Below are 56432 nucleotides of genomic sequence, written 5' to 3' on the forward strand. Positions count from 1 at the left end.
TAGAATTAGAAGATATTAATAAGATTGTTAAACATTGTCCCAAGCCTACAGTATCTCCTGGAGGTACTCTTGCTTATTTAAAAAAGGCATGTTTAGGAAGAAATTACACACAGGAAGATATGAGATTGATCATTGATGGTATTCTGGGAAATAATCCAGCTTGGGATTGGATAAATGTAAAAAGCATTAGTCACATAGAACCAAGTAATACACAGGCTACTGCCTATAAACTGAACACCACAGAAGGGAGAGAAACTATGTGGGAGGAGTTTGACACAGAATTAAAAAGGGTTTTCAAGAATAAGGCTTCCCTCCCTATTGCTACAGCATGTAAACAGAAGGCAGGAGAAACTGTTTCTCCTTACAACACACCTATCAATTCTGTTAAGAAGCCGGATGGCTCTTACAGGTTTGTACAAGATTTGAGGGCCATAAATAATTTGGTGGTTCCATTAGCCCCAATAGTGCCTGATGTGCCATCACTCCTCACCTCCATTCCGTCCGATGCAGAATATTTTACAGTGATTGATTTAACAAATGCATTTTTTTTGGTTCCTGTGGACCACCAGACGAGGGCGCTATTTGCATTTACGTTCCGTAACCGCCAGATGAGCTGGTGTAGAATGCCTAGGGCTATGTAGATTTGTTTGCAGTCTACTCACTTGCCCTCCAGACCACACTGAGGTCCTGGACCCCTCCCAATGGTTCGGTCCTCATTATATATGTGGATGACCTATTGATTTGTAGTTCAAGTCAGGAGGCCAGTCAGGAGGATAGTTGGTCTCTGTTAGAATGGTTGTCAGGGAATGGTCACAAAGCATCTAAAAAGAAATTGCAATGGTGCCAAAAACAGGTTGAATACCTTGGTTTTATTCTAAGTCATGGTGAGAGGAATGTCAGTCACAAAAGAGCTGCGGCTCTCGTGGGTCTGCCCCGCCCACAAACAAAAAAGGACATGCTAACTTTTCTTGGTATGATTGGTTACTGCCGCCAATGGATACCTGATTGTTCATTCTATGATCACACTCTGAGGTCTGCCACACTTTCAGAATCACCTGACATTCTCACATGGTCAAATGAAATGGTTGATGCCTTGTGTACCTAAAGAATGCTATGGTAACGGCCCCTGGTCTTGGACTACCTGATTATAAGAAAATGTTTCATCTGTATGCTAGGGAAAATTGTACAACCATGGCGGGGGTCCTGGCTCAGGAACATGGAGGCAAGCTCCGCCCTGTAGCTTTTTTTTCCAAAGTAGTGCCAACTCAGGTTCAGGGCATGCCTGCTTGTCTGAGAGCTGTTGCATCGTGCGCAATTCTGGTGGAGATGGCTATTTCTTTCACATTGGGATATGAAACTACCCTACACACCACACACCAAGTGTCTTTACTACTGAAAAACATACACACTCAACACATGTCAGCACAAAGGTTGAGCGGATATGAAGTGATTCTTCTATCTGATTCCAACTTGATTATTAAATATTCTTCAGCAAATTCAGGTCCTACTCCAATTTTGAATGCCCTACTGGGGCTAAAGGGGGAACAGGATGAAGTGGCACCAGAACACAATTGTATAACCCACATACAGCAAGACACTTCCCCTAGGTCCGACATGTCAGCTGTGGCTCTTGATGGGGCCCCAGATGTGTTTGTTGATGGTTCATGTTCTAGGCCAAATGATAGTACTTACCATGCAGGATACGGCATTGTGCAACTTCCTGACAAAATACTCGAGGCAAAGCCAATTCCATATCAGTCAGCCCAAGCAGCCGAACTGATTGCCCTTACAAGAGCATGTCAATTATTTGCAGGACAGGATGTCAACATTTACACAGACTCCAAGTACACCCATGGTGCTGTACATGATTTTGGGGTCATTTGGGAGAGAAGAGGATTCATTGCTGCTGATGGCAAAACCATATCTCACTCTTCTTTGATATCTGATCTACTCAAAGCCATACAGTTTCCAAAAACATTAGCCATTCTACATTGCAGGGCACATACAAATCGCAGAGATCATATTGCCAAAGGAAATGCATTAGCAGATAAGGTAGCAAAGGAAGCCGCATTACAAAAGGTGGCCAGTGAACAGATGTCTATGCCCACTTCAGGCATCACAACCACCCCACATGACCAGATGTATGCAGATTTACAAAAATTTGCTACAAAAATCGATCTAGCAGACTGGGATGGTTCTGGAGCACAACTAGATCCAACTTCTGGTCTAGTGTGCTTAGAGGGGAAACCATGCATTCCCATGTCAAGTGCCCCATTGTTCATTGCACAGTACCACGGTCTAGGACATAGAGGATGGAAAACAACATGTGAAACATTATTGCAGGATTTTTACATTACAGGTTTATCTAGGTTGGTGAAAGAATATGTCTCTAGGTGCATTACATGTATAAGGAACAATCCACAGAACCCAAAGAAATCACAACACCAGCATCTAGTGTACCCAACTATACCTTTCACCCATTTACAAATAGATTTTACCCACATGCCAAAAACAGGACAGAGGCAAGAGTTTTTGTTGGTAATGGTGGATATGTTCAGCAGATGGGTGGAAGCATTTGTCACTAATAAAGAAGACGCACAAACTGTAGTCAGAATTCTCACACAGGAGATAATACCTAGATGGGGATGTCCGCTGCAGATAAATTCTGATAACGGACCAGCTTTTGTGGCCAAGGTATGTCAAGATTTGGTAAAAGTACTTAAGATAGATTGGAAGTTTCATATTCCCTATCATCCTCAAAGTTCGGGTATAGTAAAAAGGATAAACAGGAGAATTAAGGATACGTTGAGGAAGGCCACTGGAGGAACCTATACCCACTGGAAGAAGATGTTACCTGCAATTCTAGCAGAGGTAAGAATGACACCTAATAAGACTACAGGGTTATCTCCTTTTGAAATATTAATGGGAAGACCGTTCCCCACTCCTTGGGCTAGACAGCCACTTATGTTAGAAAGAGGGGACCTTGACCTGGTACAACAAGAATATGTGAGAAAATTGATTCAGAGTTTAGATAAGGTTGAAAGAAATGTTGCTCGCACTTCTCCTTTATCTTTTCAGGAACCAACACACCTTTTCCAAGTGGGAGATGTCGTAGTGGTCCGTCAACTCGCTAAAGACAAGAAGCAAGGCTACCCCTTTGGACCACCTACTACGGTGATAGCGGTTACCAGAACGGCTGTTCTGGTGGAGAATTCCCAGTCCTGGATCCATGCTAGTCGAGTGAAGAAGGTGAACCAAACACCTGAGAAACATGAGATGGAAAAAGGAGGTGAAGTATGAGAGAAAAATCCTCGAAGAGTGGGTGAAGTAAGTGAAAAAGGCCCTGAAGATGACATTCCTTACTGCCCCTCATGGTGTTTTGAAACTCTGGGTCCTATTGGGCACACTGACTGCTCTTTTTCCTGCCAGTATGGATCCTAACTAACTGTATTTATCACCCTGAGGACTTGGGCCTAATAAAAGGTATCTGTGGTCAAGGACTAGTTTTAAATGAGACCCAGATAACCAAAAGTGAAAGAAAGTCAAAAAGAAAGTTTTGAAGAGAACAATCCTTTTTCAGGAAAAATGTTGATGATGCAGTTTAAATATGCTTATGCTCAAAAGTCAGGTTATGATAAATGTTGGATCTGTAGTAAGTTACATCCCAGCACATATGAAATTCCTCTTCTGGCCGCTCCAGTCAAAATATTTTTGTTAATAAAAGGGAATGTAAGTATTGGTTTGACCAATATTACTTCTAATGCCACCATATCTTTTCCAACTTTGGGAGTCACTCAACTCCCCGATTGGTGTTTTAGACTGGGGAATACTTCTCACAAGGGAAGGGGAATGTGCTCTCAGTCCATATTAAACATATCTGATCCTGGAAGGAGGGATGGAACTTCTTCTGTGAAACTCTGGCAAGTAAATGGTAAAACCCTGAATGAAAGTTTAGAAGGGATACAAGATAATGTGGGGAAAACTATGTTTGGAAAAGTTTTTATTTTACACTTGTTGTCACCCCTGAATTTCATTCTGCAATACAAAAATTGCCGATCTCCTTGGGAAACAATACCTATATCTGTTGTGGTAAGATCTGTTACCCTTGGATACCGAGTAATGTCCAGGGCTGGTGCTATGTAGCCCAATTAGTGCCAATTATGGCAGCTATAGACCCAAAGGAACACCAGGTAAAAGCCAGTACATACCCAAAACACCAACTAACTCTAAATAATTACACAAACATTATTGATGATATACTGGAGAGGAACTCTAAGGACATGGGGTTGCTAAATACTGAGACCAGAGCTATTAGAAAACAGCTGGAGATGCAAGAATTAGCTATTGAAAGTATGAGTGCTGCTCTGACAGGTTTGTGTGAGATGACAGAGGATTCTGAATGTTGTACTTGGATATATAATACCACAATGACTGTTCCGGATTATTATGAAATAATAAAGCAACACAGGGAACAGGTAGATGGTTTGATGGAAGAAGCTAGAGCAATAGGAAAAGATGGATGGACTCCTTTTGATTGGTTAGGATCAGGATTTGGTTCCATCTTTTCATGGAAGAAAGGTATCGCTGTAAGCATAGTCATGATATTGTTTTTTGTTTTATCTTTATATCTATGTTTTAAATGCTCATTATATTGCATTGCTAGAGCTACAAAGCTGCAGAATACAAATGAAGGTTATCTGGCTATGTAAAGAATTGAGATCATGTTCATGATCTTAGAGGGGATTGAAAGGATCTAGATAACTTCCATCTTGTATTATGTACGCCATTTTAAGTATTAGGTATTAAGTTAGCTTTTTGTAGAGATATTAAAAGTTTAATGAAACTGTTTCAGTTGTTCAAGGATGTATCAACAGAAGCGAACACGACCCTGACAATGTTTTTGTCTGTCTGTTTTCCCAGAAAGTTAGCCAAAACAATTTGTACCAAGAAATGTATATGTCATGTTTCATGTAGTTAGCTCATGATGGAAAGTTACAAGTTACAGTTTTGAAACTCGCTCCCCCCTCCCTTATTATTTTCTGTATCCTATATAATCTTATTAATGTCTAATAAACTTTGAACATCTCTGAACATAAGCTGTCGTGATTTCCGTGTTCAAGGGGTGTTCCCAGAATTCTGCTGATAAACCAGGAATCTCTCCACAGACCGGGGGTCTCTGAGGGGAAAAGAAAATCATTCCTTTCAGGTACCTGCACATATTGGACATTGTTAATATTAGTATGAAACTGTAGTTAGGACTTGGTCATAAATTTGGTGAACTCCTAGCACCCATGCCCTAAACCGGATGATTGGTCAGTTGTTCTCGGGCGACACCCCTTTGACTGACCAGATCTAGTAAGAGAGCTCTCGTTTAACATCAACCAAGGAACATCTTAACGGACTTGAGAGCAAAGGCAACATTTTTGCTTGGACAATTGGACTCTGCTAAAACCAAGGCCTTTGCAAGTATTCTGCCTTCTTAACTCCTTTCTTTTATCTCTCTGTTGCATTATTGTTCTCTTTATTTCTTTGTAACATCCCGTTCTGTGTTCTGTAAATATTTTAATTGCACCATTTTGACCTTTTTAGTAATAAACTCTATATTGAAAAGTGTTAAAATTATTTCTAAGGCTTTAAATGCAAACTAAAGAATCCCTTTCTTTTGAAGAGTGCTACTGTATATAATAATCCTCTGAATATCCCTGCCTATGGTGACAGTGTGGTTACAGAATATCCCTGCCTGTGGTTACAGACGTTTATTCACATTTGTTCTTGCTAACATTGTGAGGGGTTGATAGGCCCAAAGCTATCTGGTGGCAGTTTGAAATTTGAAGGGTTCATTTCGTAATTAACTTAACCCAGTGACAATCACTCTCAGGCTGCTGGCACATAGATTGTGGTCCCTTGAGCTGGAAAATCTTTGTGCACGGTGCACCTGAGAGTGGCATTGTTACGCAAGTGACAGCGCGGTGTGAGATTGGCAGGTCCTTTGTTACGAGTCGATGAGAAGGGCAGGGGTCAGGAACCGCGTTCGTCACACCTCTCTCCTAGATTGTAAGCTCAAACAAGCAGGGCCCTTTGATTCCTCCTGTATTGAATTGTATTGTAACAGTACTGTCTACCCTCATGTAAAGCGCTGAGCAAACTGTTGGTGCTATATAAATCCTGTATAATAATAATAATAATAATAATAACCTCATCTCATCATGGTTAAAGGGAACTTCACTAATACCGATGATCCCCACCTCTATTGTTCTCTGCGTCTTTTGCTTTAAACCCATAGATAGGAATGCTTATATTTCCCATATCAGTTGCCATCATAATGCTTGGCTAGACAATATTCCTAAAGGACAATTTTTACAGATAAAGATAAATTGTTCTACCAATAATGATTATATACAGCAAACAAATATGTTGGGACAGAGATTTGTTAACAAAGGTTATGATAAAAAGGTAACCATATGAATATTGTGGAATAATTGGATAGAAAAGGGTTACTAAAATAATAAAGAAGGTGCTGTACAAGGTATTGACTTTTCCACTGCTTTATTACTTGATTGTAATTGCCAATATAAAAGAGTAGAGGAGGTTATAAATAAATATTGGTCTGTTCAGAAAGCAGATAAGCAACTTGGTAGTATATTACCAGAGAGACCTACTTTAAGTTAATTTATGAAAGAGCTCCGTCAGTGAGAAATAAAGTTGTTAAATCAGTAATAGACAACCCTCCCCCCCCGTGCATAACAGACCATTCTTTTTTCAAAACGGTTTCTATGCTTGTTGGAGGTGTCAAGACTGTAACCACACTATTGAGAACCTTAAAAAGAGGAAAACCTTTATTTCTGAAATTACTAAAAGAGAATTTACTATGGCGGATTGTATTACATGCGATACAGAAGGGAAAATTTACTGTCTGAAGTGTCCTTGTGGGATGCAGTATATTGGCCGTACAAAAAAAAAACATTTTCTAAGAGAGTACAAGAACATGTTTAAAACATATGTAGAGGATATAAAAACATTTTCTGTCTAAACATTTGAGACAGGTGCACAATAGGGACCCAACATATTGCTCTACACTTTATTTGTGGCTAATATATAAAATTGGTAGATATAGTGTTATATGTTTACATGCGCAAACCTTGAATCGTTTATTATTTGTAAAATATTTTTCACCAATTTTTGGTTACGCTGCACTTTTGTATGGGAATTCTTTTTTAGACAGATGTTGCTGCTTCCTCCTAGTCTCTAATCTGATCCATCTCCCTCCTAGGTCCTGCCTAGTCGCCGAGCCTGCTCTCAGGGTGAGGAGACACCTTAAAGGGGAACCTACTCTACCACCTTCCTATAACCTTAGGCCTTTGGTAAGTTTCCTCAGACCGTTACACAGCACCACTGTGCTCAGATATTACTCAGTGCCTCTCTTACAGCGCTCTCTCGCACTCACAATGGGCTCACTGGTAGACATGCACACTCCTGTTTCCCGTGCAGTTTCACAGACTCCTGGGAAGAGTGGAGCCCTGCACTACTGTCAGTTCCTAGATTTTAAGGCCTATGAGCACCTGCACACACACCCAGCTGGTCCCCTGCAAGATCTGGACACAAGATTAGAAGTGTCTTCCTTTCTAAAGCTCTTTGAAACCTCTGGACTTCAGATCCCGATTCAAAAGACAAAACCCAGAGGAAAAAAAACCAAAACAGTTTTTTTGTCTCAGAACCAATATTCTTAACCCCTTCACTCTGCGTCCACGAGAACCTTGTGTGGTCTTCGGTTACACTAATACAGTGGCAGGGCCTAGCACTGTCACAATATATATTGTGAGGCACTGGTTGGTAGGATTGTATGCTCAATCCTGCATCCTTCTCAGCCACCATAAGATTGACCCAGTGTGCCAAGAACAATAAGTAGTATAGGTAGGGTAGTGGTGGCCTTCTAGGTAAGTAATGATGGCTGGTGCCTGTGGTGTTGCACAGGACATAAACTTGGGAAAGGGACAGATTCCATGACATGGAATGGGGGCAGCCACAAAGCTCGCTGTTTTGCTAACCTGGTATTAAGAGGATGTGCACGTGGGTGATTTGAGGAAATCTTTATCTTCTGCTCCAGCAGCTGCAGAAGAGACACCTACCTTTGGAAAGATGCTGGTGGAGATGGCAGGGTTGGATTAGGAGAATTCAAACAAGGTTAAAGTTTTTGTGTGACCCTCTTCAATGTGACCTTCATGACCCTCTTCATTGCTTGTAGTGGCATATCCTAAGCCTCTTGTGAGACTTCCCTCTTTATCGCTGCAGGCCACAAAGGTTACAACACAGTAATTTTCTAAAGGTGGAGAAATGAAAGCATGTATGATTCGCCTTGAAGCCATTGTAGAGGCAAAAACAGGAGTCCAAATCTTGTTGCTTCCTGGAAGAATCCTCCTGCATCAAACACTCTGAATGTTGCAGGTCTTGTTTGTCCGGCAAAATTTGCATGTATGAAATGTCTCTCAAAGGTAGATATAGCATAACCTCTATCCGATGTTACAAATCAACCTGTAAAAATATAACATTCCATTCTCTGCTCTACTAACTTCAAGTTATTCAAATTTGGTATCATCCATCAGGGCAGGGGATCACCTGAGTAAAGATGAGATTCATTGCTTCAAATTTACCCCTTATGAAATTCTAATCATCTAATCATCACTTTTTTTCATTCGGTGCGGTACATATAAAAATAAAATTCCAAGCACCAGAGTATTATATTTTGGCTGGTGTGTAAACTTCTGTGTCATTGCACAGAGATCCCAGTCTCCTTTATTTATAGCCATGCACTGTGGCTTCCAGGAATTTCATATGAAATGGTGGCTCCCCCTGGATTAGTATGATGCTGTATTTTATCTATATTTTTATAATCTGTAATACATCTTTAAACCAAGATAAGAAAATTCCTCTCTTTATTATGCTTTCGAGTTGTCTGAAATTATTGTACGCACACATAACTGAAAGGTCAAACATAGGAACTTGAAAATAATAAAGTCTAACCCTTTATTACAGGCCTCTATGGATCAGACTTGTTATTCCAGCACATCCCACAGATACTTAATTGAATTGAGATCTAGAGAATTGGAAGTCAAGTCAACACCTCAAACTTATTGTTGTGTTCCTCAAACATTCCTTGAATTCATCAGACAAGGCCATCTTCCATTGCTCTGTGGTCCAGTTCTGATGTTCATGTGCCCATTGTAGGCACTTTTGGCTGTGGACGCGGGTCAGCATGAGCACCCTAACCAGTCTACGCAGACCTATAAGCAACAAACTGTGATGCTCTGTGTGTTCTGACCAGGGTTGGACTGACAACTCATGGGGCAATAGGGGATCATGGGGCCCCTGTGTCCTTGCCCAAACTCAAAAAAGCCTATGAAAAAGGTACCAGGGGCATCTCATGGGGCCCCCTACTGACCCGGGCCCTCGGGCAGTGCCCAAGTTTCCAAATGGTCAGTCCGCCCCTGGTTCTGATACCTTTCTAACAGAACCAGCATTAACCTTTTTTAGCAGTTAGAACTATAGTAGCTCTTCTATTGGATTGGACTACACAGGTCAGCCTTTTCTCTCCATGTGCATCGGTGAACCTTGGCCAACCATGACCCTGTTGCCTGTTCAATAGTTTTCTTTCCTTATACCAGTTTTGGTCAGTCCTATTCTATTTCAGGTACTTATATAGCTCCATCAATTTACGCAGTGCTTTACATATATATTGTACACTCACATCAGTCCCTAACCCTCAAGGTGCGCACAGTCCACTGCAGACTTGGAACATCCCACTAGAGCTGCTCTGACCCAGTGGTCTAGCCATTATGATTTGTACCTTGTCAAAGTCGCTCAAATCCTTAGGCTTGCCCTTTTTTTTTGCTTTCAACATATCATCTTCTTAGACAATGTGTTCACTTGTTGCCTAATATATCCAACTGACTTTCAGATGCCATTGTAACGAGATAATCAATGTTATGCACATTACCTGTCAGTGGTCATAATGATATGGCTGATTGGTGTATATCTGAGCTGTAGCCTACATGTGTGCATGCAGAGTCCACAAGGATATGATTCTGAATGCAATTAATGTGCCATTGTTTAGGCATGTATGAAAACGCATAAAGCCACACGCGACGTGTGCCCATGGAGCTTGGCCAACTTTATTAATCTAGCAGTGATCAAAACTTGGTTGCTGCCAGACCAATAAAAATGTTCAAGCTCCATACGCAAAGCGGTGTGCAGCTACACATTTTTCGTATGTAGAATTAAAAGGGAAAGTGATGAGAGTGAAAAAAAAATTCAGTGTGGATCAGACTTACTGATTAAAACTCACTTTGTTACACTGCAAATTGCATCTTTGCTCTCTGCAGAAATTGCTCTGTCGAAATGTTTCCAAACTCTAGATCGGGTTTTTTTTTTTACCTTTGAAGAACCCCTGGCAAAAAGTCTGAGATCTCCAGGAACTCCTAAAATAATTTTCATAGGTTCAACTCAGGGAACATTGATGTGATCAGCGAGCTGCAGATATAACAATTATTCTTAGAGCACTAAACGATAAAGTAAATATTAAAACTTACCTCCTTAATGTGAAATTTGTGCTTGCCTTTTTTTTGCACAGATGCTCAATTCTGGGTCAAACTTGAGATAAGCCGTGTACAGGAGGTCAGCAAGGCAGAACACAGGGGATCCAGGAGGAAACAGTGCAGGGGGGCCAGGAGAGATCCCCTGATGAAGCCACCTCTCCCTGTGGCATAACGCATAGGAGAGAGGCTTGCTGACATCACAATGCTCGAAATCCCAGGCGATGGTGGTAATTATACACTGGAAACAGTTAATCGATCGATGTGAATATTATATATAACTGTGTGGAATAGTGTGGTGCGCTGAGGCACCGTGTAAATGTGAGCACAATATTGGAAGTTGGTTTTTATGGGGAATAAACAGTTTTATGAGGATAAAGCACTATGTTTGCTGATTTTTCTTTCTCTATGGGTGGCTGAGGAGGAGAGGAGTGTTAAATGGAGGAGAAATCATGGAGGAGTATATAACATCTTAAGAACAAGACTTGGAGTCATCTGATCCATTTGGGGAATTAATATATGAGTTCTATGAGAGAGGAAGCAAGCACTATATGATCTTACTTAATGGTTCGGTCATATTTTCCACATGAAAGCACATCTGGTGGAGGGTTTCACTGTGACATCATTTGTGACACTGATTGGGGATGATAAAGAGTGAAGAAGCAATTCCAGCTGTGCATCACTATTGAGAAGTATAAAGATGTATATATAGGCCTATTGCTGGACTGAATCATCGCGTTTATAATTATTATTTTTATATTATTCAAACATTTTTCTTTTCTTATTTACCATATCTTTCGCTCCATAAGACGCACCTGACCATAAGACATGCCCAGGTTTTAGAGGAGAAAAACAAGAAAAAAAATATTCTGAACCAATAGACACAGTACAGATGACCAGAGACTGCAGACATAGTACAGGAGATGACCAGAGACTGCAAACACAGTACAGGAGATGACCAGAGACTGCGGACACAGTACAGGAGATGACCGGAGACTGCAGACACAGTACAGGAGATGACCAGAGACTGCAGACACAGTACAGGAGATGACCAGAGACTGCAGACACAGTACAGGAGATGACCAGAGACTGCAGACACAGTACAGGAGATGACCAGAGACTGCGGACACAGTACAGGAGATGACCAGACACTTATGACTAAGTCGATGACGAAACGCGTCAAAGTGGAGTGACGTCAAGACGTTTTCCCAGAACCGGAAGTTGACATACGGCCATTTTGGATTAGGGAAAGATCGTGTAGGTGCACCTGGACGTTTCCCTGGATGACCGTGAGATTCCTTTACTCCCTAAATATGCGATTTTAAAGGCCTTTACAATGTGAGCAGTTCTGAATAAAGTCCATATTGTAAATTAGATTGGCGGTATTACACTATGTTCTATATGTTTTTTTGGAGACACTGTGAGCAGAGTGTCTGAGGAGTCCAGAGAGTGTCGTGGCAACAGGATACATCAGAGGAAAGATCCTTAAGAGGTCTAGTCTGTGGAGTTCCTGGAGTATTATGAGCATACTATATTGGGATGGTTGGTAAGGGTACCCTTACTGCAAATAGAAGTGCACACTATTTGAATTTGTTTTGGTTTTGATGTGGCACTAAAGAGTGTTATATACACTGATTTGTCTTTCACTGATTCACATTTGGTTCACGTTTTTCACTATTTTTCACTTATATTCACTGTAGGAAGTATATGAAAGTTTTTTATAATATATTTATTTTTATAAAAGGTAATGCAGTATATGAATTTTCTTTTTTTGAGGTGGACACTTTGTGAATATCGTTGGAAGAATTGATTGGATTTTTTAGTGGACTTGAAAAGGAATTTTAGTGGACTTTATATTTGTAGTGGATTTATATATTTTTATTTGCAAATTTTTGGGGATTAAGAAGATTGAAGGATTATATTTCACATTTATTGTTTTTTGGAGGATTTTGTAAATACACTGTCACTTATATAATTTTGTACACTTTCAGGGGAAAGTGTTGATTGTGTTGTAGGGTAATTATAGTACTAAGGAGGTGGTTATTTTACGATGACCAGAGACTGCAGACAGTACAGGGGATGACCAAGAGACTGCACACAGTACAGGGGATGACCGGAGACTGCACACAGTACAGGGGATGACCAGAGACTGCACACAGTACAGGGGATGACCAGAGACTGCACACAGTACAGGGGATGACCAGAGACTGCACACAGTACATGGGATGACCAGAGACTGCGGACCTTTGAGGAAGAAGGGGGAGCGGGTACCTGAATTTGACAAGTACCCGCTTCCACTTCCGTGGAGTTGTCCTCCCTTTAGTGTGGGCAACCGGCTGTGACAGCCGGGTGACCACTGCGCATGCGCGAGAAGTGCTGCGATTTGTGAATGGCCCGGCGTCTTCTGGGACACATGACAGGTCCCAGAAGACGCCGGGCCATTCACAGCCGGTTGCCCACACTAAAGATGCCTGTGTGGGAAGACTGTACAGCGCTGGATCGAGGAATAGGTAAGGTCCTGCTGCAGAGAAGAGCTGAGTGGCCGGCCCGGTATTCTGACACGGTGTCGGTGGCGGAAATACCGGACCGGGCGCTCCATAAGACACACTGACATTTCCCCCCCTTTTTTTGGGGGGAAAAAAATTTGTCTTATGGAGCGAAAAATACGCTATCTATTTTTGATACACATATTATGCAAAAATAGCTTAATTAAAGTGAAGTGCGGCACTTTTGAAGATTAATACTGCACAGGGAGGCCAGGAGAGAACTGTATGGATGATTTTATTCATTTTTTAAATAAACCTACTATACTATGAGACATTTCTCCTTCTGATTCTTGCTAACCTTGGTATGGAGTAAATTGGGACACCATTGAGAAGATATTCCAAACTCTTGGGGACACAAAGCGCATTAGACCTTCTTTTAATTAAGGGGTCATGGATGGTTGGTGAGTGCAATATATTGTCTTATGGTGGTGGAGCACAAAAGATCTGCATGGAGCAATTTATTTTCCACCAGAGGATTATGCACCATTGTTTTTGATCTACAACCTGATGTGGGACTTTTGTTCCTGTTTTTGTTCTTGACTTTGGACTCATTTTAGGTTTTTTATGTTTCTGTCACAGCTGCCCCCCCCCCCCCTCTCAGCCCTTGCTCTGTCCCTGCTCTATCTCTGCAGACTCTCATCCATGCCCCTCCCCCCTCCTGCAAAGATGAAAGGCATTCCTAAGGCCAGCTTGAGCCACGCTACCACGCTGACGGAAGGAGCCCGAGAGCTGCGGCCAGGACCTTCGTGGCCAGGCGAGGCAGAGACCCAAGTCTGCCTAGGAGCCCCCTTCTCCCAGAGCTGGGGAAGACTGATTGCTAGATTCCATAGATCCAGACTTACACCAAACTCCCTGTTGGATTACTGGCTGCAGAGACTCTCCCTTGGCTCTCGGTGTTGGACTTTAAGTGTGTTGTTCCTTCCGTGTCGCCCTGGACTGGCGTATTCATCCTCCCTGCGAACTCCTCTATTCGGTGACTGTCATCTGTTTGCCTCAATAAAGCTTTGTGCGTTTGCCATCTACTCTGTGTGTTCTCTCCTGCCTACGCTCCGTCACAGTTTCTATCACAGTTGGAATATTGTTCACCTACCTGTATTATGTATGTTTAGCGAACATACCTTATTTTATTACAGTTGTGTTCAAAATAATAGCAGTATGTTGAAAAAAGTGAGTAAAGCTCAAAATCCTTCTAATGGCTTTTATTTCCATCCACACAAATGCATTGGGAACACTACACATTCTATTCCAAATCAAAACATGAAGAAAAATAGATCAAATTTGTGTTGTTCCTCTAAAAAAAAATTGAAGAAAAGTGAACATTAGACTGTTCAAAAAAATAGCAGTGTTTGTATTCTTCTTTACAAACTCAAACATTCACTATATAAACTGAAAAATGTTTGAAGATTTTGCTTTCCTTTGAATCCCTTAATGAATATTTGGTTGTAGTCGCACTGTTTCTGAGAACTGCTGTACATCTGTGTTGCATGGAGTCACCCAACTTCTGGCACCTGTGATCAGGTATTCCAGCCCAGGATGATTGGACTACATTCCACAGTTCTTCTCTATTTCTTGGTTTTGACTCAGAAACTGCATTTTTGATGTCACCCCACAAGTTTTCTATTGGATTAAGATCCGGGGATTGGGCTGGCCACTCCATAACGTCAATCTTGTTGGTCTGGAACCAAGATGTTGCACGTTTACTGGTGTGTTTGGGGTCGTTGTCTTGTTGGAACACCCATTTCAAGGGCATTTCCTCTTCAGCATAAGGCAGCATGACCTCTTCAAGTATTCTGATGTATTCAAACTGATCCATGATCCCTGGTATGCGATAAATAGGCCCAACACCGTAGTATGAGAAACATCCCCATATCATGATGCTTGCACCACCATGCTTCACTGTCTTCACAGTGTACTGTGGCTTGAATTCGGTGTTTGGGGGTCGTCTGACAAACTGTCTCCGGCCACTAGACCCAAAAAGAACAATCTTACTTTCATCAGTCCACAAAATGTTGCGCTATTTCTCTTTAGGCCAGTCAATGTGCTCTTTGGCAAATTGTAACCTCTTCAGCACGTCTTTTTTCCAACAGTGGGACTTTGCGGGGGCTTCTTGCAGATAGCTTGGCTTCACATAGGCGTCTTCTAATTGTAACAGTACTCACAGGGAACTTTACACCTTCTTTCATCTTCCTGGAGCTGATTGTTGGCTGAGTCCTTGCCATTTTGGCTATTCTTCTATCCATTCGAATGCTACTTTTTCGCTCTTTTCCACGTCTTTCAGGTTTTGGTTGCCATTTTAAAGCATTTGCGATCATTTTAGCTGAGCAGCCTATCATTTTCTGCACTTCTTTATATGTTTTCCCCTCTCCAATCAACTTTTTAATCAAGGTACGCTGTTCTTCTGAACAATGTCTGGAACGACCCATATTCCTCAGAATTTCAGAGAGAAATGCACTGTAACCAGCATGTACAACATTTGCTGCCTTTCTTCCTTAAATAAGGGCAATAATTGCCACCTGTTTTTCAAAGAATGAATGACCTCACTAATAGAACTCCACACTGCTATTATTTTGAACATGCCCCTTTCAATTAGTGATTCAATTACACAGAATCAGCAGCATGCATGTCATGACTGTTGGGTCTGTTGGATTTCTATTACTCTGCTACACCTGCTAGTAAATTATTTGCCATGTAGAAATATCATTTCTACCAAAAACAGTGATTGATCCGGTTAGTGATGTCTGACTGCTATTATTTTGAACACAACTGTATATGGTCATAAGTGATTTTTCATTCCAAGGGGCAGCTAACATTTTTTGTATTATTTTTTGTATTACCTACATTGTTCTTTTGCAGCTTCCCAGTAAACAATCATTTCCTGCATATATATATATGGCATTACAATCTGCATATTTCATATTGAAATGATTCATCTGAAGCCAGGCATGAGGGTAATTACCAGGTAGTCAGGGGGTTCCTTGTTCCTATGTCCTCCTGATTTAGCACCATAGGTGCATAGTCTGAGACCACCATAATTTTAGTAGAAGCCTCCTGGGGTAGCAGATTTGCTGACACTAGAAAGGCATCCAGCCTAGATAAAGACTTGTGTGAGTGGGGAAACCAAGTGAAATGCCATTCTTAAGGGTGGAGATGTCTCCACCAGTAAGGTCAACAGTCTAGGACAATATATAGAGCTGGGTAGATTGAATAAATGTTGGACTTGGTAAGGCTTTGGGAGTTATAAATCTCTCTTCCTTAGAAGAAATAATTCTTCACTGATGATAATTCCATCCTGGGCTTGGTGGGTTATGGTGAATTTAAGCATTCGTTGAAAGGAGTTTTTGTTGGTGTGTTAGGTCCATACGCATCTACATATGCAAATTCCCACCTCATTTAAGTCCATCTATCTTCCATTTGATCAGGCCACTGGTTTATAATACAGCAAGATATTCGTTGGTAAAAATTACTTTACCAGCTCTACAACCTCGCACGGGGGAACCAAAAATAAAATCCAAAAAGAGTAAAAAGCAGTTCAGTAAAGGTGCATTAAACACCCCATACACATGTAACATACAGAAATGGAACACAGATATCTACAGGAAACCTCTAAGAAGAAGGACATCTCCAGCTACAACAAGAAATTCAAGTCAGGAGAATTCAGCCCAGCAAACTGAAGGTCCTTTGGTCCTTTATTTTTCCTTTTCAGTGTTCCTTTCCCTCTTCCCAATTGCTGACTCACCACACTGCAATAGTTTTAAAATGTTTTTAAGGATGATGACCCATAGAAGAAGTCTGAAGATTGGAGTGATCCAGGCAGAGTCTATCATTCTCCACACCAGAGACACTTCCACCATGGTCATAATACACTCAATGGCCACTTTATTAGGTATAAAAATATATATCTCCCACACCATTGTACCACCAGCCTGAATCATTGATAGAAGACAGGATGGATCCATGCTTTCATGTTGTTTATTCTTAATTCTGATCCTACTATCTGAATGTCCCAGTAACCAGTCTGCCCATTCTCCTCTGACATCAACCAGGCATTTTCATCCACACAACTGCCGCTCAATGGATATTTTCTCATTTTTGGACCATTCTCTGTAAACCCTAGAGATGGTTGTTTGTGTGTGAAAATCCAAGTAGATCAGCAGTTTTTGAAATACTCAAACCAGCCCATCTGGCACCAATAAGCATGCCACGTTCAAAGTCACTTAAATTCCCTTTCTTCCCCATTCTGATGCTTGGTTGGAACTTCAGCAAGTCATCTTCACCACGTCTACATGCATACATGCATTGAATTTCTGCCATGTGATTGGCTGATTAGCAATATGCGTTACCAAGCAATTGAACAAGTGTAGCTAATAAAGTGGCTGGTGACTATATATTACCTGCAAATGTCTGAAGATTCCTTAATGTCAGCAATACACCTGTTGCTACTTAATAAAGATAATTAGAAGGGTCACGTTTTTACATAGTGTTATTATTTGTTATATTTGCAGAAAACAACCTCCAAAAATTTAGAAAAGTTATCAAGGTTGTTTTCTCCTTTCTGAAACAGTTAATATGACCATGAGGCCTTTAGAATGGTCCCTGGCCATCTTCAGTTCTCTGCTGTAGTGTTTCTTCCTGGCTGTGGAATAGAGGTTTTCCAGAAAACTGACCCCTGTTGAGGGCTCATGTAGACAGGCCTGGTGTTCCTACTGCACATCAAACCCAGATCAGCAGATCCCCCATTTAATTAATTGGTGTAATGTGGTTCGGCAGGTCTGGAGCTGTGTTTCAACTGCTTTGTATTTCTCTGGATGTAGTACATCCTAAATAAATTCTTTTGCATTGCAAAGAAGGGCAAACACATCCCTATGTCATACCTTCTTTTCTGATATTGTTTTTATAGCATTTGTTTATAGCCCTGAGACTCGGTTCACATCACTGCGACTTGTCATACGACTTTGGACACATAAATGAAAATGTGGAATAGATTGCCTCAAGAGTTGTTTCTGGCCAGCTCAGTGGATTGCTTTAAAAAAAAAGTCCTGGATTGTTTCTTAGATACACAGAATATAACTGGTTACTAACATTTATAGGTAAAGTTGATCCAGGGAATCTAATCTTTTTCAACCCAGCCACAAATGTTTGCAGCTCCAACACAAACAGCCTTAGTAAGGCAATATAATAGGGCCTCTTTGTAGTAGGCATTTGTCTCCAAAAGGTGACAAGATACAGTGACAATCATTACTAGGTATTCCTTTACAACACATTGTCCTTTGGTCAATGATTTCTAAACATTGACACATTTGCACAGATGACCATATCTTGATGAAGTATGTGGGACGGACACCTGAAATGGTGTTTTGTCCGGCTACCTCTTTACTAGATAGGGTTACATTGAGCCATTAATTCCCTGATCGGGGGTGTTCTTTGGGACCCAGGGGCACTTTTCAGTGTGGGGAGTGCTCCTGGTGCCCTTGGGTCCCAGAAGGTACAAACTTCATCTTACCCAGTGAAAGTTTTATTTACAGGAGCCTTGCTAAATATGCGACTCAGGGTGTTGTTTATTTAATGACAAGCAAATGTAATGCCTTATGTCCACAAAATGTCCTGGCAGTTTTGTCAGCGTATAAATTATATAAATCATGTGTGATTCAGGTACCAGAAAGATTTTGACTCCTGTGAGCAAATATATTGACTTTGATTTTGACACCTCTCTGCATTTATTTTTCATGTGCATTAATGCCTTGGCATGTATGTGGTGTTGGAACAACCTCTTTACGGGTTGGTCTACTCTAAACCATTGGGGCTCTGGACTGTTGACCATTGTTGCGCCCCCATATCTGGCCTTCTGAGTGACCCCTTGTCTTGTGGAAACACAGAGGAGGCCTACCCCTTATACATGGAGGGTTCTGCTGCTACATGGAGCATATTGATATTATATGTAAGTCATATTATATGATTGTACGACCTCTCCCTTTTCTTGTATTTACATGTTGTAATTTGATATATTCAATATATGTATATCTTTTTTAGATTTTACTACTAAGCCCCTGAAGAAGTGATCATTGTTGCAAAACATGTTGGGCCATTCTCCTGTGGCTTAATGTCTCCCACCCCCCCATAGGATCCTTCTGGTGGTTCTTGTATCCCTCATCACTAGTGTGTTCCTAGTGACATGCTGGGTTGTGGGACATTGTCTGCTGGGACAGTATATAATGATCTCTTTTAAACTGCAAGATGTTTTTTCATGACTCATTGTCATAATAAAGTACAAATGATTTTACTAATATGTGATTGAAATTTCTCTACCTTTAACCGTTTCAATACCGTGCAATTTTACACCTTCCTGCCCAGGCCATTTTTCAGGTTTTAGCGCTCTCACACTTTGAATGACAATTGCGCGGTCATACAACACTGTACCCAAACTAAAATTTTATCATTTTCTTCACACAACTAGAGCTTTCTTTTGGTGGTATTTAATCACCGCTGGGGTTTTTATTTTTTGCTAAATTAACAAAAAAAGACCCAAAATTTTGAAAAAAAAACACATTTTTCTTTGTTTCTGTTATAAAAGTTTACAAATAAATAATTGTTCTTCATAAATTTAGGCCGAGATGTATTCTGCTACATGTCTTTGGTGAAAATAACCCAAATTAGGATGTATTTTTTAGTTTGTAGGAAGGTTATAGAGTTCACAAACTATGGTATAGATCTGAATATTGATCAATCCTGAAGTACTGACAGCCAATCTAATTTCTTGAGGTCCAAGAATGTCAGAACAGTACAGATATCCCACAAATGACCCCTTTTTGCAAAGTAGACAGTCCGACGTACTTCATAAGAGGCATGGCGAGTTTTTTGAAGTTGTATTTTTTTGTCATAATTTTTCGGAAAATTAAAAAAATTAAAAAAAGTATTTTCACTATTTTTTTTTTTTACATACTGTCACCAGTGCAGTACAGCATCATCATATAACTGGCATGGTGGTTAACAGGGACACTGACTGGTGACAGTATGAAAAAAAAAAAATATATATATATTTTTTTAATTTTTTTTAATTTTTTTATTATATTTAATTTTTTATTACATTTTTTTTAAGATTTTTTTTTCATATTTCACTATGACCAAAGTAGTATAATGTTACCATAGTAACATTGTACTACTTTGGGGAAGTGATTAGTATTTTTTATTTTTTTTTTACACAATTTGCTTATAGCAAAGAATTACTTTGCTATAAGCAAGCATTTACCTGAATGAAATCGATTCATTCAGTTTTTTTTTTTTTTTTGTGCTTAGCTGTGATTTGGTCACAGCTAATCACATGACATGTGCATGTGATTAGCTGTGACCATTCACAGCTAGGCACTAGTATACAATGGATGGCATCATGAATGAAGCCATCCATTGTATACAACTTTCATGTGACCTGCTGTGATTGGTCACAGCAGGTCACATGGTACCAGCAACGTGAGCCGGTACTCGGATCTGTCATCGGCCGTGTCCAAGGTGCACGGCCGGTGACAGATCGCACTGCTGCGCCGCTCTGCATTAGCGCAAACGGCGCATGTGCGGGAGCACGCCAAATGGCGTGCACCCGGAGTGAAGAGACACATCTGAAGCCGCCAAACGGCCATTGGCCGGGCGGCTAATGGTTAAAGTCCATTTGAAATTTCTCCCCCATTTCCTTCCCTTCATTTTTGACATGTATGTGGTGTTGGAAATTTTTATATGTAGTGCTATATGTAGTGCTGTTGTAGATTTATGCAGGTTCTTTCCCAAATAGTGCAAGGCAGCCAGGAAAACAGCAATAGTCCATTCAGTCCAACTCATTGAACAGTCTAGCAGTCTGGAGGGGGGGAGGGGGTGTCTTTATAGAGTTTATTTGCTTGTAGAATGTTGATTTAGGATGATGCTGGATACTCTAAAATGGAATGTATTGCTGTCAGAGGAAACTTCTTACTCAGTAACAGCAGCATTAGAATAGGTAGACTGGAACAGTCTATAGTTCCTAGTTGAGGGACCATGAAATAGTTTAAACAAAGGTGAAGGCAGACTGGAGCAGTCCCACAGTTCACAGCTGGGGACCATGAAGTAGTTTGAACAAAGTTAAAGGCAGATTGGAACAATCCACGGTTCACTGCTGGGGGTCATGAACTAGTTTGAACAAAGGTGAAGTAGTTAAAACAAAGGTAAAGGCGCTCCCTGAAAACCCACCTCTTCAGGGAAGCCTACCCCACCCTCACCTAACAGCCTTTCTCCTTCATTCCTCCTACCACTCCATCCCCCACAGCCACTTCCTCCTGTACCACTACCCCCTCCCTTCTAGATTGTAAGCTCGAAAGAGTAGAGCCCTCTAACCCCTCGTGTGCTGTTTGTAGTTGCTGTACTGTTTCATGTATTGCCCCCCCCCCCCTCTATTGTACAGCGCTGAGCAAACCCTTTGGCGCTATATAAACTCGATGTAATAATAATAATAATAATAATAATAATAATAATAATAATAAAGGCAGACTGGAACAGTCCACGGTTCACTGCTGGGGACCATGAACTAATTTGAACAAGGGTGAAGGTAGATTAGAACAGTTCATAGTTGGGGACCATGAAGTAGTTAAAACAGAGGTATATGCAGACTGGAACAGTCCATGGTTCATACCTGGGGACCATGAAGAAGTTTAAACAACAGTAAAGACAAAAGGGAACAGTCCACTGTTTTTGGTTGGGGACCATAAAGTAGCTTGAACACAGATAAAGGCAGACTGGAACAGCCCATGGATCCTGGTAATTAATCCATTGGTGCAGCCTCTTGCAATGTGATCCAGCATCCAGTCCAAAGGTCTCCATGGGCAAGCAGCCCCCCTTCTTGGCTCACAGAACCATCCTCACTGGGTGGGGGAAATCTCAGGGCTCCAGACTATTAAACAGCAGCCCAGCCACAATCTGGGCACACCTCCCTAGTGATTGGCAAGGCCTTGCTATTGAGGCTGGTCATTTGAATTCTCCCTCCCTAAGTTCCAGAAACTTCTTCTGGAAGCAGGGGGAAGCAATGAAACTCTCAGGCTATGAAGCTCAGAACAGACCAGACCCAACAATCAATGCTCCTCTGCTTACAGCAGAAGCCTAAAACTAAATTTACCTAGCATCCTAACTAGGAGGGTGATACATTTAGATCCTAAAATTGGTCAGTGGCCCCAAATTAATAATAATTACTGCAGTAGGGAATAGAAACAAAATGATACAGCCAAGGTCTTCCAAATAACTCTTCTGTTTATTCGGTACACTCGAGGTTTTTTTTTGATAACCATGCTTATGTAGGTATCACTTTCATACAAAAATTGTACTTTGTAAGGTAACAAGGGTAGCTTAACCTCCCTAGCGGTATGATTATTTCATATTTTTGGTGATGAAAGCGGTACCATTATTTTGCATGGAAATATGTAGTTTTTTTATTGTAGGCTGTAATATTTAGGAATAACTCACTGAAATCTGTCCGAACAAGAGTCTAGTAAACATCCCGGGTATGATAAAATTTGAAACACAAAATCATAAATTATAATTTAATAAATAATCATAAAAAATAATATAATAATAATACATTTAATTCAATAATGTAATCAAACCAAAAACACTGAAATTTGAAATAGAGCGCCAAGTTCGCACATCACTGAGCAAAGTCGCAAAATTGTTTTCAGTGTCTGATGACGAATTTCTCCACGAATCATTATCACTCAATTCTGCAAGTGGTTCTGATTTACTATCGCTGTTCTCTAGCTGGTCTAAAACCGCTTTTGACCTAAAGGGACGCTTTTTGGACGCCATGGACTTTTCTAAGTTTCCAGGCAGAAAGAACAGTCAAAATGCAGGCAGGGCACAAGACAAAGCATTCGTGACAAAATGTATGTGAAATGGTTTGAAACAGCAATGTTTTACTATGTAAAATTTGTTTTTAAAAAAATGACATATTTTTTAAATTTTCAAATTTCCCGGCAGTTCCAGCGCCCGTACGTCCCGACGTCACAGGGACCGGAACACAGAAGCCGGATGCCGGCATCAGCCGGAAGAGATGACCGGGGACGCTGCAGGGGACACATCACGGGAGCGAAGGACAAGGTAAGCTCTGCAGGGACTCCAAATGCAGCGCCGCATGGTAAGCCCGAGTGTAGCTCGGGGTTACCGCTTTTGGTACAGACATTTTACCCCGAGCTACACTCGGGAATACCGCTAGGGAGGTTAAGCAGCACATAAGCAGGCGTGTTTTTTCAGAGTCTAAGGAATGTGAGTAAGTGGTAAAAGAGCTAATAAAGTACCAAGAACAAAGAAACTAAATCAAATACATGTACAGTATACAGGTTAACATTAATATTTCTTTTCAAAGTTAAGGCAGCCCATTCTTTATGAGTGGCTGGCAATGCAGGATGAAAAAACATGCATTGCCCCTTCCAAAATGCAGTGTGCCACAATGCATGGTATGTGCTGTGTGGTGCACTGCTAGGCATTGTGTTTGTACAGAGCACAATAAATGGCCTCACAATGCACCACACATAGAGAAAGTGCATTGTAGCAATATGCGTTAACGTGTGCATTTGTAGTGCACGTTGCCGCAATGTACAAGTGTGAATAGGCCCATACAGTAAAAGGCTGATAATTACAATTATATTACGTCGCAATAATATGTCCTCTCAAAGTTGATAGAGCACATTCTACATGTACAATGGCAAGGAAGCCGCCTGTCCTCTGTTCAAAATGTTTGGGGACTGGAAATGAGACACATAGAACTTGATGAATGGTGTCCTTGCACCTCCTGTATTCACAATGCAGCCACTCGGCATGGGAACAAGAAGCTAGCGACAATCACTGTAGCAATGTCTACCATAGTGATTTCCTGATTCCCGTGGGATCCCATGGCTATGCCCAGGCATGGTGTGACAGACTTTCTCTGAACTCTTCGATTAACTGAGGCAGAAATTTAAAATATGTGTGGGTTGAGGAATTCCTAGGTAGAAAGGTTGTCTAGTGGCTATAGTGATGATGTCTTTACACAAAACACAGATAACAGGGAGCGGCTCCAGTGTGCTGTAAACCGGCAACCCAAGTAATCTGGGGAGGTGTCTCCAATTTGTATCAAACAGGAAAGAAAATGGATAGGACACCTGCTTGTGGCTGATACAAATTTTTTATTAACCACTTGACCTCCAGAGGATTTACCCCCCTTAATGACCAGGCCTCTTTTTGCTACTCGGCGCTGCACTAATTCAACTGATAATTGCGCGGTCATGCAATGCTGAACCCAAACGAAATTTACGTCCTTTTTTTCACACAAATAGAGCTTTCTTTCGGTGGTATTTGATCACCTGTAGCTTTTTATTTTTCACGCTATAAACAAAAAAAGGCCAAAAATTTTGAAGAAAAAAAAAATTTTTTACTTTCAGCTATAAAAAATATATAGTAAACTCAAAGTTGGTTATACATTTAGGCCAAAATGTATTCTGCTACATGTTTTTGGTAAAAAAAAAATCCCAATAAGTGTATATTGATTGCTTTGTGTGGAAGTTATAGCGTCTACAAACTATGGTATAGATCAGGGGTGGGCAAACTTTTTGACTTGAGGGCCGCAATGGGTTCATATATTGGACCCGGGGGCCGGACCAAGAGTAGATGAATGATGTGTATGTGTCATCCATAGTATGTATAGTAATATTCCCCCATAGTAAGCATAGTAATTCATCCCCCATATAGTAATTCATCCCCCATAGTAATTCATCCCCCATATAGTAATTCATCCCCCATATAGTAATTCATCCCCCCTATAGTAATTCATCCCCCATATTAATTCATCCCCCCTATAGTAATTCATCCCCCATATAGTAATTCATCCCCCATAGTAATTCATCCCCCATATAGTAATTCATCCCCCATATAGTAATTCATCCCCCATATAGTAATTCATCCCCCCTATAGTAATTCATCCCCCATAGTAATTCATCCCCCATATAGTAATTCATCCCCCATAGTAATTCATCCCCCATATAGTAATTCATCCCCCATATAGTAATTCATCCCCCCTATAGTAATTCATCCCCCATAGTAATTCATCCCCCATAGTAATTCATCCCCCATATAGTAATTCATCCCCCATAGTAATTCATCCCCCATATAGTAATTCATCCCCCATATAGTAATTCATCCCCCATAGTAATTCATCCCCCATATAGTAATTAATCCCCCATATAGTAATTCATCCCCCATATAGTAATTCATCCCCCATATAGTAATTCATCCCCCCTATAGTAATTAATCCCCCATAGTAATTCATCCCCCCATATAGTAATTCATCCCCCATATAGTAATTCATCCCCCATAGTAATTCATCCCCCATATAGTAATTCATCCCCCCTATAGTAATTCATCCTCCCTATAGTAATTCATCCCCCATATAGTAATTCATCCCCCATAGTAATTCATCCCCCATATAGTAATTCATCCCCCATATAGTAATTCATCCCCCATAGTAATTCATCCCATATAGTAATTCATCCCCCATATAGTAATTCATCCCCCCTATAGTAATTAATCCCCCATATAGTAATTCATCCCCCATATAGTAATTCATCCCCCATAGTAATTCATCCCCCATATAGTAATTCATCCCCCATAGTAATTCATCCCCCATAGTAATTCAACCCCCCTATAGTAATTCATCCCCCATAGTAATTCATCCCCCATATAGTAATTCATCTCCCATATAGTAATTCATCCCCCATAGTAATTCATCCCCCATAGTAATTCATCCCCCATAGTAATTCATCCCCCATATAATAATTCATCCCCCATATAGTAATTCATCCCCCATAGTAATTCATCCCCCATATAGTAATTCATCCCCCATAGTAATTCATCCCCCATAGTAATTCATCCCCCATATAGTAATTCATCCCCCCTATAGTAATTCATCCCCCATATTAATTCATCCCCCATATAGTAATTCATCCCCCCTATAGTAATTCATCCCCCATATTAAGTCCCCAAGTCCCCCCTGTGTCAATTCACTTACCTTTGCTCCGCGCGTTCCTCTCGCCGTGTTCCCGCGCCGTTCCCTGTGTAGCATGAAAATCTGTCTCCTATGAGGATCTGTCCCCCTCGACGTATCTGCACATGTGCCAGTTTCAGGCATTAGCAGCCGATCGGCGATCTCCGGCACATGCGCAGATACGTTGAGGCGGACAGATCCTCATAGGAGACAGATTTTCATGCTACACCGGTCTTCAGGGCGGGCTGTGAGAGGAGCCTAGCGGGAGCCTAGCTCCGCGGGCCAGATTAAAAGGTCCGCCAGGCCGTATACGGCCCGCGGGCCGTAGTTTGCCCATTGCTGGTATAGATACTGCAATTTATGCCATTTTTCTGCTATACAGAGCTGCGCTAGTTTAACGGACAATTGCGCGGTCATGCAATACGGTACATAAATGAAATTTACATCCTTTTTTTCCCACAAATTGAGCTTTCTTTCTGTGGTATTTGATCGCCTGTGCAGTTTTTATTTTTTGCGCTATAAAGAAAAAGGCTGACAATTTTGAGGAAAAAAAACAATATGTTGGACTTTTTGCTATAAAACATGTCCAGTAAAAAAAAAATTTAAAAATCAAATTTTGTCATAAATTTCTGCCAAAATGCATTCTGCGACATGTCTTTGCTAAAAAAAAACCCAATACGTGTAAATTAATTGGTTTACGTGAAAGTTATAGCGTTTACAAATGGCGGGAAAGATACTGGGATTTTTAGTTTTTTTTTTTTATACTAATAATGGCGGCAATCAGCGACTTATGGCAGAGATCAGTGACTTATGGTGGGACTGCGGCGGACATTCTGACATTGGGGGGTACTGACTTGGGGTCACTGACATCCCCAGTGACACCAATACAGTGATCAGTGCAAAAAAAAAAAACACTGACACTGTACTAATGGCACTGGGGAGGAAGGGTTATCTGTGTGAGGGGGAGTGTTGTACTAGGGGGCGGGAATGTGTGCTGGATGGGGACAGGCTGATCGGGAGAGAGAAACTCTTCTGTCCCGATCAGCTTGTCCTCGAGCTGTCAGGGAAGTGACAGAAAGCACAGCTACTGCAGCTGTGCTCTCTGTCACTGATTGCCGCCAATCGCTGGGAGATAGCCGGTAACGACCGGCTGTGACCCGGCGACTGACATCCGCGGCTGTGATCAGCGGGACAGGTAGGGCGGCGGCGCGCCTCGCGTGCGCCCCCTACCTGTTTACAAAACACACGTTTTAAAACGTGGTTTTGCCTGCCCGTGCCTCCCTGCCGCCGTATTTATACAGTGGTTGGGCGGCATGTGGTTAATGTAGTATGAAAATAGTATCAAAATCTATACAAACATATCCGGTGTTAAACCTGGGTTATTGTCCCCTACCCCCACTCCATCCCGTACGCTCCTCTGGGCACCACACTCTTACACAGTGGTGGCTGTGCATCTATACCCTCCCTACTTGCCCCTCCCAAAACTCTGTTAGCGATCCTTTCCCTCCTGATACCAACCATTGATAATAGAATACTGGACCTGGATACCCTGCAAGATGGATGGTAACAATGGGAAGTGCAAAGTATGCAGTATGATCAGGGGCGTACATACAGGGGTCGCAATCAAACTCAGCCCCATGATCCAGGGGGTCCGTGCTGCCCCCTGTACACCTGGATAGGAGGGGCGGTAGCATGTAGCGGAACCAATCTCTCCATGCAGCGGCTGAATGCCCGATTCTCCTCTCCCTCCTGCAGACATTCCGCAGCTGCAGGAGGGTAATGGAGGGCATCAGTTGCTCTACATGCTGCCCTCACCTTATCCCTATCCCTTTCCTGCTGCCCTGAGCCCCTGTGTACTCCACTGTCAGGATGGAGAGTGGGGACGCATTTACCGGCCCCTTCCTTGCCTTAATGTTTTACTAAACCCACAACAGTAAAATCAGTCTGTATATGCAGTAAAGCATGCTTGTTATAGTCGCAGTGGAACCTAAGGGGTTAATCCTCTGCATTGTGTAAAAAGGCTGTTTGATCCTGTCTTCTCTGATCTTCCCCTTCTTCCACAGTCCCCGATCCATCTGCTGATAGAACAGAGCCTTGGGAGCAAACTGCACATGCTCAGTTAGGTGTATATTGCTAGAGAGCTTTTTTTTTTCTTAGGAGAGTGAATGTGATCAGCACAGGGCCAATCAGCAATGTCCAGACAGAGGGTCAGAGATCCTGCAGCCTCATAGGACAATCCGAGGAGAATGAAGAATCCTCCTACAAGCTTTAACCAGTGCTCTGCTGGACACTGATAGAAGTCACAAGACTGCTGTACACTGCTGATGAGAGAAGGAAATTAGCAGTTTATATTTACTAAAATAATTGCACTTCCATGTTCTGTGTACTGTGGGAGACCAGATATAGTGAGTGAACGGTTCTGGGTCTAGTAACACTTTAATGAGTAGAATCAGTGATCATTTTTTTTAATTCATTCATAGCTGAGGCTAAACTGTGTTTACTATGCTTCAGTTTATGAATGAACGGGAATCTCTGGACAGTGCTATTCCTGTTCATTCATTCTGTGCACCTGAGGCTGCAGAGATGGAGATTGAGGTGTCCTCAATCTCCTTTCTCTGTCTCAAAGGTGTAACATCAAAGGTCTGTTTAGATCTCGGAGATTTCACTGAAGCCCTGTGAGGAGGGGTCCTAAAAAAATTAAAAAGTAATAAAAACTAAAATTGTAATAAAATAAAATGGCAAAAAATAACAATAATAAAAAATGACTGAAACCAGTGGCAGAACTACCGGGGTCACAAAGGTCACACTTGCGACCAGGCCCTGGCGTTCTGATACCTTGGGGGTCCACAAGACAGGAGGAAGGGGGTCCTGTCAAGGTCCTACCTTTTCCCAGAGGTTATGTTACTCCATGTGCTGGCATCCATCTTTTATTTCTGCTGAGCATGGTGGGAATCTTTTATGCCTTCAGGTCTCTGAGGTCCATCCCCCAGAGGGGTGTGGCTGAGTACATATAAGCCTGTGATCCGCACATGCTCTTTGCGCTTGTGTCTTGTTCTTGCTACAACTCTGTGTATACGCTTGTGACTCTTCTGGCATCTGACTCGGCTTGTGACTAGACCATTCTCTGTGTTATCCTTCGATCTGACCTTCCGTTGCTGAACCCGACCCGTGACCTGTGATTCTCTGTCTACTGTTCTGTACCGTTTTGTCCCGTTGTTGTTGACCCGGCCTGCCTGACTACGCTATTGTCATTCTCACCAGCTACACGCCATTGGCGGCGGCCATTACCACAGCCGGGGTGTCTCGGGGGCCGCGACCTGGTTCCTGGCTGCGTCAAGTCCATCCCCACCATCAGGGGCCCTGGTGAAGGGCAGCCTGGGACTTGGACTCCGCGCTCTGAGGGACTTCGGTCTGTTGGTGAGGTTGTCGTCAGCCAGTGCGTTACCCTGCCACTAGGCCTACCTGTCCGTTCCACAGCCCTGCCCTGACAGGTCCGCTGTGGAAGAGTAATAAAGTGTCCAACGATTTAAGTAAAGGGCCCTGAGATCAGTGGGAAGGCCCCCAGCCTGTCATGGTTTCTTGCACCAGGGCCCTGAGGGTTCTAGTTATGCTTTTGTGTATGGCAATCCAAAAAAACAGCACTGTAAAATCAATTCACTGTCCATACACTTTGGTGGAGCCTGCTGTATGTGTGGGTAAGTCCTGAGTGGCTGTAACTAACATCTACATAGCTATCAACAGGTGGCTGGGGAATGGCATTTGAAAGTACAAAGCTCATTTGCAGCTGATATGATCTCTGACTGTCTGTGACTCTGTGGGCTCAGTGCTTGCCTGTGTGGTCCAATGACAATGATGTCTAAGGATTGCAGCCACATTATCTCACCCCTTACTGTGAAGGACACTGCCGGACTGCATTTATATAAACAGCACTGGTAACTAATGCACAGCTTCTCATTCTGCCCTGTCTCAAGTCCTTTAGAGTCATCTCTCTGGTGAGTACTTGGCCAATGGCCCCGGGTATGTGAGGTGGGGTTAGCAGTGGTCACAGCAGACTTGGCATCTATTATGGGGTCCAAGGGCACTGGAGCAGTATGGTTTGTCTGTATCATGTTTTATCAAGGCAGAAATATCTGATGACAGGCCTTTTAGGATACAATAGGCTCAACACACTAATATACTAGTGACCTTTATTTTCTTCAAAAAGGTTGCATTTTGTTTTTAAAAAGCTCAAGGATACAGGAAAATCACAGAAACATGGCAGAAAATTAAGATCCATATGTTTGTGCTGAATTTGGCCATGAACTAGATGAATTTTGATTGAAAACTTACATTTTAGGAATGTTCATTTGATTTCTGACATTTGTTTTCCAACATAGTGATGGAAGAATTCAAAGAGGTAGAATGGAAAATGTTTCTCGGTCAAATTAATTTCTAACAGTGAATATTTATTTATTACAGGTACTTATATAATGCTGTCAATTTACATATATATTGCACATTCACATCAGTCCCTAACCCTCAAGGGGTGTACAATCTAAGGTCCCTAACTCACATTCATACATACACATACTAGGGACAATTTAGACAGGATCCAATTAACCTACCAGTCTTTGGAGTGTAGGAGGAAACCCATGCAAGCACAGGGAGAGCATGCAAACTCCAGGCAGGTGGTACTGTGGTTGGGATTTGAACCAGTGACCCTATTGCTGCCAAGTGAAAATGCTAACCATTTAGCCATTGTGCTGCCTAATATGATTTTTGGTCTGGAAATGACTTGCACTTCAAAACCAATTAGAAAAAAAAATTGTCTCTTGAACATTCATTAAGTCACTAAATGTACAGATGAGATTTTATATACGACGCTTGGAAAATCTACTAAATTAGGGGTCTCCAAACTATCTAAACAAAGGGCCACATTACTGTGCTTCAGACTTTGGGGGGGTGGACTGTGAGAGTAGAATATGCCCTAGTGTCAGTGGGAGTAAACCATGCGCAGGGGCGGACTGTTAACTCATGGGGCCCCCGGGCAATAGGGCATCATGGGGCCCATGTCCTTGCACATACTCAAAGCACACACGAATAAGCCTATAAAAAAGGTACCAGTGGCATTTCATGGGGCACCCTACTGACCTCGGGCCCTCGGGAGTGCCCGAGTGCTGGAATGGTCAGTCCGCTCCTGACCATGAGCGATCGTTATTGTCAGTCCTAGGAATAGTGCCCTATTGCTGCTTTTATTAGGAGGACAAATGCCCAATTGTTGGTGTCAGTGGGAGGAGTAGTGCCTCATTGTTGTCATTAGAAGGAATTGTGCTCATTTGTTGGTGCCATTGAGAAGATATACATTGTGCCCAATTGTTGGTGTCAAAGGGAGAACACATGTCCAACTGTTTTTGTGAATGGATGGAATAGTACCCCAAGGGCCAGATAAAGGCAAGCATAGGACCACACCTAGCCCCTGAGCCACAGTTTGCAGACTACTGTACTAGTGTATGGCCAGCTTTAAGCTTTGTGAATTGAGGGTAATATTCTAGTTTGAAGCGCTACTATAGACAGACCTTCTGTGATTATTGTTTTTGTAATGGCATGGGCCCCAATGGCTGTAAACATAGGGGCCCAGCCATGCTTTTTCCTATGGGCTGCCATCGTTATCTTATCAACACAGATTTCTCCATAAACACTAAATTTCCTGACATTCAACGCTAATACAGATTGTATCATGATGTCCAGCATATGTGTCCTTCACCATCCATCCAGGATTTATATCACTGAGCAGCAAATCCGCAGCCTACCCCAGTATATATGGTGGAGGGTAGATGTCTGGGATTTGTAGTCCACCAGCAGTGATAGTTATAAACGGTCTGCTTTTTTGTCTCTTATCTCTTGAAAACGCTGTAGACTGAACACCTGTGTGACCAGAGACTCCTGCACTTGTATGGTGAGTGATCATATTCTGCTCCATCCTCTGACTCTTGGGGGTTTATTTACTAAAGCTGGAGAATGCAAAATCAGGCTCACTTCTGCATAGAAACCAATCAGCTTCCAGGTTTTATTGCCAAAGCTTCATTGAATAAGCTGAAGTTATGCAGGCCATACATGGTTCGAATTCCGAAACAATTTTTCGTCTGCAAATTGTAAACGTCGTAATCCGATAGTGCCATCAATGATTTCGAAAATCGGCCGACCAAGTCATAAAGTTCACCCCATATAACAGGCGAAACTTCTGTTCCTTCCAGGTCACGGCTCATGCGCATATTTTTTTTGGAAAAACGATCGTACGATTTGACCATCATTGAGTCGAAAATCAGTCGTTTTTCATGAATTTTCCAACATGCCCGATCTTTGAAAAGGGGAGGAACCTCAAAAATCCTCCGGTGCCATTGACCCACTAACAGAGCAAAAACCATCCGATTATTCTTAGGTCCGATTTTGGATGAAAAATTGGTCGAATTTCGACCCAGGTATGGCCGGCCTTAGAAGCTGGCTGGTTTCTGTGCAGAAGTGAGCCTGATTTTGCACTCTCCAGCTTTAGTAAATAAACCCCTTGGTGTCAGATTAGAAGCACCTGTCTTCATAATCCTCACGCTACTCATTTACATCCATAAAAAAAAAAGTAATTAGCAACCTGAAGATGTGTTTATGGGCCATTCGGTACATTTTCAGCCTAATCCTAAAATTCAGCCTTGCCCTACATTCAACAATTTTTAATTTTTTTTGGTGGGGTGAAGGAAGTTGATTTACCAGATAATTTTATCATTTCCGCTTCAATGTTTTTATTAGTTTTCAAAAGGCGAGAAAACAACGTAGTGCCAACCCCCGCAAGGGGCGCTGATGGATTTCCCAGGTTTTTTTCCCACTAGTGTAGCGGCAGCCAGTAAACAGTCTAGGGATTGCCTTTTTTAAGTTTATTGCAGATTGACTTGGATATGGTTTAGGGAAGCCCCAGAACACTGAGCAATTATGTGAGGGTGCTCTTCCCTTTGCAGCTACTTCTCAGGACAGTCCCTTCAGCTGTAGGATGTGAAGTGGACAGCATTGGGACACCATCAGCAATGTCCCAGAGTATTAGTATTAGTGCACCATGGGTTAACAGCAGCAACAGTCACTAGGATTCTTCACTCAGGTCTGTAATGCATTAAAGTATTTTTTTTTCCCCAAAAAAATGTGCATTTGAAAAACTGCTGCACAAATATCATGTGACCTGAAAAATTGAAACACCCATCATTTCATTCTCTGGGGTCCCTGCTTAAAAAATATACAGTGTAATATTTGGAGATTCTAAGTAATTTTCTAGCAAAAAGAAAAAGCTGACTTTTATATTTATGTGAGAAGTAGTAAGTCCGGAAGTGACGAAATGCGTCCAGGGCACGTGACGTATTGACGTTCCCGGAAGTGCCGTGGCAGCCATTTTGGATTCTGGAGCCCTTGTGTGTCGGAGGTCTGGAGAGGAACGGTACACTTCAGGTGTCCCCCGGAGCAGAGAGTGTTAGTGCTGGACAGGAGTGGTAAGGGGGAATGTCCTGGTGATCGGGAGACCTTCTACATATGGAAAGGGGATCGTATACTGGTCGTTAGGAGCTGGATGCTGATTTGCTGATTTTATTGATTTTATATGTAAGTGGCTACAATAAATTTTATATATTATTGAGATTCATATACTGATTCCTGGTCTGTTTATGAGGTCCTAAGGAACAAGAGGATACCAATCTAAGGACACTCTGTACACATGTGGTTGATTACAAGCTGAAATTCTCTGACTTAGGGTAATTATGCACTTGGTATAAGGCTTGCAGTGACATTTACTTATTAATATACCTTTCACATGAGTGCTGTGACACTGACACTGGAGTGTTCTTTTTGCATGATACACATGTGGCACTTTGGGGTATGTTATTTAAAAGGTAATATACTATGTCTAGATTTTGTTTTTTTTTTTGAGGTATTTGAAGAGCACCTGTGATTGATTTGCATCTTTTTCAGTGGAGTAGGAAGCGTCTTCCTATCAAGATCTGATCTTAGTTTGGACTCATTATTTGGACACTTTGTGTGCTGGGACTTTATTTTATTTTATTTATGTATTTATATTTTTAGATTATTTTATTTTTGCATAATTTTTTGGGTAATTACTTTGGGACTTAATTTTGCACTGTTATTGCAGATTTATGGTTTAAGTCAATGAATTTATTAATTAGTATATAAGTAGTATATTTATGTCAGAATAGGCTTGGGAAGCAAGGGGTTAAAGCGGAGCTCCACCCAAAAGGGGAAGTTCCACTTTAAGCCTTTGCCCCCCCCCGTTCCCTATTAACCTCCCTAGCGGTCTGATTATGTCCATTTATATAATACAATAGTGCAGCGCTAATAAACTAAATCACCATAAATAATACTTCATGGGCAAAACAAGCCTACATGTGAATAGTGATATTGAAAACATAACAAATGTGACATCTTAAAGTGACAAAATCATCTTAGTGCCCTACACCTGCCAGCAAATCACTCAACAATATTTAGAATGTAAAAAAACAAAATATAATGTAAAATATATATCATGGGATAGTGCCACTTCAAATCTCATAAATAAACACAGAAATATATAAGTCCGATATTTTAATAATTAGGTGATGCGACATACACATGCAATGTGCAATTTGTGCTCAATCGTGTGAGTGCCAACACACTTCCACTCCAGCTGCAGTGCCTCCTCACCTCCTTTCTGCGACCCCTAGGGGCCAGAAAGCCTTCAGGATCAACCTAAATCCTCGACAATTCCGGCTGGTAAATCTCCTTCCCAAGCTGTTCTCCTATTATGCCTCCTCCAAACTCTCTCCTCTGTGACCTGTAACATCCTTAGCGGTATTCCCGAGTGTAGCTCGGGGTAAAATGTCAGTACCAAAAGCGGTAACCCCGAGCTACACTCGGGCTTACCATGCGGCGTTGCTCTGGGAGTCCCTGCAGCACTTACCTTGTCCTTCGCTCCCACGATGTGTCCCCTGCAGAGTCCCCGGCCATCTCCTCCGGCCGATGCCGGCATCCGGCTTCCGTGTTCTGGTCCCTGTGACGTCGGGACGTACGGGCGCCGGAACCGGTGTCAAATTTGAAATTTTTAAAAAATGTCATTTTTTTTAAAATTACTATTACATAGCAAAACATTGCTGTTTCAATGCATTTCACATACATTTTGTCCCTACTGCTTTGTCCTGTGCCCTGCCTGCATTTTGACTGTTCTTTCTGCCTGGAAACTTAGAAAAGTCCATGGCGTCCAAAAAACGTCCCTTTACGTCAAAAGCGGTTTTAGACCAGCGATAGTAAATCAGAACCACTTGCAGAATTGAGTGATAATGATTCGTGGGGGAAATTCGTCATCAGACACTGAAAACGACTTTGCGACTTTGCTCAGCGATGTGCGAATTTGCCTCTGTATTTCAAATTTCAGTGTTTTTGGTTTGATTATATTATTGAATTAAATTTATTATTATATTATTATTTTTTATGATTATTTATTAAATTATAATTTATGATTTCGTGTTTCAAATTTTATCATACCCGGGATGTTTACTAGACTCTTGTTCGGACAGATTTCAGTGAGTTATTCCTAAAAATTACAGGCCTACAATAAAAAACTACATATTTCCATGCAAAAAAATGGTACCGCTTTCAGCACAAAAAAACGGAAATAATCAGACCGCCGAGGAGGTTAAGGTCCTCTAAGCGGATATTCGTCAGCCAGTCTTCCTCCTTCGCCACAAAGCTCTGCTGCCTCTTCCTCAGTCCTTCTGTCAGTCCTGATTATGTCCATATTTCTGTGCTCAAAGCGGTACATTTTTTTTGCATGGAAATATGTAATTTTTTTATTGTAGGCCTGCAATGTTTAGGAATAACTCACTGAAATCTGTCCAAACAAGAGTCTATTAAACATCCCGGGTATGATAAAATTTGAAACACGAAATCATAAATTATAATTTAATAAATAATCATAAAAAATAATAATATAATAATAATAAATGTAATTCAATAATATAATCAAACCAAAAACACTGAAATTTGAAACAGAGCGCCAAGTTCGCACATCGCTGAGCAAAGTCGCAAAATCGTTTTCAGTGTCTGATGACGAATTTCCCCACAAATTATTATCACCCAATTCTGCAAGTGGTTCTGATTTACTATCGCTGTTCTCTAGCTGGTCTAAAACCGCTTTTGACCTAAAGGGACGCTTTTTGGAGGCCATGGACGTTTCTCAGTTTCCAGGCAGAAAGAACAGTCAAAATGCAGGCAGGGCACAGGACAAAGCACTCGGGACAAAATGTATGTGAAATGGTTTGATACAGGAATGTTATTGTCACGGAGCGTAGGCAGGACAGAACACACAGAGCAGATGATAAACACTCAAAGCTTTATTGAATTATGGCAATCACTCAGTTTGGGTCTGAGGGTAGTGTCCCAGTATCCAGAGCAGGAGAGGAGCACGGAAGGGGCTAAAATAATTGTAATCCGGCCCCAGGAAGGGCAAACTTAAAAATAAGGGGGTGAAAGTTCACAGACAGTCCGTACAGGGGGAAAACAGGGGCAAGGACACTCACAGTTCTGGCAAGGGTTCCTCCTGGCTCACAGCAGCCGACAGCAGGCAGCGACACTCCTCAGCACACAGCAGAGGATCCACACAGCGGGTATTTACAGCACACAGCAGCACGGGCAATCCTGGTCCCACAGTATTAGGCAGGGTAGCAGCAGGTGCTCCTCCTGAGCCCCGAGTATTAGCAGAGTGTTCAGCAAGTAACAATCCTGAATCCCAGGAGTATTATGCAGAGTGTTCAGCGGGTAATAATCCTCAATCTCATGGAGTATAATGCCGAGTGCCCAGCGGGTAATAGTCCTACAATCTCCCGGAGTATTATGCAGAGTGCCCAGCGGGTAATAGTCCTTCAATCTCCCAGAGTATTATGTAGAGTGCCCAGCGAGTAATAGTCTTAAGTCTCGCCGGAGTATTATGAAGAGTGCTCTGCGGGGTTGACTGCGGGAATCTGGCCTCAGCGCAGACCTCCCAGAAGCTTCAGGCAGCAGAACGAACAACCGGAGAGTCCTGCGTCGGCCTTCTTAAGGCTGGGCAGGACGCTTCTGGTTGCCCTGGCAACGTCTGGCCCAGGGCCGCATTACCGGGCAATGAGGCACGCCCCCTTGACACGGGCTGCGCTCTCGAGAGCGCGGCCTTTGTCTCTGGCGGGTGCAGGGCGCGAGAAACCTCGTGCCTGTGCTGTACCCACCGGGGGGGGCGCTCGGCGACAGGTCGGCAGCCCCGCACCAGAATCCCCTGGCAGGGGGGGGGTCACCCCTCTCCCGGCTATATGGCCAGGAGAGGTGTGAGTCCCACCGCAGGGGTCACTTTCCTCCCATCCTGCGCAGCCTGTCTTCAAAGGCTGCGCCAGGATGCGAGGAGGTGACAGGGGGGCGGGGGGGGTGAGGTGACACTTCTCATCCTGTGCAACCTATCTTCAAAGGCTCTGAGAGGATGAGAAGAGGGTGAGGGGACACAGGGAAGACACAGGCACCAGGGGGGTGGGGGGGCCAGAAATAGGAGCAGGCGCTCCTTGACAGTTATACTATTAGATTTTAGTGTTTTGACTGAATGTCACTTTTAAAATTTTTGAATTTCCCGCCGGTTCCGTCCCCCGTACGTCCCGACGCTCACAGGGAACAGAACCCAGGAGACAGATGCCGGCATCGGCCGGAGGAGATGGCTGGGAGTGCTGCAGGGGGGATATCGTGGGAGCAAAGGACAAGGTAAGTGCTGGAGGGAATCCCTGAGCAACGCTGCAGGGTAATCCCGAGTGTAGCTCGGGGTTACTGCTTTTGGAACTGAAATTTAACCCCGAGCTACACTCGGGAATACCGCCAGGGAGGTTAAGGATTGGCACCTTTGGGGAGCTGGTACCCGAATTGGATAGGTACCCGCTCCCACTTCCGCTGCAATCGCCTAGGCAACCAGAAGCGGAAGTTGTCCTCCCCCCTCCCTCCCCGTAGTCCTCTGGGACATGTGACAGTCCCAGAAGACTACCGGCCATTCACAAAGTGCAGCGCTTCTCGCGCATGCGCAGTGGGCACCCGGCTGTGAAGCCGCAAGCTGTCACAGCCGGGTGCCCACACTGAAGATGCTGGCGCCAGGGAGAGAAGATGGCCAGTGAAACCAGCGGTGGTGAAGACACCCCTGGACCAAGGGACAGGTAAGTGGCTGTATTTTAAAAGTCAGCAGCTACAGTTTTTGTAGCTGCTGACTTTTAATTTTTTTTTTTTTAGGTGGAACTCCGCTTTAAGGAGGGGCGGGAAGACGTCCACGATGACACAAGAAGTGGGCAGCCAAAAGCACAAAAGACAGAGGCAAATGTGGACAGATTCCGAATTCTTGTACGCTCAGAGTAAAGCTTGAGTGTGCGTATCATGGTGGAAGAGTTGAACATGAACAGAGAAACAGTGTTGCTGATTCCAACAGAGGGTTTGGGAATGAGAAAGATTTCCCAAAGATGGTGCCTCCAATCTTGGCAGAAGATCAAAAAGAATGTTGTCTTCAAATTTCATCCCATCTTTAGTAGAATACAGTGGCGTTTGATTTTTTTTTTTTTTACAGTCCATATCAGGAATTAAATTGTTAATTATTTGCTCTTGGATTTAGATAAAGAGTAATCTAACACTAACTGAAGAGATAAGGGCTGGTAGAAGTAAGGAGCAATGAGGAGACAAGACAGAAGCTGACCCAGCAGACATACGGGCTGGACTCATAATCTCGATTACATTCCATAGCAGTGTTGTGGAATGAGCAGAACTCACCATAGCGGTGTTGTGGAATGAGCAGAACGTGCTCATTCCACAACAGGGCACTATTTCTTTCACTGACACCAATGATGGGGTACTATTCCTTCCACTGACACCGTCAACGGGGCACTATTCTTTCCACTGACACCAACAATGGGGCACTATTATTTCCAGTGACACCAACAACGGGACACTATTCCTCCCACTGAGACCAATGATGGGGCACTATTCCTCCCACTGACACCAATGATGGGGCACTAATCCTCCCACTGACACCAATGATTGGGCACTAATCCTCCCACTGACACCAATGATGGGGCACTAATCCTCCCACTGATACCAACGATGGGGCACTATTCCTCCCACTGATACCCATGATGGGGCACTATTCCTCCCACTGATACCAATGATGGGGCACTATTCCTCCCACTGATACCAATGATGGGGCACTATTCCTCCCACTGATACCAATGATGGGGCACTATTCCTTCCACTGACACCAATGATGGGGCACTAATCCTCCCACTGATACCAACGATGGGGCACTATTCCTCCTCCTAATCCCAAAGATGCGCTGTTTACTTCCACCGGGATAATTTCTACTTCCAGTGGCAACAGTCTGGCCCCCTTAAAGTCTGAAGGACAGTAAACTGTTCCTTTGTTTCGAAAGTTTGGAGACCCTTGCTCTAGTCACATTGTATCATGATATATGTCTGTTATCTGTTCCTTGTTTCATGAAGGCTATTATCTGTTACCTGTACCATGTGGTTTGCTAAAGAGCAAAATAAAAAGTATAAAATTAAAAAAAAAAACCTGAAATTCTACTGATGAATGGCAGGCTTTATTGGTGGATATGCCAGTTCTGAAGAGAGACATTGGCAGCAATGGTGATATCTCCTTCCAACACATTCTACTTTTTTTTGTGAATGGGTAGCGGTACCATATACCCCATACTCATTCACATAGGGGGGCCAGGATCTCGGGGCCCCCTTGCTAAAGGGGGGCATCCAGATTCCGATAAGCCCCAGGCCGCAGACCCCCACAAACACAGTCCAGGGTTGTGGGGAAGAGGCCCTTGTCCCCATCAACATAGGGACAAGGTGCTTTGGGGGAGCCCCCCGAAAGCACTCTCCCCATGTTGAGGGCATGTGGTCTGGTATGGTTCAGGAGGGGGGGGCACTCGCTTGTCCCCCCCTTTCCTGACCTGCTGGGCTGAATGCTTGGATAAGGGTCTGGTATGGATTGGGGGGGGGGGGGAATGCACGCTATTTTTTATTAATTATGGTGTGGGGCTTCCCCTCCAAATCCACAAAGCCCAATCCGAAGGGTTTGCTATGGATAGGAGGGGGGACCCCATGCCATTTTTTTTTTTTTAATTGCCAACCTTTTTTTTTTAGATTCAGCTGTAAATAATATATATTATCTAGATCTTCGTAAAACCATTACAAAAAAATCATTATAAAGGATTAGAAACAAAAATAGAATTAATAGAACTAAGGAAATCAAATTAGAATACATAAAGATACGTCTAGCTAAAAATAGTGCTGTTTGTGAAGCTGAGTTGACGGTCACGATTGCTGTCTTCCAGAGGACTCCACAGAGAGATTTACCATTAAATACCATCCAAAAGAAAAGTGCCCACGATAGTTACATTTTGTTCTGCACATGCGCATTTCTATCAGTGCATAGACATTGGAAAGGCATCTATTTTTTGACAATCATGAAAAAAAAAAATCTATTTTTTACCAACTGACAATTTTTTTTAAAAAGCAATATATTCTTTAACCACTTCAAGTCCGGACACTTTCACCCCCTTCCTGTCCAGGCCAATTTTCAGCTTTCAGTGCTATCACACTTTGAATGACAATTGTGCGGTCATGCAACACTGTAGTAAAAAATAGAACTATCCAACTCAACTTGCCAGCCTACCCCAGTCTAATAATGGCTATTGTCGGCAAGGAACATGGATAAGTATAAGTACATGTTCACTGTTTAAAAGGCCAGTTATAGACCTGGGTAGGTGACCAGTTTTTTCTTTGTATGTTAATTTTTTTTTTAATGGTTGAACTGGATGGACTTTTGTCTTTTTTCAGCCAGACTAACTATGTAACATCCAAAAACTACCCGCTAAGGCTGCTTTCACGCTGATGCATTTTTGCTTTTAGCACAGTAAAAACAGCAAAAACAAAATCCCTTTTAATCCTCCTCACGTGACTGTGCTGTGGGTGTGATGCATTTTGGGAAAGTCCTGTATGCTGCATCTTTGGTGCGGTTTTCAAAACCCCACCAAAAACAGCTGCCCCCTGAAATGAAAGGAAACCGCAGCAAAAATGCATCAAAAATGCACCGAGGTTGCATTTTTTCAGAGATAGGTCTATGTTTCACAGGTGCATGCTGGGAGTCAGGCAACCAGAAACATCAGCTGTTCCTTTTGTTCGGTGAACACATGAATGGTAATAGCATTTTGCGGGCTCCATGTCCGCTGTGCCCTACAATGCACTGCGCTCTGACCAGGGGCGGACTGACCATTTGGAAACTCGGGCACTACTAAAATGCTGCATGACTTAATAATATAACTCATGTGGTATTTTAGTAGGTTTTTTTTTTTTTTTTTTTTTAAACGCTGTGCGGTATCTTATCGCATACTCAGATGTGGTAAGACACTGCTTAGTGAATTGTCCCAGTTCAAAGTTCGCAGTTGAACTTTCAGTAGGTTCAAATGTTTAACTGCGAACCGAACAGGGGGATGTTTGGTCCATCACTAGTGGAAATCATTTTGAACAAAAAAAAACGAGGAAAAGAATAAGCATAGTATTCAAAAGATCTCAGTGTGCAGGGGCGGACTGACAACTCATGGGGCCTCCGGGCAATAGGGGATCATGGGGCCCCTGTGTCCTTGCCCAAACTCAAAAAAGCCTATGAAAAAAGGTACCAGGGGCATCTCATGGGGCCCCCTACTAACCCCGGGCCCTAGGGCAGTGCTCGAGTTTCCAAATGGTCAGTCCGCCCCTGTCAGTGTATATTCATTTATTAATACTAAAAATACATTGGGGTTGATTTACTAAAAATGGAGAGTGCAAAGTCTGATGCAGCTTTGCACAGAAACCAATCAGCTTCTAACTTCAGCTTTTTCAATGAAGCTTTAACAAAAACAAACTGGAAGCTGATTGGTTTATATGCAGAGCTGCATCAGACTTTCTACTCTCCAGCTTTAGTAAATCAACCCCAATGTTAACTATTAACTAAAAAAGCTACAAACACAAAAACATTTCAATTATCCGTTTGGCGTAGTTTTGTTTTTAGGTGTTTTGTGTTGTAGCTGTTTTGATTTCTACTTAAAGTGATTGTAAATTCTCAAATGTTTTTATCCCAAAATAACAAACATGTTATACTTAACCCCTTGACGCCGACATCACACAAATATGCGTCCTCACCAGGGGTGGACTGACCATTTGGAAACTCGGGCACTGCCCGAGGGCCCGGGGTCAGTAGGTGGCCCCATAAGATGCCCCTGGTACCTTTTTCATAGGCTTTTTTGAGTTTGGGCAAGGACACAGAGGCCCCATGATCCCCTATTGCCCGGGGGCCCCATGAGATGTCAGTCCGCCCCTGGTCCTCACAGAACTGGGCTTTTTTCCATGGGGTCGCATATTTGCTTACCTGTCTTTGTGCTGGGAGCGTGCCTCACTGCGTGCTCCCAGCATAAAGACCGCGGTGTCACTGAGAGCCCCGGGTCCCATTCTAATGATCGGGACCTGGGACTCCCAATTCTGGGTCACATGATCGCTGTGATAGCCTCTGATTGGCTATCACAGTGATCAGCCACTGTGCAGCCCTGCCCCCTTGTTTTTCTCTCTCTATATGAATGGAGAAGAGAGATACATTGTATCTCTCGAACTCCTGACAGAGAGAAAAAAAAAAGTTTGCAAAAAAAAAAAAAAGATTAATAAATATTAAAAAATTAAAGAAAAAATAAAGAAAAAATGCCTAGATCAAGGTTTGATCTAGTTCAGTGCCAGGGTTATTGTTTGGGTCATGGTCAGGGTCAAAGGTCAGGATTAAAAAAAAATGGTGTCAGTGTGTTTTAGGTAAAAAAAAAAAAAGACAAAAACAAAAATGCGCACTATTGTTTCTGGGCTATACTACGGGTACAAAGAACAAATAACATACACATATATGGTATCACTGCGATCATCAAGAGCTGGAGAATTTATTTTGGGTTTTTCTTTGGTGGTAGGTTATGGTAGTAACAAGAACCACACAGCTAAATAAAAAAAATGATTTTTTTTTTACTATTTTGGGCCAGTTTTCCTTTGATAATAAAAAAAATCAGGAGATATCTATTGCCATTTACCACCAAATGAAAGGCCAATTTGTTCTGAAAAAAAAACGCGGTATAATTCACCTGGATGTACAAAGTAGTTGTGATGATATGGACGGTTTTACTAACACATGTCAATGTTGCAAAATTGTGCTTAGGCATTTAGATTTGTTTTACCCTTAGGCATGAAGGGGTTAATGACTCTGCAATCGTTTGGCACAGAGCAGCCCCAAACCTTTACTTCCGGGGTTCCTCACTTGTGCTCCAGCCTCGTCCTCTTTGTAGTGTGCCCCCCCCGGCAAGCTGCTTGCTATTGGGGACACATATGGAGGCTCACTCCTCAGCCATGCTTGTTCTCCCCCCATCTCTGATCACAGGATTTGACTGACAACATCAGGAGCAAATGGCTGCGCCATATTGAAATTAAGGAATTCTTGAGTATGCCCAAGCTCACTCTTCTGCCTCATGAAGCTTGTTATGTGACTAAATAAATCAGCCAACTCTTCTATGATAATTTGTGGAACTATGGTGGGATTTAACCACCTAAAGACCAGGCTTTTTCTGACACTTTTTGTTTACATGTAAAAATCAGCTTTCTTGCTCGAAAATTACTTAGAGCCCCTAAACATATTACATTACATATATATAATATTTTAGCAGAGGCCCCCAGAGAATAAAATGTTTGGTTTTGCCATTTTTTTTATGTCGCACAGTATTTGCACAGTGGTTTCTCGACAGCAAATTTGTCAAAAAAAAAAAAAACACTTTATAGAATGTTAATGCACAAAAATACAATATAATACCCAATTTGTAATAAAATATAAAAGATGGTGTTATGCCGCTGTAACATAACAGACATGTAAGATTTGAGTGGATAAAGGTTTGATCAGTGGAAATATGGAATCATAGCCATAACAGGTTGAGTAGGTTAGATTATGTCAGGCCTTTTCATTACAAAAGGTGTGTTCAGGAACAGTCTGGTCATTAAGGATGTATATTGAGCCCCTGGGCAGTAGGGAAAAGAATAGATGGTACAAACAAGGGGTCATCAATTGTTCTGGGACACAGATGTGCATGTATACACAATTACTCAATAGGCCTTACAGACTCAATCATCAATTCGCATTAATTAGTCTAAAGCCAGGTTCCTGGATGTGAGACCTTTTGTGTGTCAATCAAGTTATCACTATCTGGGAAAACCAGTTTGGGGCCTAGGACAGCAGACAGAATGTCTGCCTTATGTGGAAAGCTCTATAAGTACATCACACATAAAAGAAGTATGTTTCATCTCTCATAAAAGCCAAAATATTAGTTGCAGAGATATGAACATGCTTCCTTCTTGTAGGCCATTCTGTACGCTGCATTTGCATATGAAAATCATATTTGTGGCTTGGGGAGAAAGCCAGGAAAAAGCAGGAAATGGTTAAGGGGCGTGGCATCGCGACGGTCAGATGGTGTTTGGTACTGTTGCGATCGGGCTGACGCGCTGGTGTCGGAAATCCAATCCCCGACTTGGTGTTCAGGCCAGTCTTGGCCCAATTGGACTTGGGCAGGTCAGCATCCACAGCACATTGTGGGCAGATGCAGGAGCCGCCCCCCATGGTCGGTTGGCCAAGGACTAATGTCCCGCCCATCTCCTAATCCCAATAAATTGGGTACACGGCCATTTGTGATCCGTATGGAGTTGGTCGATCGACTAGCAGATTGCTGATTTTCTGGCTTGCTCCAGCTGCAGGGTAAAGTGTTATTCTGTCTTTTTATGCCCTTTTTATTTTATAGTAATTAGTCATTTGTGTGTCTTCTTATATCTTTTGTATTTTCTGTAACTTTTTATATTTTGTACATATTTTATGCACTGCCCACTTTGGGAAATTACATTTTAAAATTAATTAGTGAACTTCTGTGTATTTAAGCACGTGCTCATATCTTCAGAGAGACTAGATCGGAGAGATTAGATCAGACAGATTAGATTGTATTGCATTTTAGTACCTTAAAACGCTCGGTTAAGCTCAATGCCAATCTGTATGCAATTGTTCTGTGTGTGGGCAGATTGCGTGCAGATTGTAAAAGATAACAGATCGGCCAGACGAAGATCTGTGTGTGTGGGGTGTCTCAACAGACCATTCTGCGGATAAACTGTTGGGTGGTGGCAGGCTACCTTTTGTGGTGTAATAAAGAATGGGGTTTAGAGGTTCAAATATATAGTGCTGTATCACCGAATATATGGCTTCCATCCAGTAGCCAAAAAATATGCAAACTAACAAAGAAATTGTGAAAAGAGATTCACAGGAAAGCGGCTACATTATGGACAGAATGCGATACTCGGAAAAATTTCCAAAAAATTATGCTTTATTAAACATTAAATGATAGACAATAGGGCAATCACCATGGTTTACCATCACCTCAGTATGAGACAATACACACAGACTTCAAACCACACCAAGACCGGTCTGGATATATATGTGCTGCAGAGACAATGACAAGCCTTGTCTAAAGCATTTGCAGCACCGCACATTGGTTACACTACCTGTAGGAGGTATTTCAAAAAATTGTACCATAGGTATATATAATATAATTATGACATGCTATGCATAATAGCTAATACATTTGCCATATGGAGAGAGACATATCCCTTAGCCTAAGGCAATGTGGGTAAAAAATTACATAAAGGGGGGGATATACCCCAGTAATATGAATTCATGCAGTACAACCCTATTGAGGCACATGTGATTGGGGTCCATCCACCCTTGGTAGATGCAAAAAATTCTTATAAAAAGAGGAGTCCCTGTTGATGTCCTAGATGGAATAATAGATGTAGATAGCAGAGCCCTGCTTTACATGGTTTCTTCACCACAACGTGTGGACTATAAACCACTGTGATATACGTGATGGAGGCCCAATGGGTCTTCCGTTTGTTGTGATTATGTGCTGTATGCCTTGCATCAAGGTAATGCATCATAATGTCCCCATCCTGAAATAAGACAAATGATATAAGGACAGCCAATCTGGGGTTTAGAGGTTTTTTGCGTGACCACGGAAGTTTGGGACACTTTTTAAAAACATTTTTTTTTTTTACAGTTTCTTTCAAAAAAAAAAAAAAAAAAAATCACTTTTATTGCTGTCACAAGTTATGTAAACATCCCTTGTGCCAGCAATAGGCAGGACAGGTCCACTTTATGGAGAGGTCTGGGATCTAATAGACCCCAGGGGGTTTATTTACTAAAGCTGGAGAGTCCAAAATCAGACTCCCTTCTGCATAGAAACCAATCAGCTTCCAGGTTTCATTGCCAAAGCTTCATTGAACAAGCTGAGGTTAGAAGCTGATTGGTTTCTATGCAGAAGGGAGTCTGATTTTGGACTCTCCAGCTTTAGTAAATAAACCCCCAGATGTCTTCTCTGCCCTTAAAAGCATCTGATCAAACCAAGATTCCAATTTAAACATTTGGGGAAACCGGAAGTGACAAAGTATTAGTCACTTCTGATTTCCATGTAGCTGATTGGGGACCTTCCAGTCCGAGGCGGACTGACCATTTGGAAACCCGGGCACTGCCCGAGGGCGCGGGGTCAGTAGGGGGCCCCATGAGATGCCCATGGTACCTTTTTTTTTTTCATAGGCTTTTTTGAGTTTGGGCAAGGACACAGGGGCCCCATGATCCCCTATTGCCCGGGGACCCCATGAGTTGTCAGTCCACCCCTGCTTTCAGTCCTTGAAAAGCTCTATGGTAATTTGGCAGAACTGTTGGCTTCAGTTCCGGGTTCTCCAGTGGAACGGAGAGCCAAACGAAGCATTGTTGGGAGGTGGGAGGGGACCCTCCTGCTTCCTCTAAAAGCAATCCAGCAGCTAATTAGCTGCTAGGATGGCTTTTACAAAAAATCAGATCACCTCCTGTAGCTGCAGGCTTCATCTGGTATAACCACTTCAAGAACCAACCGAAAAGTAAGTATTGCAGTCTGAAGAGGAGGAAGCAGAGGATGCATTAGCAGCAGCTGCAGACAACTGGCTGCTCTGAACCTGGGAGGAGGAAGAAGGGGAAAGCTTTGTCAGCCACTCAACTACCTTCTGTGTATGCTGGGGATTGCCTAAATTTAATGGCAGCTATAGCAATAGGGGGAATAAAGATGTGGTGCTTTGGTGCACAATACATTACCGTTCAAATATGTAGTGATGTGCTAAAAACAAAAGGCAGCCATTTCTTTGACGGTAAAAACTGCACAATACAGATCATGAATTTTAAAGAAAGTTCTTATTATTATTCAGAATTTATATAGCTCCAACCGTTTGCTCAGTCTTACAATATAAAAAGGAGACAATACAGTTCAATACAAGAGGGATAGGAGGGCCCTGCTCCTTGGAGCTTACAATCTAAGAGGGAGGGGCTGGTGGTACAAAAAGGTAATAACTGTGGGGAATGGACTGATAGGAGAAATAGAAGGTTTAGTTATTAGCTGAAGGCAAGATAGGCTTCCCTGAAGAGGTAAATTTTCAGGGATCACCTAAAAGTGGATAGACTAGGCGATAGCTGGACAGATGTATAAGTAGGTAATAGAGCGCTGGGAGTACATAAATGAAGCAGCTAGCATAAAAGGTAACCTTGGGACCCAGATAGAAACATGAAAAAATAAATATGCAGCGCTTTTGAAATTAAATATGAACAAGCATAAAAAACAGAACATGAACAGCATAACTGCATGACAAATTCAGTCCATATTGCATGGTGCGATAAAGTGATAGGTGCAATTGTCCCAATAATTCATGTTCAGAGAAATTCGTGACTCTTGTGATCTCGTGATTTGTACAAATAATGCACTAACCAGATAGCGCAACCAATGCGCATGGAGCAATTAAGACCCGCTCCTGGTGCTCTGGACTTGTAGTATTAGGAGGATGTCATCTGCAGGTTTGGCCACCAGATGCCATCAATCCAGGTATATGGGTAAGTCATCCACCAGAGAGATCATCAGCGGGGGAGGGGGTGATCATGCATCATTCCCAAATGGACGTAACCTTCAAAAGCGGGCTCCCATAACATAGATGAGACCCAGAGAAGCCTCTGATAGTGTAGTATGTTTATTAAGTAAAAACTTACACCAGATACAATTGGAGGAAAAAACTTACATCAAAGCAAGGTCAGGCCACCAGGGTGTCAATCAGGATGGCTTTGTGGTATGCATACACAGGTCAAGGGCACCTCCCTAACGCGTTTCGTGTGCAAAACACTTCCTCAGAGGGAGTGTGCCCGTGATAAATGATACTGCTTTTATAGAAAGGTAATTGGCGCGCTTTTGAGCGATCTAGCGCCGCCAATTACGGTTCGCGCATGCGCACTGGCGACTTGGCGGCCATTTTACCGGTGATTTTAGTATGGACGGAGAACGGACTTTCGCGCATGCGCAGTGAGCGCTCGCGGCCATTTTCCAAGAGTTCCAAAGTAGGGAAGGCATTCGCGTTTGCGCTGTGAGCGTTCACGGATGCCATTTTTTCGGTGCCACACTGTGTACATACCAGAAGACATCCTAAACAGACACAGAGGCATCACAGATTCTCTTAATTCTCTTAATTTACTAGTGCTCGGCTCGTGATGCAATTAATTAGTGGTGAACTTAGGACATGAGAGATATAACATAAAAATTAAAATGCATAAAAAGTGAATGTTTAAAAACTACGAGCATGGTCCCATAGTGATTATATGGATGGTGACATCTTGTGGGTGGTTAGGGTAATGCGTCCAACACACTCAATAGTGCACAGGAGTAATAATCAGCTGGCATTGATGTGTGACATACATGCATGAACCGGTCAGCACACCAGAAATTCTTAAATAAAACTGAAATAGAGTTTGATCCGAGCAATCCATGTCAGATAAATAGGTTAATACTGGTCCTTACACAATAGTACTATGAGCCATATGGGATTAACGTTTCAGCTCTCCCCAAACAGATGGGTGCAGATGATTGGGGTAGGGAGTTCCAGAGGATGGGAGAGGCTCTGGAGACGAGCATGAAAGGAAAAGACAAAGGAGCTAGAGAGCAGGAGGACTTGAAAGGAGCAGAGAGGATGGTATGAGTGATATTTGGAGACAAGATTGGTGATGTAGCTTGGGGCAGAATTGTAAATGGCACTGTATGTTGTTGATAATGTTTTGAATTTTATTCCTTGGGCAAGGGGAAGTCAGTGGAGGGATTGGCAGAGAGGGGTGGCAGACATGGAACGGTTGGTAAGGGGGAGTCTGGCAGCAGCATTCATGATAGATTGAGGAGGTGATAGCCTGCGATGAGGTAGGCCAACGAGGAGGGAGTAACGATAGTCAAGGTGAGAGATAACAAGGAAGTAAATAAGTTGCTTAGTGGTTTAAATGGTTAAAAAGGGGCATATTTTGGAGATGCTACGGGAGTGAAGTCTACAAGATTTGGACAGTGATTGGATTTGGGGCTGAAAGGACAGATGGCAGTCTAGGATTACAAATAGTACCCTAGCATGAGGGGAAGGACTGATGGTTGTATTATTGATCTTGATGGAGAAGTCAGGGGAGGGGGCATGGGCTGGAGGGAATATTATGAGCTCAGTTTTAGAAATTTGAGGAAGTGGTGTGACATCCATGCTTAGCAATAAATAGGTCTTAGCAATAAATAAATAAATAAAATATAACTTCCCCGAAAAATAAACCCAGGATCACTAAACCTCAACTTTCTATTTTTTTTCTTTTTTTTTGTTGGCTGCTAAACAGAAGCTTCAGCTGTTGATATACACACTCGACGGGGTAATCCTTGGAAAGACTGTTGGGTTTATGCACTGTGAACAATTTCAGAATGTAACCATTAGTGTACTTTACTTGTTAGCAGTCTGTTTCTCTTTTTTCCCAGGCATGGAGACACTGAACTAAACATCAAAGACGACGCTCGTTAATCAGTCAGATTCAAGGACCTGCATCACTTCCATATGTATTTCCTAAAACAATACTCAAAATGGACTTTGGTCTACTTCAGCATGTTAGTATTGGGAACCATTTCCTACATTTCATATGTTTATTTTCACATAGAAAGACCATTGGTCAAAAAAAATGTTGAAGTAAAACACACGCCAAAGGTGGCATCAGACTCTGTGACAGAGTTCTCAGTGATATCAAACCAATTGACTGTGACAAAGCCACCAACAGCAGCTGAGACATTGGAGAACTTCAATAGGTCTCTGCTGACCATCTTACTTTGGACATGGCCATTAGGATACGAGTTTCCTCTAAATAGGTGTCCACGAAATGAAAACTCCGGCTGTTTCTACACCATGAATCGCAATGAGTACCCCATAGCAGATGCTGTTGTTATTAGTCATAGGGATGTATATAAGTCAGAAGAGCTTTTACCTCCAGTGCCAAGACCATCCGACCAATACTGGATCTGGTTTAGCATGGAGTCTCCAACCAACTGCCCAAATTTAACGCTCATGGACAACAAAATTAACCTCACAATGTCCTACCGACTCGATTCAGATATATATATTCCAAATGGATGGCTAGAAAAAGTTGATGGAAAAGAAAATTTTACAATCCCCCACAAGTCAAAGTTGCTGGCATGGGTGATTAGTAACTGGAAGACAAAGTACAGAAGAACCAAATATTACGAGGAGTTAAAGAAATACATTTCAATTGATGTGTATGGAAAATATGGTTTGCCTCTTCTGCGGAACGAGACTTTCCAAACCCTGGCAACGTATAAGTTCTACCTCGCTTTTGAGAATTCCATACATGAGGATTACATCACGGAAAAGTTCTGGAGAAATTCATTAATGGCAGGAACTGTGCCTGTTGCCATGGGTCCTTCACGTAAAAATTATGAACGTTTCATTCCACCTGATGCTTTTATTCATGTTGATGACTTTTCATCTCCTCAAGAACTGGCCAAATATCTTCTGGATTTAGATAAGGATGAGCCACGATATCGACAGTATTTTAACTGGAGGTTCAAATATCGGCCAACCCTATCCAAAACTGGGTTCCTACCAGCATACTGCAAAATATGTAGAGCATTGAAAGAGGTCCCTCCTTATAAGACAATACCAAGTATTGCTGAATGGTTCAAATGAACTTAATGCATGGCTATCCAAAATCAAGTGTTGTAGCTATCGGATAACCAAATGAACTAAACAATCAGTCTATTATGAGTTGATGTTCATGTAAAGTGTGTATAAAGAATATTTTTGGATACAGTTTTATAAGATTAGCTGGGGTAGCACTGGACCTGGTCAGAGGTACAGTTGTGCTCAAAAGTTTGCATCCCCTTGGAAAATTGGTAATATACAGTGAATTTGTAATATACAGTATGTACCAATTTTATAGAAAATATGAGTGAGCTGGCAAAACACATTTCTTTTATTTCTTGTGGGATACATATACAAATGTAGGTCATAAAGAATGGCATAAACATAAAACAAAACATGGAAACAAGTAAACAAAGAAATGCCCCCTGTTCAAAAGTATGCATCCCCTTGGTTCTTAATACTGTGTATTGCCCCCTTTAGCATCAATGACGAGGTGCAGTCTTTTGTAATAGTTGTCTATAAGGCCCCAAATTCTTGCAGGTGGTATAGCTGCCCATTCGTCTTGGCAAAATGTCAAGAGTTCATGCAAAGTCTTTGGCCATCTTCCATGAACCGCATGTTTGAGATCTCCCCAGAGTAGCTCAATGATAAAAAGGTTAGGAGACTGTCATGGCCACTCCAGAGCCTTCACCTTTTTCTGCTCTAACCACTGGAGGGTCAACTTGGCCTTGTGCTTAGGGTCATTGTCCTGCTGGAGAGTCCAAGAGTGTCCCATGAGCAGCTCTCATGCAGAAGAATGCAAATTGTCTGCCAGTATTTTCTAATAACATGCTGCATTCATCTTGCCATCAATTTGTACAAGATCCCCCATGCTTTTAGAGCTCACACACTCCCAAAACATCAGTGAGTCACCATCATGCTTCACAGTGAAAATGGTATTCTTGTCGCTGTTGACCCTCTCCAAACATAGTGCTTATGGTTGTGACCATAAAGCTCTATATTGGTCTTGTCACTCCAGATCACAGTGTGCCAGAAGCTGTGAGGTGTGTCTAGGTGTTGTCAGCCATGTTGTAACCAGGCATTTTTGTGCCATTGGTGCAGTAAAGGCTTCTTTCTGGCCACTCAACCATGCAGCTCATTTTTGTTCAAGTATTGTCGTATTGTGCTCCTTAAAACAACCACACCATTTTTTTCCAGAGCAGCCTGCATTTCCCCTGAGGTTACCTGTGGGTTTTTCTTTGAATCCCGAACAATTCTTCTGGCAGTTGTGGCTGCAATCTGTCTTGGTCTACCTGACCTTGGCTTGGTATCAAGCGATCCCCAAATTTGCCACTTCTTAGTAAACGATTGAACAGTACTGACTGGCATATTCAAGGCTTTGAATATCTTTTTATATCCGTTTCCACCTTTTCAAGTTCTAATACCTTGTTACGAAAATCTTTTGACAGTTCTTTTCTGCTCCCCATGGCTCAGTATCTAAACTGCTCAGTGCATCCATGTGAGAGCTAACAAACTCACTGTCTGTTTATACACAGACACTAATTGCAATTTAAAAAGCCACAGATGTGGGAAATTAAACTTTAATTGCCATTTTAACCTGTGTGTGTCACCTTGTGTGTCTGTACCAAGGCCAAACATTCCAGGGGGTGGAAACTTTTTGATCAGGGGTATTTGGGTATCATTTTTAAATCACAATGTTATCATTATGATTTAAAAATGAGCCAAACAACTATGTGATAATAAATAGCTTCATATGACTACTATCCTTAAATAAAAGACAGTTTTTTGGCATGATCAGTCATATTTCCAATATTGAACAATAATATACAGTGTTTTATATGACCATTCCTCATAAAGTCCATGCACTGTGATTAATTATAATCGTAACTTGTGCTGTGATCTTCTTATAAAAGTGCTGGAACAACAAACACTGTGCTTCCCACTGGTGGTACCCCTCACTCACCGACTTGTATGGATTCAAGATTAGTGGGAAAAAAATCCCTGAATAGCTGGCACTTGTAGTCCTCCACGATGCGGATATATCCCTTTAATTGCGAGGATGATCGTATATGGTAGCCAAGAATTTAGGCGCTCATAAGGAATAAAAAAATATAGCCACATAGTATAACAACATTTATTAAAAATTCCAGATAAAAGTATGTATTCCACTCACATAAGTAAAATAGCCTCTGAGGATGCCCAGTAGGAGGGGCAAAGCACGTCAGGTGATGAGCGCCATGGTGACATAGTATCTGGTCCATGGTGTGCACGCTGCTTCCGTTTTTTTTATCTCTATATACAAATAAAAGTGTAGAGCTAAAAGCATAAATCAGTTATAATAATACAATCCTAGCTGATCATCCGTGAAGGTAGATGTGACATTGCTTCCAATACAATAAAAATAATAAAAAAAGTGAAACATAAAAGTGAGTCCCAATTCCAAAGAAAAATTATAATTTTTGGTTATAAACTAATTTGGGTTATTTTTTTTTACTAAAAAGATAACTGAATACATTTTGGCCAAGATTTATGAAGAAAAATTATTTATTTGCAAAATTTTATAAGAACACTTTTTTCAAAATTTTTTTTGTCTCTTTCATTTATATAGCAGAAAAAAAATAAAAATCCCAGCGGTGAATAAATACCACCACAATAAAGTTTTATCTGTCTCAAAAAAATGCTAAAAAATTCAAATCGGTACAGTGTTGCATGACCGTGCAATTGTCAGTCAAAGTGTGACAGCACTGAAAGCTGAAAATTGGCCTGAACAGGAAGAGGGTAAAAGTGTCCGGACCTGAAGTGGTTAATTTCTTTGGTTAAATTTTGAAGCATGTAAGTGCATTTCTATGGTTTAATAAATGTTTTAAATGATTTTACACTATACACTTAGTTTGATGTACGTATTCATTTATAGGCGCAGGTTAAAATATTATTATATTTTCAATATCTTTAAAATTCAATAGTGAGATCGCTTCTGCTGGCTGAACGCAGAAAAACTAAAAGAGTATTACCAGAGGAGGTGACGCTATCACGCAAGCCAAAACACGGAAGAGGGCTCTCGCCAACCACCGAAGGAGGATCTGATGCTCTGGCATTTCTATTCAGTACTCCTTGATGTTCTTATCCCTTATTAAATTGAGATAGAACAAAGAAGAATCTCTCATGGTGTAGTAAAACCAACTTCCAGAGGAGTCACTAGGGTTGGTGTCACCCGGTGTGGTAACATGTGGTGTCACCCCTCCAGACAACAGTTACGAGCAGGGGCGGACTGACAACTCATGGGGCCCCCGGGCAATAGGGGATCATGGGCCCCGTGTCCTTGCCCAAACTCAAAAAAACCTATAAAAAAGGTACCAGGGGCATTTCATGGGGCCCCCTACTGACCCCGGGCCCTCGGGCAGTGCCCGGTGCTCGAATGGTCAGTCCGCCCCTAGTTACGAGATATTTTTGGTTCGACTTGACATTCATAACAACATTATCATTTTCGTTAAAACTCTTCACGGATTTTTTATTTTCTGGTGAAATACGTTTAACATTTTATTTGGTGTAACTCTTTGAGATGGTGTCACCCGTTGGGGTACACATTCCCCTAGTGACGCCACTGACTACAGGAGTAGTGTGGAGATGCAGGATCTCTGTGATCTCCACCTCCTGTCATAACAGTGATCCTCCATACAGCAGGTTACATAGGATCGCTCTTAGATCTGTTGGTACACGGCATGATTACCCGCCCCCATCCACATTTCCAGGAGTTGAGCAGTCTTTGAAGGAGATGGGGATGGGTAATGAAGCCGTGTACCATCCGATCTAAGAGTGATCCTATCATGCGGTCCCCGGGCAATAGGGGATCATGGGGCCCCTGTGTCCTCACCCACACTCAAACCACACCCAAAAAAGCCTATGAAAAGGTACCAGGGGCATCTCATGGGTCCCCCTACTGACCCTGGGCCCTCGGGCAGTGCCCGAATGGTCAGTCCGCCCCTGTATCCTATGTAACCTTCTGTATGGAGGATCGCTGTATGACAGGAGGAGGGAGATCACAGAGCAGCCTGCATCTCCTCCCCACTCTCTCCTCTCTGCCTCTGTCACTTCTCCTGCCTGGACTGTATACTGTAGTTCACTTTGGCCGGCTCTGAGTGTGGTGATGGTGGGGGCCAAGCTCAAGCCCAGAAGCGCTGCTGGCATCAGGGGCAGACTGACCATTTGGAAACTCGGGCACCGCCCGAGGGCCCGGGGTCAGTAGGGGGCCCTATAAGATGCCCCTGGTACCTTTTTCATAGGCTTTTTTTGAGTTTGGGTAAGGACACAGGGGCCCCATGATCCCCTATTGCCCGGGGGCCCCATGAGTTGTCAGTCCGCCCCTGGCTGGCATCCTGCTCCTGCACAGGAAACAGACTCGAGAAAGGAAGCTATGTCTGATCTAATGAATTTTCTTCTTTTCATTTTGGTGTCACCCCCTGTGATGGTGTCACCCGCTGCAGCACGCACCCCCTGCACCCCCCTAGTGACGCCACTGCTATCTATAATCCCAGGGACACCATTTGGAGCACATTGAAGGAGAGAGTTGTTTTGAGATCCAGCGGCATCCCAGTGTTTAGCTTTAAAAGTGCATATAACCATTCCTTTATAGGTGGTCAGAACATTTGATGAGGTGTCTGTCTGGTGGAAGCTTTCCTTTTAGATTGGTGGAAGATCTACTGTGGAGGCTCCTATTTCCTTAGCCTGCGATCACCATTTTACACTTTTTTTTACTTTTTTTTTACTTTTTACCTTGATCCACGGTGACACTCATTCGTATTGGATACTTTTTTTTTTCGTGTTGGATACTATTTTTTGCAATTTATTGGGACACCTTTTATGTTATTCACTATTTTTGAATGACGTGTTTGTGCACTTTTTTTTCTGTATAATTTTGGTTTAGTTATACAGTTGTATACCTTTTTTAAGTTATTATAGACACATCATTTAGCGCCGCAGTTTTGTTATATTATTGTTTTGGGGTTGGTTTCATAATCCTTATTGCTGGCTGCTTTATATATTTACTTATATGCATATATATTTATATATATATATATATCTATATATATATATACTAACAACAATTTACAAAGCCATACACAACTCTGTCCCC

General features: G+C 42.3%; 1 protein-coding gene across 1 annotated transcript; it reads left to right on the forward strand.

Moving 5' to 3' along the window:
- Positions 1-29992: 29992 nt before the first annotated feature.
- LOC149453062 (3-galactosyl-N-acetylglucosaminide 4-alpha-L-fucosyltransferase FUT3-like) lies at positions 29993-54184 on the forward strand. Its single transcript, XM_089688746.1, has 2 exons — positions 29993-30142; positions 50131-54184. Exon 2 carries the CDS (start codon positions 50207-50209, stop codon positions 51344-51346), a length of 1140 nt encoding a protein of 379 aa, XP_089544872.1. The 5' UTR covers positions 29993-30142; positions 50131-50206; the 3' UTR covers positions 51347-54184.
- The last annotated feature ends 2248 nt before the right edge of the window (positions 54185-56432 follow it).

Source organism: Staurois parvus, unplaced genomic scaffold, assembly GCF_062004578.1.
Source record: "Staurois parvus isolate SC_StPar_1 unplaced genomic scaffold, SC_StPar_1.0 ptg000453l, whole genome shotgun sequence".
Taxonomy (NCBI): Eukaryota; Metazoa; Chordata; class Amphibia; order Anura; family Ranidae; genus Staurois; species Staurois parvus.

Excerpts from the sequence above, each read along its gene's own strand:
- LOC149453062 (XM_089688746.1), top strand. The coding sequence starts at position 50,207 with ATGTATTTCCTAAAACAATACTCAAAATGGACTTTGGTCTACTTCAGC.